A 71119-nucleotide genomic window follows, 5' to 3' on the forward strand; every position below is an offset into this window, starting at 1 on the left:
TTAGTAGAGATGGGGTTTCACCATATTGGCCAGGCTTATCTTGAACTCCTGACCTCAGGTGATCCACCCACCTCAGCCTCCCAAAGTGCTGGGATATCAGGCATGAGCCACTGCGCCCGGCCTCCCTTTTAAAGCACTTTCTGAAGTCAAGCCTGATTCAGGATTGCAAGCCTTCAGAGAACTACGGTGGTAAAGTCTAAAAAGATAGAATCCTTTCCACACCTGAGAAGGCAGTATTTTTAGAAGGAAACATCAGACTTACACTTAAGTCACTGCAAAGGCATTCAAGTTTATATATTTCTGAGATTGTCTTACTTGAACTTAGCACTGTCAAGATGCTTCCATAAATTTCTATGAGGTTACTGTTACGGATCTCTATCTTCTTTGACCTCATCTGCTCAGCCTCCTTCAATTTATTATTTTCCTCCATTCACCTATCCTTTAAATATTAGTATTTCCTGATTCTTTTTTTCTTTTTTTTTTTTTTTTTCTGTCACCCAGTCTGCAGTGCAGTCATGTGATCTCACCTCAGTGCAAACTCCAATTCCCTGGTTTAAGTGATTCTCCTGCCACAGTCTCCTGAGTAGCTGGGATTATAGGTGCCTGTCACTATGCCCAGCTATCCTGATTCTTTTTTTGATGACTTACTCTAGGCACCATCTCTAGGGGTGGTAGACACAGAAACATACTATCCGGATCCCCCTTCAAGCAAGGGCTTGCTGCCTCACAGTGGGCAGCATGGGCAGCAGCATCCTCCAGCTATCAGTAGGGCCTGGCTCAGCTGCTGAGTACCCCCTCACTTGAGGTCGTGACCTCCCAGGGGCAGCCCCCATGTGGTGACTGAGTAAGGTAGAAGTATAAAGAGGCTTCACCATTTAGCCCAACACAGAACACTCCAACAAACAATAATTGTTCCATAGCTCCTGGCAGGGTTGACTGAGGTTTATTGATTGATCGACTGATTGCAGTGGCACAATCATAGCTCACTTCAGCCTCAAACTCCTGTGCTTAAGCAATCCTCCCGCCTCGGCCTCCCAAAGTGCTGGAATTATAGGCATAAGCCAGCACACATGACCTGACTGAGGTTTAGTTGGATCTATAACGTATGCGACTTCTTTCTCTGCCTAACACTGTTTTCTCCCCCTTCCTTTCACAAGACTTGATCTGCAACAAGTATCTTGAACCCCAAAGTCAGTCTCAGTAACTGTTTCCAGAGAAGCCAGCTTGTGACAGTAGGTGATATTATCCCACATATTCTGTCACCATAAGTTCATTACTACTAAAATATATCCTTGGCTGGGCATGGTGGCTCACGCTTGTAATCCCAGCACTTTGGAAGACTGAGGTAGGCTGCTTGCTTGAGTCCAGTTCAAGACCTGCCTGGGCAACATGGTGAAACCCCATCTCCACTAAAAATACAAAAAAGTAGCTGGTCATGGTGGCAGATGCCTACAGTCCCAGCTATTCACGGGGCTGAGATGGGATGATCACTTGAGCCCAGGAGGTAGAGACTGCAGTGAACCCTGATTGTGCCACTGCACTTCAGCCTGGGAGCCAAAGTGAGACCCTATCTCAAAAAAATAAAAAATAAAATAAAATAAATCATATTACAAACACTCTTCTGAACATGTTTAACTTCCCACTACACAGTTGTACCTTAATATCCCTATCAGCAGCTTGAACCCAGCCTTTTCAAAATTAACCCTTTCAGGCTGGGCACAGCGGTTCATGCCTGTAATCCCAGCACTTTGGGAGGCCGAGGCAGGTGGATCACCTGAGGTCAGGAGTTCAAGACCAGCCTGACCAACATAGAAAAACCCCATCTCTACTAAAAATACAAAATTAGCTGGGCGTGGTGGAGCATGCCTGTAATCCCAGCTACTTGGGAGCCTGAGGCAGGAGAATCACTTAAACCCAGGAGGCAGAAATTGTGGTGAGCCAAGATCACGCCATTGCACTCCAGCCTGGGCAACAAGTCTTAAAAAAAAAAAAAAAAATTAACCCTTTCGCTGACAAACCTACTTCTTTCCTCTTATCTATCCTTCTCTTGACAAATGATACCACCATTCACCAAGTCCCCATTGTCAATTTGTCCTTACCTCCTATATTACCTATTTCTATGTTAACAAATTACTCCCCAAAACATAGCTTAAAACAACAAATGTTTATAATCTAACAGTTTCTGTGGGTTAGGAATTCAAGAGTGGTTTAGATGAGTGGAACTTGGAAGAGCAAGGAACAGGTTCTCCCTTAGATCCTTGATCCTGAGAGCACACAGATACCTTGATTTCAGCCCTAGGGATACTAATTTTGAACTTACTGCCTCCAAAACTGTGAGAAAAAATGTATCTGTGTTGTTACCAAGTCCATAGTAATTTGTTACAGCAACTACAGGAAACTAATATATCAGGGAAATATGTACAAATGGGTGAAGAAACTGTGAAGGGAAGCATACACTGTTCTTAGAGGGACAGAGGCTGAAAAGGGCACCAAGTTTGGTTCAGTATTGCTCCATAAATGAATAAAAAGAGAACAGAGTGTAGCTAAACCTTTTGCCTATGATAAAAGAGAAAGCATGGATAAACTCAGCAGTAATTTATGTATAGTGTTAGAAGCTCTACTTTATGACACTGTATAATATAAATTCATTTAGGGGTCTTTCTCTGCAAAATTTCTCCCTATTCTAAGAGCATTTTGAGCACAATTTGTTTGTTATGGGAGTGTGTTACAAGGAACCCTGGCATACCAACTCAAGAAGGCCCTCCAGTAAAGAGTAAAATACAGCCCAAATCCCTAAGGCCCAGTTTCCTGCATTTCTTCCACAGAACCAGTCAGGCCAAACGTAATTTCAAAGAACAATAAAACAAAATCTTTCTAAAATATTGGGAAGGGACTATAAATTCTGAGGTTCTGTGGAGCAAAAAGGACTGCATTCCTTCAGATGGATCTTGGTTCCACCGGCTACCTAAACTCAGCTGTGCCTTGGATCTTGTAGAAGCCAGGACTATTTCTGAAAGATGTTTTGTTTTGGGGTTTTTTGTTGTTGTTGTTGTTTGTTTGTTTCGAGACGGAGTCTCGCTCTGTCGCCCGGGCTGGAGTGCAGTGGTGTGATCTTGGCTCACTGCAACCTCCGCTTCCGGGGTTCAAGCGATTCTCCTGACTCACCAAAGTGCTGGGATTACAGGCGTTGAGTCGCTGTGCCCAACCTCCTTTTTTTTTTTTTTTTTTTTTTTTGACATGGAATTTTGCTCTTCTTGCCCAGGCTGGAGTGCAGTGGCGCGATTTTGGCTTTAATGCAACCTCCGCCTCCCCAGTTCAAGTGATTCTCTTGCCTCAGCCTCCCAAGGAGCTGGGATTACAGGCACACGCCACCACGCCCGGCTAATTTTTGTATTTTTAGTAGAGACGGGGTTTCACCATTTTGGCCAGGCTGGTCTGGAACTCCTGACCCCAGGTAATCCATTCACCTCGGTCTCCCAAAGTACCGGGATTACAGGCATGAGTCGCGGCATCTGGCCACCTAACTCATTCTTAATACTGGTTCCAGGCGGGGCGCAGTGGCTCACGCCTGTAATCCTAGCACTTTGGGAGACCGAGGCGGGTGGATCAGCTGAGGTCAAGAGTTCAGACCAGCCTGGCCAACATGGTGAAATCCCATCTCTACTAAAAATACAAAAATTAGCCGAGCATGGTGGTGGGTGCCTGTAATCCCAGCTACTCGGGAGTCTGAGGCAGGAGAATCGTTTGAACCCGGGGGACGGAGTTTGCAGTGAGCCCAGACCGCGCCACTTCACTCCAGCCTGGGTCAAAGAGCGAAACTCCGTCTCAAGAAAAAAAAAAAAAAAAAAAAGACTGGCTTCAACACAATTGTACAGTTTGCGTAACATTAGTCAGCCAACTTGTTAGACATTCTAAATCTCTTCAACCAGCTATCTTACAAAACCTTTTTAGCGTGACTTGCATACAGAGACAGCAGAAATCAATCATTACATTTGTTTCCTAGTCATATACTGCAGCCTCCCACAGAATTCAAGAATTGCCTCTGGCCACTTCTTGTCATAGAATGAAATATGTAACAGATTGAGCCCTTGGCCTCCAAGCGGGGCTCCACCGACCCACTCAGCTTCACTAGGCACCAGCTGCGAATTGTAGTTCTTAAGCGGGTACTTAATAGGAATTCTGGAAACTGAATGAGCTCATGTTTGCAAAGCCTTTGGCATAATTCCCGGCACAGAGAAAGCGCTCAATGAATGTTAATTATAATTATTGCAAAGCGCCAACGTGCACTGTTTGATTCGCACAGCCTGGGAAACGGTTCGGTTGTCATTACTTTCTTATTGTTAAAGTATTCAAATGGTTAAACTATTAATTTGTTTGGTTGAGGAAATGAGCCAACAGGGAAGGCAAAACGTGACTTGTTTTACCTGCGGGGCATTCGTCTTTGGGTCTCTTTATGACAAAAGAGAGGACACCTTTCTCTTCAGTTCACATTCCCTGCAGCCGGAAGATGGCTCTAGAATACTTGGCAGTAAGACAGAATGGGCCGGGCGCGGTGTCTCACGCCTGTAATCCCAGCACTTTGGGGGGCCGAGGAGGGGGATCACCTGAGGTCAGGAGCTCGAGACCAGCCTGACCAACATGGAGAAACCACGTCTCTACTAAAAATACAAAATTAGCCGGGCGTGGTGGCACATGCCAATCCCAGCTACTAGGGAGGCTGGGGCAGGAGAATCGCTTGAACCTGGGAGGCGGAGGTTGCGGTGAGCCGAGATCGCGCCATTGCACTCCAGCCTGGGCAATAAGAGCGAAACTCCGTCTCAAAAAAAAAAAAAAAAAAAAAAAAAAGAGATAGAATGACTCAGAAACCAATTGTCTGACTGCCTTTTTGGCAGGCCCTCTGGGCCCGAGAATCCTCCAGCAGCCTCTGGAGGAATTCCGCCAGGGGAAGTCAGTTGTCACGGAAAACGAGATCTTCCGCCGGGCGATGATTACGTCATCAAGGAGCGCCGGGAACAGCGAAGGATATTGGGGGAGGAGATTTCCGGCCCCCAGCCCCTCCACGACCTTATAAGGTCTCTTCCCATGATTCCTTTCTCTTCGCCATCTCTTTTCTTCCCCTGAATCCGTCGCCATGAAGTAAGCACGACCCGTGGTTCCCAATCCGCTTACATCCTCGGGCAGAACGCCTCTCTGTCGTCCCTGGCATGGCTGTAGACACCCTCCCTGATGCACTTTCACTTTTTGTTGCAGAGTGGAGCTGTGCAGTTTTAGCGGGTACAAGATCTACCCCGGACACGGGAGGCGCTACGCCAGGACCGACGGGAAGGTAAAAAGCCGCGTCGGGTTAACTTAGCTTCTTGTACTCCGAGGAGGAAAGGCTGGTCTAATTCGGTTTGGACGGGTTCATTCCCCACATCACCATTGACCTCTGGAACGCTTCGTGGACGCCCTGTGGACTGGTCGTTAGGACCAAACATCTCTAAGTGAACCAGCGTTGATTACTTACTGTGAGCCAGGTCGGACATCCGGAGGGGTTTATGTAACTGATGTTCCTGTGTAAGGGAAATAACTGAGGTACCGAGATAATTGGTGGTTTCCCCTTGGAATCCCGGGATGGACAAAAGCAGAATGCTTCCCAGAAGGATGCACCATCCTGTCCTTTGCTATGAGTTTAGATTTCCTGCTCTCGAGAAAAGATTAAACGCAAGGACCTTCATAGTGTCACACAGTTACCTGCCAGTTACGTGACAGCCTTTTGGTTCTTGTGGGCTTCAGTTTTGTAAAATAAGCGAGAACTAGCATATTGATCTTCTAAGGATTCCAAGCTCATTCAGCCTCTTGTACTTTGTATAAATAGGTAATTCCTTTGAATTTGTCACTCCAGGTTTTCCAGTTTCTTAATGCAAAATGCGAGTCGGCGTTCCTTTCCAAGAGGAATCCTCGGCAGATAAACTGGACTGTCCTCTACAGAAGGAAGCACAAAAAGGGACAGTCGGTAAGTGGAATACGCCTTGATATTGGGAGCTATCTCTTAAGTTGTCTGAGCTCTCTGAACGTTGGTTTTCTGCTCTGTAAAATTAAATCAGACTGTATGCAAAAGAGTTCTTAAACTGTAAAGCATCAGCGAAATGAAAAAGATATTATAAACTGTCTCTATACATCTTAGGCTAGCAGCAACACCCAGTTGAAATTTTAAAGTCAGATAAATTACATTAAGCACATTTGGGTTATAGGGCAGGGTGGAAAGGCTTAGTTTTCCAGTGGGAGGAAATTGAGAACTTAGCATAAATTGGTTTTGATTGCAGTAGTTACAGGATTAGTCCTAACGTAGCCATCAGTGGAATGTGAACCAGTCCACCATACTGGTTCATTCTCAAAACAGTGGTTTTCCTGGTCCTTGTTAAGTGTCCTTTTAGCTGGGTTATACATGAGAAAAAGTTTGAGTGCCATGGTAGGACTAGTATTCAATAGGCTTGGGATTACTTAGCACCTTCTGTATGAAGGACTTTTCTAGGTATTGTGGGAAATAAATGCCATCAGACATAAACATATTGAAAGTTCAGAGGAAGGAGAAACTTAAAAGTGGATATGACACACCTGTTAGGGTGACTATTAAGAAAAAAACAGGCCGGGCGCGGTGGCTCAAGCCTGTAATCCCAGCACTTTGGGAGGCCGAGACGGGCGGATCACGAGGTCAGGAGATCGAGACCATCCTGGCTAACACGGTGAAACCCCGTCTCTACTAAAAAATACAAAAAACTAGCCGGGCGAGGTGGTGGGCGCCTGTAATCCCAGCTACTCCGGAGGCTGAGGCAGGAGAATGGCGTAAACCCGGGAGGCGGAGCTTGCAGTGAGCTGAGATCTGGCCACTGCACTCCAGCCTGGGAGACAGAGCAAGACTCCGTCTCAAAAAAAAAAAAAAAAAAGAAAAAAAAAGAAAAAAACAAAGCAGGAATTACAGGTGTTGATGAGGATGGGGAGAAATTGGAACCTTCGTGCACTGCTAAATATGTAGCAGCTGTGAAAAACCATTTGGTGTTTTCTCAAAAGGGTAAACAATTATCCCAGCAGTTCCACTTCTAAGTTACACCCCAAAACAGTTGAAAGCAGGGACTCATAACTTGTACATCAGTGTCATAGCAAATCTGGGCTTGGTGGCAGCAGCTGTACTCTAGTTGCTCCCAAGGCCAAGGTGGGAGGATTGTTTGAGGCAACGTAGGAGACCTTTAAAAAAAAAAAAAAGTTATTTAGATGGATAATGGTGATAGCTACACAGCGCTATGAATGTATATAAGGCCACTATACTTTTTTATTGAGACAGGTTCTCTGTTGCCCAGGCTGGAGAGCAGTGGCGGGATCACAGCTCACTCCACCTCAACCTGGGCTTAAGTGATCCTCCCACCTCAGCCTACCCAGTGGTCCACAGGCACATGCCACCATGGCCCAGCTATTTTTAAAATATATTTTGAGGAGACAGAAATCTTTGCGATGTTGCCCAGTTTTGTCTCAAATTCTTGGGCTCAAGTAATCCTCCTGCTTTGGCTGCCAAAAGTACTGGCATTACAGGTGCGAGCCATCCTGCACGGCTAAATTATACATTAAGAAGTTAAAATGAGGCCGGGCATGGTGGCTGACATGCCTGTAATCCCAGCACTTTGGGAGGCCGAGACGGGCGGATCACGAGGTCAGGAGTTTAAGACCAGCCTGGCCCACAGAGTGAAACCCCATCTCTACTAAAAATACCAAAAAAAATTAGCCGCGTTTGGTGGCAGACGCCTGTAGTCCCAGCTACTTGGGAGGCTGAGGCAGGAGAATAGTTTGAACCTGGGAGGCAGAGGTTGCAGTGAGCTGGGATTGCGCCACTGCACTCCAGCCTGGGTGATGAAGTGAGGCTTCGTCTCAAAAAAAAAAAAAAAAAGTTAAAATGGGCCTAATGCAGTGCCTCACGCCTGTAATTCCAGCACTTTGGGAGGCCCAGGCAAGAGGATTCCTTGAGCTTGAGCCCAAGAGTTTGAAACAAACCTGGACAACGTAGTAGCGAAAACCCCCAGTTTCTATTTAAAAAGATAGAAAACAGGCCAGGGATGGTGGCTCACGCCTGTAATTCTAGCACTTGGGGAGGCTAAGGCAAGAGGATCCCTTGAGCTTGAGCCCAGGAGTTTGAAACCAACCTGGGCAAAGTAGTAGCGAAGACCCAGTTTCTATTTAAAAAAATAGAAAACAGGCCAGGGATGGTGGCTCACGCCTGTAATTCTAGCACTTGGGGAGGCCGAGGCGGACGGATTGCCTGAGCTCAGGAGGTCATGACCAGCCTGGGCAACATGGTGAAACCCAGTTTCTACTAAAAATAAAAAAATTAGCCAGGCGTGGTGGCAGGTGCCTGTGATCCCAGCTATTTGGGAGGCTGAGGCAGAATTTCTTGAACCCCGGAGGCGGAGGCTGCAGTGAGCCAAGATCATGCCACTGCACTCCAGCTTGGGCAACAGAGCAAGGCTTGGTCTTAAAAACGAAAAAATAGGAAAACCAAAGAAAGGTTAAAATTGTCAACTTTACGTCTTTACCACAATAAGAAAAATGTTTATGTGTTGGTTTGAGACAAAAATATTAAACAGGTAAATACTGCCATTTACTGTAGAAAAACTGCCATTTTACTGTAGAAACAAGATTTCTTCTTTCTAAAAAGTTTAAAATTAGGATGTCTGTAAACCACCAATGTGCTTTATTTTTGTTAAAAGTTTTTAAGGTAATTTTGCATTTCTGTGCCTTAATAAACAACTTTTCAAATATACTTTGTTCTCGGACTTAAAGGTGCACTGCAATATCTTTTTCTCATAAAGACTGTAGTACAGGTTTCTAATACAGAATGTACAGAAAATGTTAAGATTCCACAATGCCTTCTTAGACATTTTCTACCTAACATTTGGGGGCTCTCCTGTCAAATCATTGTCTAACTTGAGTATTTCTCCTAGTGACAGTCCTTTGAGTTAAAACAGCTGAATTTGATAATTTTTTTCAATAAGTAAATTATTAAAAGTATAAACAGTCTTCATTTATACTATGCAGTTTATGGAATAACCATTTTCCTTAGAGTTCAATTTTTTGTGTGTCTCTTTAAGGTAAAAAATGGCTAGGATTTGTAATAGACAGCTTAATCCATAAGTGGAAAACATGTTTTATTTTCAAATAATTGTATGAATTATTTTTTGTTGAATATGAATATTAAAAGACTTCATTTGCCCTGTCTTAAAAGACTTAATTTTTCCTCCCTTTAAATTCTTGAAGGAAGGTTCCTTAGCATGCCCCTCATCTTTGTTTTGCAGGAAGAAATTCAAAAGAAAAGAACCCGCCGAGCAGTCAAATTCCAGAGGGCCATTACTGGTGCATCTCTTGCTGATATAATGGCCAAGAGGAATCAGAAACCTGAAGTTAGAAAGGCTCAACGAGAACAAGCTATCAGGTGAGGAATGCTTTCATTATGAGCATTTCACCTATTGGGATGGATTTTAGGTTTGGGTCTTCAGTAATTAAAGTTACCATGTAGTCTAATATATTTTAAGCTGATTTGGTGGTTAATGAAAATTATTGACAAACTCTTTGGATTTAGCCTACAAATAAATGCAGGTGGGAAAGGAAGGAATATGGTCATTGTACTTGTCCAGTACAGTCTAATAATAAGTTGTACCACTAAGGAGTAAAGTGCTTTTGCCTTAAGTTATTTTTACCCCACAGGGCTGCTAAGGAAGCAAAAAAGGCTAAGCAAGCATCTAAAAAGACTGCAATGGCTGCTGCTAAGGTAATTATGGGGTTTCTTGACTTTCTTGAACAATACAACAGGAACATTTCTTTTTCTTTCTTTTTTTTTTCTCTCTCTCTTTTTTTTTTTTTGAGACGGAGTCTTGCTCTGTTGCCCAGGATATGGAGTGCAGTGGCATGATCTGATCTCGGCCCACTGTAGCCTCTGCCTCCTGGGTTCAAGGAATACTCCTGTGTCAGCCTCCCTAGTAGCTGGGAGTACAGGTGCACGCCATCACACCTGGCTAATTTTTTTTTTTTTTTTTTTTAGTAGAGACAGGGTTTCACCATGTTGGACAGGCTGGTCTTGAACTCTTGACCTCAGGTGATCTGCCTACCTCAGCCTCCCAAAGTGCTGGGATTATAAGTGTGCGCCACTGCGCCCAGCTGGAAAATTTATTTTCAATCTAAATTGTGATAATGAAAGTTTCACCGTTTTAAGGTAACGATTGCAAGGCTCAATTGGAAATGATGTTGGTACCCAATTAATTGGTTCAGGTCTCCAGAGGGCTGGTCCTCTCCATAAGCCAAAGTATCTGTTACTGTTAGGAATTGGGAAAAATAAAGGTTGGCTTTTGTTTTTTTTTTTCCCTTCAACGCAGGGTCTCACTCTGTAGCCCAGCTGGAGTGCAGTGGCACAGTCACGGCTTGCTGCAGCGTCAACCTCCTGGGCTCAAGTGATCCTCCTGACTCAGCCCCCTAAGTAGCTGGAACTACAGGCAAGCGCTATCACGCCCAGCTAATATGTATTTTAGTTGAGATGGTTTCGTCATGTTGCCCAGGCTGGCCTCAAACTCCTGAGCTCAAGCGATCCACCTGCTTTAGTGCCCCAAAGTGTTGGAATGAGCCCCTGCACCCTGCCTGGTTTTGAAAGTTACTACGGTTATCTACATTGATAACATTGAGAAAAGCTGAGTAAACACTGTACTGTTACTGAGAACTTTGCTGTGAGGTTCTGTTAGGATGCATTTCAGGATCCTACACTGCACTTGGTTGTGTCTTCTTACTTTCCTCCAATCTGTGATGGTATCTTAGTCTTTGTCTTTTCATTGTAAAGATGGGCTTTAAATATTTAAGGGGAGTCACATTAAAAGATTATCATTAGGAATGCAATTAAATTACTAAGAAAGTGATCTAAGCTACATAAACAATCTGGATGTGAGAGATGGGTAATAATAGGGTAACAAAAGGTTTGTGGAGTAATATCACGTTACCTTTTTACAGGCACCTACAAAGGCAGCACCTAAGCAAAAGATTGTGAAGCCTGTGAAAGTTTCAGCTCCCCGAGTTGGTGGAAAACGCTAAACTGGCAGATTCGATTTTTAAATAAAGATTGGATTATAACTCTAGGTTGTGCTGGATTTTTTTTTTCTTGTAACAGGCATGTTGGACTTTACATGGTCATAGGTGAACTAGTAAAGAATGTAAGACATGGGTATTTTATTAAAAAGTCTATTGCTCAGGAATAATGCATCCTATAAAGTAAGCCTCTTCCTTGGAGAGAGGTTAAGCAAAATCATGTAAGAAGATGGGTATGGTCAGATGCTACCTTTGCTTGGCTGGGGTGTATATGGCACATTACAAAAACTTCATTGCCTTAACTCTTTGGTTACAATGCTGTAAGTATTAGGATGTTGCTGGTGCAGGGGCTCACGCCTGTAATCCCAGCATTTGTAAGACCAAACCCAGGTGATCACTTGAGCTCAGGAGTTCAAGACTAGCCTGAGTGACATGGCAAAACCCCATCTCTACAAAAACATACAAAAGTGAGCCAGGTATGTTGGAGAGTGCATGTAGTTCCAACTGGGAAGCTGGGAGTGTGGAAAGTGGAAGGATCACTTAAGCCAGCGAGGTCAAGGCTGCAGTGAGCTGAAATCGTGCCACTGTACTCCAGCCTGGGTGACAAGACCCTGTATCAAAAAACCAAAATATGTACTTTAAAAATGATTCTCTTGTTAAACTACCTTTTCCCATGATAGACAAATTTAGTTTATATTGGTTTGCTTATAGTCATTGTTATCTCGCCTACCATTTGCTAATAGCTGAGTTGAAGGTGCTAAAAACTATCAGCTATATTAATCTGCTCTTGCTTTCAGAAAGTAATGTCTAAATGAAAAGCACTACTGCTTGAATAAAGAGTATCCTTAGCTAAATTCCCAGAGTAGTTTGTTGAACTGGGGGCTTGCCAGAGCCGTGTTAAATTACAAAAATGTCTGAATAAGCTGATATTCAAGAGATTTATTTACCTATTTTGAGATGGAGTCTCTCCTGTTGCCCAGGCTGGAGTGCAATGGCACGATCTCAGCTCACTGCAACCTCCGTCTCCTGGGTTCAAGTGATTCTCCTGCCTCAGCCTCCTGAGTAGCTGGGATTACAGGCACGCACCACCATGCCTGGCTAATTCTATTTTTAGTAGAGACGGGATTTCTTCATGTTGGTCAGGCTGGTCTCGGACTCCTGACCTCAGGTGATCCTCCTGCCTCAGCTTCCCAGAGTGCTGGGATTACAGGTGTGCGCCACCACGTGCAGCCTGAGATTTACATATTTAAGATGCCATAAAGTAATCACAGCTTACATGTGAAGAATAGGCTTCTACTTCTACAGAAAGAAGGTCATTTTTACCTGCCAACCTGTGCCAACTTGCAAGGATACAACAGTGGACAAATCAGTCCTCTTTAGGGAAACATGATTTTACACATATACTAGGTTAGGGTATATAGTGAATGTCAATGTTTTCCTCCATCCCTATCCTTTCCAAGGTGATAGAACTTTTGTTTTTCTAGTGCGTGTTAACATTCAGACGTCCAAGTGTTACGGGTAAAATGAGTAAGTCCTTTTGAGAACCCGAAAATGTAAACTAAAATCAATATAAGAAATGTAAAACACAGGCTTTTGCTCATAAAAGCAAAATGTTAAGATTTTGCATGGTTAAGAGTCTTTTTTTGTAATAATGTTATGTTTTATTTAGGGAATTACTGGGAAAATAAAGTCATTATACCCAACTTGAATGTAAAGCTATGCTTGCTAATATTTGGAGAATAAAATGGCCCCTTAAAGTACTGCTTTTCTGGGCTAAATGTTGGCTTTTAATGAAGCGGAGCTGCCCATTCCCATTACCCTTGAGTCTTAGGTAACCTGGGACCCAGAAGAAGCTAGAAATAAACACTACCGGCTTTACTCAGGAAGGCAACTTGGCCACTGGGAAAGCATTTTATTAAAACGTTTGTTTCTATTGGCCGAAGGGATAATGCCTGCATCAGCAGACTTCTCAGTGCTTACAGGTGGTGGTTTGGCAAAAAAGAGGGATTTTTTTTTAACTCTTATACATCCTATCTGTATTGTTTACAGATTTGAATGTATTCACTTAATAAATTTAATATCAATTAACTTAAAATTTTTATGTTTTTTTTTTTGAGACGGAGTCTCCCTGTTACCCACGCTGGAATGTAGTGGCACAATCTCGGCTCATTACAACCTCCACTTCCCGGGTTCAAGCGATTCTCCTGCCTCAGCCTCCCGAGTAGCTGGCACCACAGGTGTGTGCCACCATACCCAGCTAATTTTCGTATTTTTAGTAGAGACAGGGTTTCACCATGTTGGCCAGGATGGTCTCCATCTCCTGACCTCGTGATCGGCCCGCCTCGGCCTCCCAAAGTGCTGGGATTACAGGCCTGAGTCACCACGCCGGACCAAAATATTTAAAGACAGTCAATATGACAGGAGACTGGGGCTGGCCCAACACGTAGACCAAGCGTCCTGGGTGCACAGAGGGTGCATTTGGTCTTCTGCTCTCACTGCCCCACCCCATGGGGGAAGCGGTGCATCTCCATTTTTAAATTCCTCCTTTGAGCTATAGTGGCAAACTCAGCAACTAAGTAGGTCCCAGGCCTGGTAGTTCCTTTTTCTTTCGGGACTTGATGGTTCACGTCCCTGCACCTGGAATCTTTTTCAAGGATGTCCGGGCCATCTGGGAATTGCTGCGTGTACACACACACAAAAACACGCCCCTAACACCAGAGGTTGGGTGTATCATTCTGTTTTCGAACCTACTGTATTCACCTGTCTGCCCGTCAGCTACTTCTACAAGGGTCAAAGGGCCTCACCCAGAGACTAGACCCCCTGGTGGAGAAGTGTACTGGCCGTTTCTGCAGCTGGAGCCCTCGGCCTAAAAAGTTCTGACTTTAACAAAGAGGCGACAGTGTCCAACCCCAGTCCCCGAGGAGGGATGTCAGCCCTGGGCTCCTGTGAGCGCTGCAGATTCGTTTCAGAGAAGGGTGACCGGGGTCGCTGCTCCGGGAATACCAGCTAAATATCTGAATTAGCATCCTCAGCACGCACTGGGAGACGCAGTTCAAGTCTGCTCCCCTTCTCGTGCCCTTACATATATTTGGTGCAAAATGGAGACCCTTTTCCCCTACGTTTGTGTAAAAATATATGTAAATAAAGCTTTATAATAGTGTTACCCCCTTTTCCACTCGCAATAAGATTGACTATATATGCTATCATTCCAGAAAAATCTCGACTGTTCCTTGAGTAGTTTGGAGCTAGCAGGTGCACTGAAAATGTTACAACTGTTAACTGAAATCTAAACTTCCATATGAATGGGCTATCTCTGGTCCCCTGTCCAGAGACTAATATTTTTCCAAAAGCCTGAAAATATGCTTTTATGATATCCGGAGTCTCAAGGTAAACGTTAAAAACGGGCTCCTTTACCCCTTCGGATGTCTCCCATGAACTCACAACTGTCCACCAGCTCCCCCTTCACGTGGCTCCTTAGAAAGCGTGGAAAAGGGAAAAATGACAAGAGAAACTGCCAGGACTTAAGATGTCTGCTTTAAAAGCCCTTCGAGTTGCAATGAAGGGCCTACCCGCTTCCAAAATGTCCACCCGCAGTCCTGACGTCACTGGATCGGCTCCATCAAGCCAGAAAACGAGAGTGCGCTCCAATCAGGGCTCAGTCCCCGCCCTTGGCTTGCGTCACTTCCGGTGGTGCAGCAGCCATTTTGTCAGTCGCCAGCGGATCCCGCGCGCTGGGGAAGTGCAGTTCCCCCTGGTTACCAACTCGTCCCCTTTTCCTTCGGACTAAGGGAGCCGTCGAAGAGTGCTCGCCAGAGGCGCAGCCGTTTCTCCCTACGGTGCCGCCGCTCCTGCTGCAGCCGCCCGTAGGTAGTGGGCCGTTTTCCTCACCTGTCCCTGACAGGCGCCCTCAGGGAGCCGCGGTCCGCGATGTCAAGCGAGGAGAGCTACCGGGCCATCCTACGTTACCTGACGAACGAGCGCGAGCCGTACGCGCCGGGCACCGAAGGCAATGTCAAGCGTAAAATCCGAAAAGCTGCCGCCTGCTACGTGGTGCGCGGCGGGACTCTGTATTACCAGCGGCGGCAACGACACCGCAAGACCTTTGCGGAGCTGGAGGTGGTGCTGCAGCCGGAGCGACGCCGGGACCTCATCGAGGCGGCGCACCTGGGTCCCGGCGGCACTCACCACACCCGGCATCAGACCTGGCACTACCTGTCCAAGACGTACTGGTGGCGAGGTGAGACCTGGCCCGCGGTAAGGGGGCGGGCTGGCGACTCGTTGCCTGGGCAAGGCTCGCTGGCGAGGCCTGTTTGCGCACCCACGAGCCGGAGGGTCTCGGACGCCTCTGGGCGTCGGAGCTGCTGCCAGGCGGAGCCGAGAGGGTGGGGGACGCGAAAGGAGCCGCACTTCCCACAGGAAGGAGGCCGGCGAAGCTGGGGGCGGGTCCTGGCCCAGGGTGGGACCAAGGGGGCTTCCCCGGAGGCCGGGCCTGCCGCGGGGAGGGGCCGGACGCCTGGGCTGCTCCAGGTCCGCCTTCTTGGGCGGCCCGTGGAGGCTGAGGTCCCGGCCCTCCGGAGGTGGCGTTTGGCCCGCGGCAGTGAAGGCTGCGGGGTGCACGTTTTCAACTCTGCTGACGTTTGGAGGGAGGGACGAGTCTCCCGAAGCCGGGTCTCCTGTTTCTTCAGTGCTACGCTTGGGTTTTGGCGAGCAATTATGAGCTGCTCTGGACACATTCGGTAGTGTTCCTCAAATTTCGCCGCTGCCGCGTAAATAAGGCATAATACATTTATTTGCAGATGTGATAAGGAGTGATTGGGAAATCGCCTTGAGCGTTTTTTTAAGAACAATAATTAAATGTAAAAGATGTCAGATACTCTTTTTTTGGTTGGTTGGTTGGTTGGTTGTTTTTGCGGTTGGGGGGGAGGTTGGTTGGTTGAGTGGACACGGGTCGCCACGTTCCCCAGGTTGGTCTCTATCTGGCCTCAAACGATCCTCCCGCTTCGGCCTCCCAAAGTGTTGGGATTTCAGGCATGAGCCACGGCGCCCGGCTTGATATTCGTAACTCTGAATGTTTTAATAAACTTCCCCTAATAACGTGAACAACGCGTTTGGGAATTGTGTAGCATTGTATATACGCAGAAAAGATACGATTACTGTGACTTTTTGATTGTCAAAAAATAGAGCTCTAAAGTTACTTGACTCTTTGGGAACCTGTTGTAGGGGAGGAGAGCAAGTGTCTTTGGCTTCTCAACCATCTTCCCTCTCCACAGTTGATGAATATTCAAACTGTCAGAATTAGTAACAGTTTACAGTCCCATTTAAGAAAGTTTTTTAGGAACAGTTCTGTCACTCTCCATATGGCTACGGAAAAGTTAATTCATAAGTCTTGGTTACTTCGTCTGTGAATAAGGAAATTACTGAATAGTTTCTAAATTATTTTCGGTTTATAAACGTCAAGTTTATTCGTTTACGAACTACTGGATAATCAAATTCTTCCATTTATTTTCCATTTTAAACCAATTCTGAATTAAATTCCTATAAGGACAGACAAATGCGAAGAGTAAATTTGAGGTAATGAAGTAATCACTGCATTTTGTTTGGATGGGTTTGGGTAGACATTTGTTGAACAAATGTCTCACACTGAATACTTCAGGATTTGTTAAAGATGATCATTTTAACTACAGGTAATACTGCAAGCTTATATATGCAGGATATAGTCGTTAGCACTTGGCATTTATTTAACCTTCATAAAACCTTAATACTTACCTCCTTTTTTTCCTGGAGACAGAGTGTAGGGGGGCTTGCTTCTTGCTGCAGTGACACGATAACAGCTCACTGTAGCCTTGACCTCCTAGGCTCAGATGATCCTCCCGTTTCAGCCTCTGTTTTACAGATGAAGAAACTAAAAGCACTAGGATGTTAAATAACACAACAAAAGTCACACAGCTGACCTTTGTGATCTTACACGTTTCTTAACCCAGTGTTATGTGGTATTTTGTGTTCAGAATTTTCTTTTTCTAAGTTGATTATCTGTGAGTGATTCCAATCCCGTTTTTTGTTTTTTTTTTTTTTTTTTTTTTTTTTTAATTTTTAGTGTGCGGTGTCTTAAAAGACAAAAACCTGAGACGATGTTTTATTTATTTATTTATTGAGACAGAGTCACTCTCTCGCCCAGGCTGGAGTGCAGTGACACGATCTCGGCTCACTGCAAACTCCGCCTCCCAGGTTCAAGCGATTCTCCAAAGTAGCTGGGATTACAGGTGCCCGCCACCACGCCCAGTAGCTGGGATTACAGGTGCCCGCCACCACGCCCAGTAGCTGGGATTACAGGTGCCCGCCACCACGCCCGCTAACTTTTCTATTTTTAGTAGCGACGGGGTTTCACCATGTTGTCCAGACTGGACTGGAACTCCTGACCTCAGGTGATCTGCTCACCTCGTCTTCCCAAAGTGCTGGGATTATAGGTGTAAGCCACAGCGCCTGGCCAGTACAACCTCTTTTGGTCTCTAAATCTACACTCATATAAATGCCTTTTGGAGAAAAGTTATATTTAATTCGAACCCATTGTTCCTTTCTTCCTTTTTTCTTTTCTTTTTTTTTTTTTTTTTTTTTTTTTTGAGACAGAGTCTTGTTCTGTCACCCAGGCAGATCGCAGTGGCGCGATCTCGGCTCACTGCAGCCTTCGCCTCCCAGGCTCATGTGATTCTGGTACCTCAGCCTCCGGAGTCGCTGGGACTACAGGGGCGCGCCACCACACCTAGCCAATTTTTGTATTTTTAGTAGAGACGGGGTTTTGCTATGTTGGCCACGCTTGTTGTCTGGAGCTTCTTATCTCAAATGATCCGCCCACCTCAGCCTCTCCTGCGTGAGCCACGCCCCAGGCCCCATTGTTTATGTTCTACAAAAACAAAAAGTCTCTGTGAACCAATAAATTTGGCAAATTCCTAGGTTAAACAGGTTTCTTCACCGTAGAAGTCAGAGGTTCTAATATGATAATGTCGGTTGTATAACTAAAATTTTTCTGAATTTATGACTTCAGTGTATACTTTTATAATCAGTGTGGGACATAATACAATTTGGAAAATATTGCTTGAATACTATATGAAGATTGAAATTGTAAGGAACTTGGTGGCTGGGCAAGATGGCTCATGCCGGTAATCCCAGCACTTTAGGAGGCCGAGTCGGGCAGATCACTTGAGATCAGGAGTTCGAGACCAGCCTGGCCAAAATAGTGAAACCCCATCTCTACTAAAAATACAAAAAATTAGCCGAGTGTGGTGGCGGAGTCCTGTAATCCCAACTACTCGGGAGGCTGAGGCAGGAGAGTCACTTGAACCCGGGAGGCGGAGCTTACAGTGAGCTGAGATCTGGCCACTGCACTCCAGCCTGGGCGACAGAGAGAGACTCCATCTCAAAAAAAAAAAAAAGTTGTATAAAGAGCTTTGTATAATTCGGCATTTTAAAACACTTCTCAGGAATATAGTGTATACCTATATCATTTTAGCTAATAACCTTTTCATTTGTACCTCTTTGAAGATTTGAGGGTAATTTTCTGCCCTAGGTGTGGACAAGCGTGCTCTTGTATAAGTAGAATAATATACAGAAAATCCCATGACTTGTGGAGGCCTAGCTCTGCCATTTTACTAGATATGACTTTGGACAAGTTATGTTCCTCTTAGGGCTTTATTTTCCTCTTGTATAGAATGGAAATTAATTGTTCTCTGTCTTACAAGGATGATAGTGGGATGTGTGTATATGTGTATATATATATAAACTTTATTCCTGCCCTATCACCCCTACCCCAGCATGCCGGGAACTAGAAGGTGAAATTCAAAATTGTCTTTTGTGAGTGGCTTGTATACAGTCAACTTTTGTTAGGTTGCATATGCTGTTGTTTCACACAACCCTAAAATCTCATAGCTTTAAAAAACAAAAGATTTATTTTAAACTTTCATTACAAGTTTTGGTTGTAGTCCTGTTCCAGGCTACAGATTGGTTTCAGCTTTTTTCATCTGAAATTCAGGTTTAAGAACAACATCCCTTTGGGACATGCTGTTCTGTGTGAGAGGGGACAAAGATAGAGAACTGGTACAAAATACTCAGTACCTCTTAAGGTTCTGTTCAGATATTGGTACACATCATGTGTGCAAATCAAATCATATGGTCAAGCCTAATGTCACTGGGGTGGAGAAGTATTAGCTTGAGCCATATTAAATTGTTAATTTGTTTTGTTTTGTTTTGAGACAGAGCCTTGCTCTGTCACCCAGGCTAGAGTGCAGTGGCACATTCTCAGTTCACTGCAACCTCCGCCTCACGGGTTATAAGTGAGTCTCCTGCCTCAGCCTCCGGAGTAGCTGGGATTACAGGTGTGCGCCATCACGCCCTAAATTGTTAACTTGCATAGGTCAAAAACAGGTGAATATTGGCTGTTTCATGTAGTTCCTCTCGCATGAAAACATTGCAACTCACATGAAAATGAGTGGAGCTATATAGTCATGTTATGATTGGAGAAACACGTAACTGGGAATAAACAAAAAAAATCACCTCAGCAGGAGAACATCATTTCTAACCTTATATTTTTTGGAAAAAAGTATATTTTACATTCTAATAAACTCTACATATTTTATGGGATATATACTGAAACACAGACTAATATATTCTACTGTTTTCAGTTAACAGTATTAAATTTGACTTGTTAATATTTTTATTGTAGGTATATTGAAGCAAGTCAAAGATTACATTAAGCAGTGTAGCAAATGCCAGGAGAAACTAGATCGATCCCGTCCAATATCAGATGTTTCAGAAATGTTGGAAGAATTGGGACTAGACCTTGAATCTGGAGAAGAAAGTAATGAATCAGAAGATGACCTGAGCAACTTTACTTCATCTCCAACTACAGTCTCCAGGCCTGCAAAAAAGAAGCCAGTATCCAAACATGAACTTGTGTTTGTAAGTGGTATTCTCCAGTCAGCTTTAAGATTTGTAACTAGTGTACTAGTATTTGCAGCCTTGGTGACTTATTTTTCTCGAACCACTAAGACTACTTATTGAATAAGACAAAATGGCAATGTACTGTGTTATATAAGCTGAACTGCCTCTTCATTTACCATAAATGTTCCTGTTATTTTTTCAGAATGAACTTACTAATAATTACCTGTTGGTTTGCTGTTAATTATCCTCCCTCCCTTCTTTTGTGATGATATATTGGTGCAAGTAGACAGATTTACATTTCTGGAAGCAGTCTCTGGGTTTATGCCCCAAGGTAAAATTAATCTGGCAAGGTCTTTGTTTTTCACCTGCATCAGTTGCATACATCATCACATTTCTGATCAGTAAGAAGAGGCAGCCAGAAGGGAGATACGGGTTTTCATTAGACCAGGTAGAATGAACATGGCAGAAAATAGAGAGAATAGGACAACATATGTTTTTATTTAAATACATAGGTAACAAAGAAAATACAAATTATTTATACCTGGTAAAAGGTAATATGTAATGTGTCTTGTTTTAAAGTTTGTTAAGGGTAAAAAATACAGGTGATATATTACTCCTGCTCTCAAACTTATTTTGACAGGTTGACACCAAAGGAGTGGTAAAACGTTCTTCTCCAAAACATTGTCAGGCTGTCTTAAAACAGCTGAATGAACAGAGACTTTCCAACCAGTTCTGTGATGTTACTTTGTTAATTGAAGGAGAAGAGTACAAAGCGCATAAATCTGTTTTGTCAGCAAATAGCGAGTATTTTCGAGATCTTTTTATTGAGAAAGGAGCTGTTTCCAGTCATGAGGCTGTGGTGGATCTTTCTGGTAAGGGTTTTCTATTACTCTTGCTTTTTGCTTGTAATGACATTCTAGAAGAGGGGGATATGTGTGTCTTCCACACAGACTATGCCAAAGTAAGAGAAGCCCACTTACAGCAGTAGACTAAGCTGAACTGAAAAGGTTCTTTTTAGCAAGATTTCTGTGGTAGAGTTATGGAAAAGGGTGTCATTTCCTTTTACTACCTCTTAAGTGAGACAGTTATAGCAGAAGAAGAATTTCTGGGATTTAAACTGTTAAAAACAGTTTAAGCTAAATCCATAAGTGCAACAAAATTACTACATTAAATGAATATGTTATTTAAAAATTGATTGTTTAAGCTAGGTGTGGTGGTGCATGCCTGTAGTCTCACCTACTCGGGAGGCTGGGATGTAAGGCTCGCTTAAGGTCAGGAGTTCCAGACTGTAGTGTGTCATTGTACCTGTGAATAGCCACTGCTCTGCAGACTGGGCAATATAACAAGACCCTGCCTCTAAAAATAAAAAGTAAATAAAAATTGACTGTTTATGTCTTATTTTGTGGGACATGTAATCGTATTTTGTAAGTCTTTTGGTTTTTAAAGATTAATCATTAGAGTTTAAGTTCAATAATCAAATTATCAATATAGAAAAGTCAAAATTCCAGGTTTTTTGTTTATATCATATTGTTGTTGTAAATAAGTAGTTTGACTTTCTTTTGGCTTCACTAAAATTTGTATATTGGCTTATGAGTCAACAAATGAAAATTTAGGAAGAATTAAAATAAGTAGCATTATTTGTATATTTTCTCATAATATAAAACTTGCTTTTGAATTACTTACATCAGTAACTTTTGAATTACTTACATCACTTTGAAGTATTTTTTCCTTTTTGAAACAAAAAAGTGACTTTATCCAGGTATGTAAATTCTTAATTATTTAACCACTGATCCTTTTATGCTTTATTCTTTCTGGTCTTATCTCTTCTGGGAAGATACATTTTTTCTTAGCGGTGGCTTTATGTTTAGAGAAAGCAGTAATAACAGCCAGACGCAGTGGCTCATGCTTGTAATCCCAGCACTTTGGGAGACTGAGGCAGGCGGATCACCTGAGGTCATGGGTTTGAGACCAGCCTGACCAACATGGAGAAACTCCATCTCTGCTAAAAATACAAAATTAGTTGGGCATGGTGGCACATGTCTGTAATCCCAGCTACTCGGGAGACTGAGGCAGGAGAATTGCTTGAATCCGGGAGGTGAAGGTTGCAGTGAGCTGAGATCATGCCATTGCACTCCAGCCTGGGCGACAAGAGCAAAACTCCATCCCCCCCAAAAAAGAAAACACTAACAACTTTCTCTATATAAATAAATATTTATTAAACATCCACTGCATACAAAGAACTAGCCTAGGCTCAGGGGGTGTACATATGAGCAAAAACTTTTTGTAGCTTATAGTTGGCATTACATTCTAGATTTGTGGTATTTGTTTTTTTTTCTGTGTTTGGTGACTCAAAGGAGAAAATACGTCTTACACTGAGCCATCTGAATATAAAAACCCATCACAGGTTATTCTTTTGATATGTTTGCTTTGGAATTTTTTTCCTATATTTTATGCATTTGGAAGCATAGTGTTACTCTTTTCTGGTTTCTCAGCAATTTATAGCAAATGAAATGTCTGCCTGAAAAAAACTACGGCACAGCATCCTAATATTCCAACATAATACATCATTTAATCTTCATTCCGTATGCATATTTTTGTATATTGTTCAGCAGATATTATGTGAGCCAATCATAGGTGAAATAGATATTATTTTACAAATAAGTTTGATTTAAATATTAAGTAGATAAGGCCTGGGCATAGTGGCTTACGCAGGTAATCCCAGCGCTTTTCAAAGCTGAGGCAGGTGGATTGCTTGAGCTCAGAAGTTCGAGACCATCCTGGGCAACATGGTGAAACCCTGTGACTACCAAAATTTACAGAAATTAGCCAGGCATGGTGTCACATGCCTGTAGTCCCCGCTACTTTGGAGGCTGAGGTAGGAGTATCACTTGACCCCAGAAAGCAGAGGTTGCAGTGAGCTGAGACTGCTCCACTACGCTCCAGCCTGGGCAACAGAGCAAGACCCTGTCTTAACAGCAAAATGTTTTTATCTTAAGTGGGTCATTTACAGTATCTTAGTCTGCCATACTCCTGGATGTTGAAGTCCCCCCCATAATTTTTCCTTCTGCTATAATTGTCCATTTCATTTGAGAGAGAGGAGATTTTTATAAAGTTTTTAAATTGTAAAAAAAAACAAAAACAAAATTTACCCTCTTCATGATTTTTCCTTTTTATTTATTTTTAGATAGTCCCTGAAACAGAATAGGTTCAGAGAGGCTCCCTCCTTTTATTATTAGTTGACATGTAATAATTGTACATATTTATGGTGTGCAGAATGATATTTTGGTACATGTATACAATTAGTAATGATCAAATGAGGGTAATTAGGATATACCTATCACCTCAAACATTTAGCTTTCTTTGTTGAAAACATTCAAAATTGGTTCATCTTTTTTTTTTTTTTTAGACAGAATCTCATTCTGTCACCCTAGGCTAGAGTGCAGTGGTGCAGTCATGGGCTCAAGTAATTCTTGGGCTCAAGCAATTTTCTTGCTTCAGCCTCCGGTGTAGGTGGGGCCACAGGTGCACACCATCTCGTCCAACTAATTTTTCGATTTGTTTGTTTATAGAGATGGAGTCTCACTTTGTTGCCCAGGCTGGCCTTGAACTCCTGGACTCCTCCTGCCTCAGCCTCTCAAAGCACTGAGATTATAGGGGGTGAGCCACCATGCCAGGCTTCTTGTACCTTTTTTAACATATACCATAAACTGTTGTTAACTCTATACCCTGCAGTGCTATAGAACACTAGAAGATGTTCCTTCTGTCTTATCTAGCTGTGATTTTATATCTATTAACCACCCTCCTCCTACACTCCCCTCCTCTCTCCTTGCCCATCTTCTTATAACCGTAACTCTTCTCTCTACTTGTATAATCTAAGGATTTTTTTAGCTCCCTCATATGAGTGAGGACATTTGGTATTTATCTTTCTGTCCTTATTTTACTTAGCACAATGTTCTCCAGGTTTATCATGTTGCTGCAAATGACAGAATTTCATTCTTTTTTACAGCTGAATAGTATTCCATTGTGTATGTTTACCACATTTTTTTCCATTCATCTGTTGATGAACATGTAGGTTGATTTCATTTCTTGGCCATTGTGAGTAGTGCTGCAATAAACATGGGGTGCAGGTATCTCTTTGATATAATTTCTTTTCTTTGGGTAGGTACCCAGTAGTGGGATTGCTGGATCATATGATAGTTATATTTCTAGTTTTTTGAGGCACTTCTATACTGTTTTTCATCCTGGTGTACTAATTTAGATGTTTACCAACAATGTATAAGAGTTCCATAATGATTATTATTATTACTATTATTACTTTTTTTTTTTTTTGAGATGGCATTTCACTCTTGTTGCCCAGGCTGGAGTGCAATGGTGCAGTCTCGGCTTACTGCATCCTCCGCCTCCTGGGTTCAAGCAATTCTCCTGCCTTAGCCTCCCAAGTAGCTGGGATTACAGGTACCCACCACCACGCCCAGCTAATTTTTGTATTTTTAGTAGAGATGAGGTTTCACCATGGGCCAGGCTGGTCTCAAACTCGTGATCCCGGGTGGGCTCAGCCTCACAATGTGCTGGGATTACAGGCGTGAGCCACCACGCCCGGCTGTTACTATTTTTTGAGACAGTCTTGCTCTGTCGCCCAGGTTGGAGTGCAGTGGCACCATCTCGGTTCACTGCAACCTCCATCCACCTTCTGGATTCAAGTAATTCTCCTGCCTCAGCCTCCTGAGTAGCTGGGATTACAGGTGTACGCAACAATGCCTCACTAATTTTTGTAATTTTAGTAGAGACGGTGTTTTGCCTTGTTGCCAAGGCTGGTCTCGAACTCCTGACCTCAAACAGTCTGCCCGCCTCAGCCTCCCAAAGTGCTGGGATTACAGGCGTGAGCCACTGCACCCGGCCATAATGATTTTTTTAAGTACACTTCAGTAGTATTAACTATATTCACATTGTCCTGTAATAGATCTCGACAATCTTTTTATTTTGCAAAATTGTCCATTTCATTTGATTAAAATGTTCTGCGGGGAATGTGTGTGTAAAAAGATTGGAGGTGGCCGGGCGCGGTGGCTCACGCCTGTAATCCCAGCACTTTGGGAGGCCGAGGCAGGTGGATTACAAGGTCAAGAGATCGAGACCATCCTGGCTAACATGGTGAAACCCATCTCGACTAAAAATACAAAAAATTAGCCAGGCGTGGTGGTGGGCACCTGTAGTGCCAGCTACTCGGGAGGCTGGGGGAGGAGAATCCCTTGATCCCAGGAGGCAGAGGTTGCAGTGGTTGCAGTGAGCTGAGATTGCACCACTGCACTCCAGCCTGGTGACAGAGTAAGACTCCGTCTCAAAAAAAAAAAAAAAAAGATTGGAGGTAAACATGGAATACCAAAATTATTTACCTGTTCTCTTTTGATGGTAGGATTGTAAGTGATTTTTTTTTTTTTTTTTGAGACAGTGTGTTGCTCTCACCCAGGCTGGAGTGCAGTGGCATAATCTCAGCTCACTGCAGCCTTGACCTCCTGGGCTCAAGCGATTCTCCCACTTCAGCCTCCTGAGTAACTGGAACTACAGGTGCGCATCACCATGCCTGGCTAATTTCTTTTGTAATTTTTGTAGAGACAGGGTTTCTCACCATGTTGCCCAAGCTGGTTTTGAACTCCTGATCTCAGGCAGTGTCTCTGCATGCCCTCCCAAAGCTCTGGGACTACAGGTGTGAGTCATTGCACCCAGCCTATAAGTGATTTTTTTGTTTTGTTTTAGTTTCTTTTTCTTTTATGGTATTTAAAATAAACCTATGACCAGTATCTTTGTAAAAATGGTATTAGCTATTTAAAATGCTATTTGGAGCAATGCTAATATTTTCATGGAAAATTTTTCTTATGAAATTGACCTTAGAAATTTAAAGGGTAGGCCAGGCACGGTGGCTCATGCCTGTAATCCCAGCACTTTGGGAGGCCAAGGTGGTTGGATCGCTTGAGGCCAGGAGTTTGAGACCAGACTGCCCAACATGGCAAGACCATGTCTCTACTGAAAATTCAAAAGTTAGCTGGGCATGGTGGCACACACCTGTAATCCTAGCTGCTTGGGAGGCTGAGGCACGAGAATTGCTTGAACCCTGGAGGTGGATGTTGCAGCGAGCTGAGATCTCACCACTACACTACAGCCTGGGCGACAGAGCAGGACTCTGTCTCAAGAAAAAAAGAAATTTAAAGGGTATTGGGTACATTATTTTGTTAGTATGTGATTGTTTTAAAGGAATTTAATTATTTACCTTAAACTTGGTCTCATAATTTGTAGCATCATTAATATGGTTTCAGCCTATTTAAGAATTAGCTTCCTGGCTGGGTGCAGTGGCTTACGCCTGTAATCCCAGCACTTTGGGAGGCTGAGGTGGGTGGATCACCTGAGGTCAGGAGTTCGAGACCAGCCTGACCAACATGGAGAACTCCCATCTCTACTAAAAATACAAAATTAGCTGGGTGTGGTGGCGGGCGCCTATAATCCCAGCTGCTCGAGAGGCGGAGGCAGGAGATCTGCATGAACCTGGGCGGCAGAGGTTGCAGTGAGCCAAGATTGTGCCATTGCACTCCAGCCTGGGCATCAAGAGCAAAACTCCATCTCAAAAAGAAAAGAATTAGTTTTCCCAGGAATGGCTGAGTTCACCATAATGATAATGTCGATGTGGAGTCCCCTCAGGTTTCAGCCTGAGTCCTAACATCTCACAGTTTAAGACTTATCTCTGTATGCTTGTTCCTCCTTCGTAGGTTCTTTTGCGTAAAGTACCACACTTTACATACCTTGAGTCAGAACTGAAGCAAATATGACTCTCAGTTGTATATTTAAAAATCTCTAAGATAAATTATTGTATGAGAAAAGCAAAGTGCAGAAAAGTATGTGTAATATGACACCTAGTGTGAGAAGGCGGAATTAGAATATTTGCCTCCGTCTGGGTATGGTGGCTCACATCTGTAATCCAATGACTTTGAGATGCCAAGGCAGGAGTAGCCCTTCAGGCCAGGAGGTCAAGATCAGCCGAGACAACATGGGGAGACCTCCATCTCTACAAAATATGAAAATAACCAGGTGCACACCTGCCCTGCTACTCAGGTGGCTGAAGCAGGAGGACTGCTTGAGCCTGGGAGGTCCAGGTTACAGTGAGCCATGATGAATCCACTGCACTTCAGCCTGACAGAGCAAGGGCCTGTCTCAAAGTACCTAAATGAAAAAATAAGGCGAGGTGCGGTGGCTCACGCCTGTAATCCCAGCACTTTTGGAAGGCCGAGGCAGGCGGATCACAAGGTCAGGAGATCGAGATCATCCTGGCCAATATGGTGAAACCCCATCTCTACTAAAAATACAAAAATCAGCTGGGCATGGTGGCTTGTGCCTGTAGTCCCAGCTACTCAGGAGGCTTAGACAGGAGAATTGCTTGAACCTGAGAGTCAGGAGGTTGCAGTGAGCCAAGATTTCGCCACTGTACTCCAGCCTGGCCACAGAGCAAGACTCCTTCTCAAAAAATAAATAAATACATACATACATAAATATATAAAAATATTGACTTGGCTGTATAACGAAATTCTGGAGAGCTATACAAATTCTTAATCATTCTGGTTATGGACATGGAATTATCACTGTGTAATCTTTTTTCTGATTTTTGATTCATATGAATATTAAGAATTAAAAATGGCTTTTGAAAGTGAATCACTGAGAATTTTAGAAAAGAAACTGACTTTGTTTTCCCACAGAAGAATGTAATACCTCACGTATATAGTAATTATTTCATTCCTTAGACCTGGTATATGCAAACTACAGCCCAAGGATCACTCTTCCCTTCCTTCCCTTTTTGTAAAGAAGGTTGTATTGGAACACAGCCACGTCCATTGGTGTGCATCTGCTTTCCAGCTACAGTGGCAAAGCTGAGCTGTTTTAGCAGACATCTCATGGCCTGCAATATTTATTATCTTACTCTTAACAGACAAATGTTGCTGACCTCTCCCTTAGGTATTGTTTTTTTACTTTTAGTCATAGAATACTTTGTTCAATAACATTTTTATATGGACCACTATTACTTGGAAGTACAGGTATATTTACTGAAGTGAGATTAGAGGACAGGTTGGTTGAAGCCTGCCACTCACCTGCTTTCCTCTTTTTTTTAACCCTCCATCCTCCAGCAGCTGTTTCTTGAGGGGAATTTGAGGAATCCCCAGGGTTCTAAGGAGTACGGTTTGAAAATGACTGCCTTACAGCAACTCTTGAGGTAGTAAGTCTGATACTATTTTCTGTGTTAGGTACTGAAACTCAGCTCATACAAATGAGTTAGTCCAGGTTTAATAAGAAACCAGAACAAAATGCAAATCCAGGGATGATTAGTTGCAGAACAAATGGTCATACTTGCTTTGAATTATATTTTATATTGTCATAATTCTGTATTGTTTCATTGGTAATTGACTTTTTTGTCTTTACCTTCTTTATATTCATACAGGTTTTTGTAAGGCCAGCTTCCTTCCTTTACTGGAATTTGCCTATACTTCTGTACTAAGTTTTGACTTCTGTAGCATGGCTGATGTAGCCATCTTAGCTCGTCATCTTTTCATGTCAGAAGTCTTAGAGATTTGTGAAAGTGTACATAAGCTAATGGAAGAGAAGCAGCTAACAGTGTATAAGAAGGGTGAAGTACAAACAGTTGCATCCACCCAGGACTTACCAGTACAGAATGGAGGTACAGCACCTCCTGTGGCTAGCAATGAGGGAACCACAACAACTTTATCTCCTGAACTTGGGGATTGTGAAATTGTACTGCTGGTAAATGGAGAATTGCCAGAAGCTGAGCAGAATGGAGAGTTAGGACGACAGCCTGAGCCCCAGGTTTCTTCAGAGGCTGAAGCTGCCCTGTCATCTGTAGGATGTATAGCTGATTCCCATCCTGAAATGAAGTCTGTTGATTTAATAACAAAAAACAAGCAGACAAAACTGGAAACTTCAAGCAACAGAGAAAATAACACAGTTTCTAATATACACCCTAAACTTTCAAAAGAGAATGTAATTAGTAGTTCACCAGAGGATAGTGGTGTGGGATATGATATATCAGCTGAGGATATCTGTGCCGAAGACATTCCAAAACGTAGGCAGAATGTTGACCAACCTTTAAAAGATCAGGAAAATGTAGTTGCATCAACAGCAAAGACAGACTTTGGCCCTGATGATGATACTTACAGAAGCAGGCTTCGACAACGTTCTGTTAATGAAGGGGCATATATTCGACTACACAAGGGAATGGAGAAAAAGCTGCAGAAACGGAAAGCCATTCCCAAGTCAGCAGTTCAACAGGTATGATGTAAGAAGGACTGGCCTTTGTAGTTTTAGCTTTAGGTTGAAAGCATTGTATTGATGAACTTATGGCTATAGTGAAAATTATTTGGGAGGTGAGACGCATACAAGGTAGCAACTTAATGTTTTAAATGCCAGTATTAATAATGTGAATTTGAAATCTTCTTGTTAGAAATTTACAACATGTCTTTCAAAATTAAAGTTGAGTGGATTTACTTAGATTGTGATTTCTATCCCTTATTAGGTGGCTCAGAAGTTAGTTCAAAGAGGAAAGAAGATGAAACAGCCGAAAAGAGATGCTAAAGAGAACACTGAAGAAGCATCTCATAAATGTGGGGAATGTGGAATGGTTTTTCAGAGACGATACGCCCTTATAATGCACAAACTGAAACATGAAAGAGCTAGAGATTACAAATGTCCGGTAAGTATTTGGAAAGCTAATTGAAGATAACTCTAATTCATAATATATAGAATCCAAGTTACTGCTTGGTTATCTTTTCACTTGTATTCTATGTCTTTTATGACTGTAAGAGTCATCTTTTGATTTAAATGTGCATGTCATTTACTTGCCTCCCCAATATATTCAGTGACTTATCTCTGCTTCCTCCCAATACCATAGTAAGACAACAGTGAAAAGATCATTTTAAAAATGTAACTCATAAAAAGGCAGAGAGAACAGGAAATCTTGAAACAACTAAATTCTGGATACAAATAAATAGATGGAGTAACTTATTCAGCAGATTTGAAAGTGTTCACTTCCAGGTTTTCAGTGGGGAAAGCTAAGAATCAACCCAAATTGAATTGTAGAACCACCAAAATGTCTCAGGAATTAGTAGTGCTAGCTACCTTGAAAGTAGAGCAATTAAATCACTACCCCTGTCCCCTTAGCCAAAAATCCATCTTCTACTCCCTGGAAAGGATAAAACCATAACTATGGTTTTATGTACTATGTACAGTAAAGCTAAGTGTACTGTACTCAAAACAGGGAAGAGTAAAAGCATACTGAATGTTAAGTTGTTTTTTTTTGGAAACGGAGTCTTGTTCTGTCAACCAGGCTAGAGTGCAGTGGCGCAGTCTTGGCTCACTGCATCCTCCACCTCCCAGGTTCAGGCGATTCTCCTGCCTCAGCCTCCTGAGTAGCTGGGACTACAGGCATGAGCCACCATGCCTGGCTAATTTTGTGTTTTTAGTAGAGACAGGGTTTCACCATGTTGGCCAGGCCAGTCTCAGACTCCTGAGCTCAGATGATCCACCTGCCTCAGCCTCCCCAAGGTATGGGATGCCAGGCATGAGCTACCACGCCTGGCCCAAGTTCTTTCTTTTCTCAAGTCCCAGGGTATAGGCATCTACACCCTTAACCATAAAGCAAAAAGATTTCTCAGAGATGAAAAGTCTGAAGCCCAATAGCAAAAGACAGCTACTGACTAAAGCTCATGGTTGACAACAGTCCCCTCCCCATTTACATGGAAATTCCAGTGAATTTTTTAATGTCTTATTCTGAAATATGAACAGATATTAGGGATTATTGGCTCATGACAAAAGATTTCAAGAAAAACAACTTTGGGCCGGGCGCGGTGGCTCAAGCCTGTAATCCCAGCACTTTGGGAGGCCGAGACGGGCGGATCACGAGGTCAGGAGATCGAGACCATCCTGGCTAACATGGTGAAACCCCGTCTCTACTAAAAATACAAAAAAAAAACTAGCCGGGCGAGGTGGCGGGCGCCTGTATTCCCAGCAACTCGGGAGGCTGAGGCAGGAGAATGGCGTAAACCTGGGAGGCGGAGCTTGCAGTGAGCTGAGATCTGGCCACTGCACTCCAGCCTGGGCGACTGGGCGACAGAGCAAGACTCCGTTTCAAAAAAAAAAAAAGAAAAAAAAAAAGAAAAACAACTTTGGCTGGGCGCAGTAGCTTGTACCTATAATTCTAACATTTTGGGAGGCCAAAGCAGGCAGATTGGTTGAGCTCAAATTTCAAGACCAGCCTGGGCAACATGGTGAAACCCCGTCTCTACAAAAATACAAAAACTAACTGGGCATGGTGGCACACACCTATAGTCCCAGCTACTTGTGGGGGGCTGAGGCAGGAGGATGGCTTGAACCCAGGAGGTCAAGGCTACAGGAAGCCAAGATTGCCCAAGTGAGACCCCGTCTCCAAAAAAAGACAACTTTGAGGAATCTAAGACTAGCGAGAAAAGAAAACTAAAAAGAAAAAAACTTCAGAACGTATGATTTATGTAAGAGATAAATGAAAAAATTAAGTTTACAAAACAACCAGGTACTATGGTTTTTGTTTTTGTTTTTCTTGAGACGGAGTTTTGTTCTTGTTGCCCAGGTTGGAGTGCAATGGCACGATCTCTGCTTCCCAGATTGGAGCAGTTCTCCTGCCTCAGCCTCCCAAGTAGCTGGGATTACAGTCATATACCACCATACCCGGCTAATTTTGTATTTTTAGTAGAGATGGAGTTTCTCCATGTTGGTCAGGCTGGTCTCGAACTCCTGATCTCAGGTGATCTGCCTGCCTCAGCCTCCCAAAGTGCTGGGATTACAGGCGTGAGCCTCTGCGCCCAGCGGTACTATGTTTTTAAAAGGACACATTGAGGCTGAGCGTGGTGGCCTATACCTGTAATCCGAACACTTTGGGAGGCAGAGATGGGAGAATCACTTGAGCCCAGGAGTTCAAGACCAGGCTATATAGCGAGACCCTGTCTGTACAAAAAAAAATTTTTTTAAGTAAAAGGTCATATTGACTGGTCCGAAGTTAGTGAGTTATCTCGATTGTTCACAGTTACAGATCAAACTCCTTGTTCTACTCTACCCCCTTCTCACTTCTGCACTTGACTAGTGTTAAAAAAAAAAAAAAAAAAAAACTAAAAAAATTATTAATATGAACGGTACATTAAATTAACCAAGAGTTTTTTTAGGAATAAAATATATACCATATAAAAAAAATCTCACAAAAGTTGGAAAATATAACTGATGAAATCTCCCAGAAAATAGAGCAAAAGGAAAAGTTAGAAATTGGGAGTGAAAGAAAATAATATTATTGGTCTAAGATAGTCAGTATACAAGTATTATTTGCAAACAGAACATGGAAAAAAATATAAAGAAAAATTTCAGAACTTAAGGATAGAAGTTTCTGTGTTAAAGGAGTACACTGAATGCCCAGAACAGTGAATGAAAATAAAACTGTATTAAAGTACATTATAAAATTTCAGAATCAGTGGACAAAAATAAAATTAGTTAGTTGCCAGAGGGAAAACAATAACATTGTCAGTCTCATAAAAAGGATAAGGATCAGAATGGCTTTAGGTTTTTCAACAACAGCAACAGAAACTAGAAGACAAAGCCACCATGTGTTTAAAATCTAAAGAGAAATGATTTCTGACTTGAATTCTTATAGCCAGTCAGTCAAACTTTTAATTATGATGGTAGAATAAGAATATTTTCAGACATGCCAGGTCTCAAAATTATTACCTCCCAAATTTTCTCAGGAAGCTGTTGACAGACAGTTTCACTAAAATGAGCAAGACAGGTTAAATGGAAAACATGGCATCCAGTTCAACAGAGTCCGAGGGATTCATCAAGACAATAGTGAAGGGAGATCCCAGGATGCAGGATGAAGCTATGTATGGACATAATGTTTGTTTGGTTTTTTTTTTGTTTTTTTTTTTTTTGAGGTAGGATCTTGCTCTGTAGCCCAGGCTGGAGTGCAGTGGCACTATCACAGCTCACTGCAACCTCCACAGCCCGTGCTCAAATTATCCTCCTGTCTTAGCCTCCCAAATAACTGGGACCACAGGCATGCACCACCATTCTTGGCTTTTTGTATTTTTTTTTGTAGAGACAGGGTTTTACCATGTTGCCTAGGCTGGTCTTAAACTCCTGGACTCAAGTGATCCACCCTCTAGCCTCCCAAATGCTGGGGTTACAGGCATAAGCCACCACAACCAGCCGAGGACATAATGATTTGACAGAGATTTCCAAAAAGGTGATGGGTTTTAAATCTCCTCCCAGTGCAGTTGGGGGCAGAGTTTGGCAAATTAGTAAGTGCAAAGAGAAATAAAACAAAAAGAAAGAAAGGAAAAAGAATTACAGTGTACTGTATGTGGCCCAGTGGTAATAATATTTACATCCTAAAAATGTAAGCTTTGAAATTGGTCTACTCAAGAATATGATATAGGTATACTGATAAAGAGGGGTAATGGAAGTCATTTACATATCTAAGTAGAGAGTAGAGGAGTAAAAATGCAAATCAACTTCCATTATGTGTGTTACATAGAGTTACAAAGAGAAGCATCAAGAGAGAGTCATACAAGCACAGCTGCACTTAAAAACAAAGTCAGAGATAACTCTAGAAGCAAAATATGGTGGAGATGGTTGGCCAGGAGACCAGTTTTACTTAAAACAAGTTTTGCACAGGTTAAGCATATATAACTTTGATTTTAAAAAGAACAAAATTTTCTTGAATCTTCAACTAAGATAAAATCCAAGCGCCATCAATCACAGCCTTACCTTTCTATTTCCAGCCCCTACTTCTGTTCCACCTGACAACTATTAGTACTCATGCTGATGATAATATTCTTCTGGCTTTGTTTTACCACTCCTGAAAGACCCGTTTCAAGCCCAACCTTGTTGATATAAATCTTGTGCTATTGTTAGACGTTAGCCTCTCCTGAATAGGAATTGAGTCTTATCCCTTTTATCTTTACAATCTAGTACCTATTGTTTTTTACATAGTATATGTGTTTATTGATTTATATAATTGTAACAAAAAGTTCAAATATGAGTTGAGCTTCAGTTAACATTTTGTAATGGAAATACATTTAGAGAGAATTTTATTTTTCTTTTAGTTGTGTAAAAAACAGTTTCAATACAGTGCCTCTTTGCGAGCACATCTTATTCGTCATACCAGAAAAGATGCACCCTCTTCATCCTCGTCCAATTCCGCATCTAATGAAGCGTCGGGAACGTCATCTGAGAAGGGCAGAACCAAGCGGGAATTTATATGTTCCATATGTGGAAGAACATTACCTAAATTATATTCTCTCCGAATACATATGTTAAAACACACAGGTGTAAAGCCACATGCGTGCCAGGTAAAGCTATAATGTTTATTTTGCTATTTAAAAAACATTAGAACTTAACTATGGGTGCCAAAGAGACTGGTGGGATATGTATTCTCAGTCACTGTCATATTTGTGAAATGTCAGGGAAATTTATGACTTCTTTATTGCCTAGACCAAAAGTGATTCCCTATTGTGTTTTTTAATTTGCTCTCTGAAGTTGTAATTTGAATCTGTTTAAGACATTTGTGAAAACTTAACTAGGATCCAGAGGAGGTATAGGGTGAAAAATAACCAATTTATCATCCCCATCATTCCTTAACCTTCAACTAGTCCAACCCAGACTGGGAAGGAACCCATGGCTTAAACAAATCTCTGTGGTCCGTAAAAGTTCTGCCTAAGCTGTGTTCCTTTCTAGAGCTAAGGATTGAGAGTACCTAAATGCCAAAATACTACTCAAGGGCAATGAATCTTGTGATTAGCCAGCTTTGGGCTGTTTGGAACAGTGAAAAATTTCTAGTCACACTTGTAGCCTTATATATATGATTCAGTTTGGGGTTTTTTGTCTCTTTTGAGATGAGGTCTTGTTCTGTCTCTCAGGCTGAAATGTAGTGGCATGATCACGGGTCACTGCAGCCTCCCTCCCTCAGAGGCTTAAACCATCCTCCCACCTTAGCCTCCCAAGTAGGTGGGACTACAGGTGTGCACCACCATGCGTGGCTAATTTTTTTATATTTTGTGGAGATGGGGCCTAACTATGTTGCCCAGGCTGGCCTCAAACTCGTGGGCTCAAGTAGTCTTCATTCCTCAGGCTCGCAAAGTACTGGAATTATAGGCATGAGCCACTATGCCAGGCCTGACTCAGTATTTTTATTAAAAAACAGTTTGGAACCAATGGGATTTTTTTCTTTTTTCTTTCTGTATTTTATTAGTTTTTGGGGAACAGGTGGTGTTTGTTTACTTGGATAAGTTTTTTGGTGGTGTTTTCTGAAACTTTGGTGTACCCATTACTTGAACAGTATACACTATACCCAGGGTGTAGTCTTTTATGCCTCACCCCCAACTCACCCTTTCCCCCAAGTCCCCAGAGTCCATTGTATCATTCATAGCTTAGCTCCCAATTATGAGTGAGAACATAACGATGTTTGGTTTTCCATTCCTGAGTTACTTCATTTGTAGTAGTGGTCTCCAATCATTTGAACCTGGGAGGTGGTGGTTGCAGTGAGCCGAGGTGGTGCCACTGCACTCCAGCCTGGACAACAAGAGCAAAATTCCATCTCAAAAAAAATGAATTAATTGGCCGGGTGCGGTGGCTCATGCCTGTAATCCCAGCACTTTGGGAGACCGAGGCAGGCGGATCACAAGGTCAGGAGATTGAGACCATCCTGGCCAACATGGTGAAACCCCGTCTCTACTAAAAATACAAAAAATTAGCCAGGCATAGTGGAACACACCTGTAATCCCAGCTACTCGGGAGGCTGAGGCAGGAGAATCGCTGGAACCTGGGAGGCAGAGTTTGCAGTGAGCCGAGATCACACCACTGTACTCTAGCCTGGGCGACAGAATGAGACTCTGTCTCAAAAAAAAATTAGTTTTTAAAAGAGTAGTGGTCTCCAATTCCATCCAGGTTGCTGCAAATGCCATTATTTTGTTCATTTTTATGACTGAGTGGTATTCCATGGTATATATATACACATTTTCTTTATCTGCTCATTGATTTACGGGCATTTGTGCTGGTTTCATATTTTTGCATTTGTGAATTGTGCTGTTGTAAACATGCATGTGCAAGTATCTTTTTCAATGAGATTTTTTAAAGACAGGGTCTTTCTTGTTTTATTACCCAGGCTGGAGTACAGTGGCGTTATCTTAACTCACAGTAAACTCAAACTCCTGGTTTCAAGCAATCCTCCTGCATCAGCCACCCAAGTAGCTAGGACTTCAGGTGCATGCCACCACACCCACCTAATTTTTTTTATTTTTTTTTTATTTTTATAGAGACAAGGGTCTTGCTATATTGCCCAGGCTGCTCTTGAACTCCTGGTCTCAGGCTCTTCTCCCACCTGAGCCTCCCATAGTGCTGAGATTATAGGCATAAGTCACTGTGCCTGGCCTCCAGTGAGGTTTTTTTATACTTCTCTCTTTTATACCTTTTTATTATTTTAGAAGAGAGTGGGCTGAACCCACATGTACCCTTCACCCAACCTCAGTAGTTACCAGCTCATGGTACATGTGTTTTATGTATACTGTTACTCACTACGCTACTCCCACCCCCAACCCCACCCCGCCAGATTTGTTTGTTTTGTTTTGGTTTTGAGGTAGGGTCTCACTCTGTCCCCCAGGCTAGAGTGTAGTGGTGCGATCTTGGCTCACTGCAACCTCCACCTCCCGGGTTCAAGCAATTCTCCTGCCTCAGCCTTCCGAGTAGCTGGAACTACACCCACACGCCACCACGCCCAGCTAATTTTTTGTATTTTAGTAAAGATGGGGTTTCACCATGTTGCCCAGGCTGGTCTTGAACTCCTGAGCTCAGGCAATCCAACCACCTCAGTTTCCCAAAGTGTTGGGGTTACAGGCATGAGTCACCGTGCCCGGCTCCACCAGTTATTTTGAAGCCAAGTCCTAAGGATCACTTTATTTGTAAATTTATGTATTTTTTTTGTTTTTTGTTTTTGAGAAAGATTCTTGCTCTGTCACCAAGGCTAGAGTGCAGTAGCGCGATCTTGGCTCACTGCAACCTCCGCCTCCTGGGTTCAAGCGATTCTCCTACCTCAGCCTCCTGAGTAGTTGGGATTACAGACGCCTGCCACCACACCTGGCTAATTTTTGGTTTTGATTTTGTTTTTTTTTCTTGGTAGAGACAGGGTTTCACCATGTTGACCAGGCTGGTGACGAACTCCTGACCTCAAATGATCCACCTGTCTCGGCCTCCCAAAGTGCTGGGATTACAGGCATGAACCACCACACCCGGCCATAAATTTAAATACCAAATATGAGTTGGGCCTCTTGTCTTTCCATGTGGCACTACTCAGAATGTGTGGTCTGTGGACGATAAGTAGAGAAATAGAGAGTAAGCATGTAGAAACTGTCATAGCAATTTGGCATTGTCACATCATTTTTAACAAAAATTTTTGTGTTTAACAAGAATTTCTCCCAGTGGATTGTGGAAAAGGAAAAAGATAATTAGTTCTTCATCACAGTTTGAAAAGCACTGCTGTAGTTGGTGTAGCAGGAAATGGTATATTGTTCTTGATTAAGCTTCCATGTCTCTTAATATAAGGTATACTATTTACCAGTCTCAAGGATAGCATGAGGTTTGTCTGATTTTTACTATTTTGAGAGTCTCTGGTAATCACATGGATTTAAAATAACAATGTATGTTGAATACTGAATCAGAAGAGGGGCCAACTTTCAAGTTGGTTTCAACTTTCACTTTGTCATTATGTTTATTGTAAGTTAAATAATTTAAATATTTATTTAAAATAGTATATTCATTTTCTCTGTCCTTGTTCTTCAGAAACAATCTCCCTTTTTGTTTTCTTGACTTAATCACCCCTGTTCTATCTTAGGTCTGTGGAAAGACTTTTATCTATAAGCATGGTCTAAAATTACATCAGAGTCTTCATCAGTCCCAAAAGCAGTTCCAGTGTGAACTATGTGTTAAGTCTTTTGTTACCAAACGGAGTCTTCAAGAACATATGAGTATTCACACAGGTAATGAGAAATTTATACTGATATAGTTACATTTCATAAACTATTAATGTATGCTTTAATTATACCAGAAATTGCATTCATAAACTGATAGTCGTGTGTGCTCAATTTTGTATTGAGATAGTATTTAAAATTAAAAGCATAGGCTGGGCACCGTGGCTTACGCCTGTAATCCCAGCACTTTGGGCGGCCGAGGCAGGCAGATCACGAGGTCAGGAGATCAAGACCATCCTGGCTAACACAGTGAAACCCCATCTCGACTAAAAATACAAAATATTAGCCGGGTGTGGTGGCGGGCTCCTGTAGTCCCAGCTACTCGGGAGGCTGAGGCAGGAAAATGGCGTGAACTCAGGAGGCGGAGCTTGCAGTGAGCTGAGATTGCGCCACGGCACTCCAACCTGGGCGACAGAATGAGACTCCGTCTCAAAAAAAAATTAATTAATTAATTTTAAAAAGCGTTTTCTTAGATCTGGTTTTACAGCTATGTTTGTATATGGAATATTCATTGTTTCCCTCAGTGTAGAAAAATGTGTACTAAGTATTAAAATCATGTGTAATTTAAATCCAGGCATAAAGAAATGATCATGCTTTTAAAAAGTTAAATGGTAGGCAGACAGAATTGTCAACATAGTAGTTGGCTTATATTTTTTGTCCATACATACTTATTTTTAGATGTTTTAAAGCAAAAATGTGGGAATAGTCAGTGAAGGGTAGTTACTTGCTGCAACTTGTATTCAACTCTATTACTATTACAATCCGTAGATCATACAACTGTATCACATTCTTTGGATCGTACCTTCTGATAGTACTGTAGTTGTTGAGAGGAAATGGGGATTTTGACATGGTTTATTGTTATTCTTAGATGTCTGCCAAATGTTACAGCTTCCATGTCCCTTTGGTAAAATAACTTCTGAAATAACAAAGAATTCTGCTAAAGGCCAGGCATGGTGGCTTACGCCTGTAATCCCAGCGCGTTAGGAGGCTAAGGCGGGCAGATCACGAGGTCATGACATCGAAACGATCCTGGCTAACACGGTGAAATCCGTCTCTACTAAAAATACAAAAAATTAGCTGGGTGTGGTGGCACGTGCCTGTAGTCCCAGCTGCTCGGGAAGCTGAGGCAGGAGAATGGCGTGAACCTGGGAGGCGGAGTTTGTGATGAGCCGAGATCACACCACTGCACTCCAGCCTGGGCAACAGAGTGAGATGCCATCTCAAAAAAAAAAGAATTTTGTTAAAAGAGGACTGATTGCTGGATATGTGACAGGGTTTTGATTTTTTCTAATAGGAGAGTCCAAGTACCTTTGCTCAGTTTGTGGAAAGTCTTTTCATAGGGGCTCTGGACTCAGCAAGCACTTCAAGAAACACCAACCAAAGCCTGAGGTTCGAGGCTATCATTGTACTCAGTAAGTATTCAGTATGTGAGGCATTCAGTTAATTTAATTATGTTTTTATTTAGTTTTCAAAAAAATATTTGAAGATAATATTAAACTAACTTCAGTTTACTCTTGATTTTAATGTCCTTTTTTTCTTGCCTAAGGGTTACTATTTTTAACATCTTTGACATGTAAATCATTTGCCATACAAATCACTCATTTAAAGTGATTTAAGATTTTCAAATGTACTACCTGGAAGTGGGGGTGTGGGAAAGAAAAGTCTCACTGCCAGCCAGTTTCTTTTCCCCGGTCCTCTTCATTTTCCAGAGCCTCCAAAAATCTCTGTTATGATTGAGGTAAAATTCATATAACATAAAATTAGGCGGGCCAGGCACAACAGCTCAAGCCTGTAATCCCAGCACTTTGGGAGGCCAAGGCGGGCAGATCATCTGAAGTCAGAAGTTTGAGAGCAGCCTGGCCAATGTGACAAAACCCCATCTCTACTAAGAATATAAAAATCAGCCTGTCATGGTGGTTCACATAGTCCCAGCTATTTGGGAGTCTGAGGCAGGAGAATCACTTGAACCCAGGAGGTAGGAGGTTGCAGTGAGCCAAGATCGCACCACTGCACTCCATCCTGGGCGACAGAGTGAAACCCCACCTCAAAAAAAGAAAAGAAAAAGAAAAAAAGTCATTTTAGGGTGGGCGCAGTAACTCATGCCTGTAATTCCAACACTTCGGGAAACAGGTGGGAGGAGCTTAAGGCCAGGAGTTCAAAACGAGTCTGGCAGGCAGCATAGCAAGATCCTGTCTCTTAGGGGGGAAAAAAAAGCCAGGAAGCTCTCTCTTTTGCTTTTTTTTTTTTAACTTTTTGGTTCAGGGGTACATCAGAAAGCTCTCTTAACAGAGATTCAACCATTTTTTTTCTTTGTTAAACATTTATCTGGTCACTGTAAGCTTTTAGTTTTCAGAGTTCCTGGTAAGGTTGATTCTAACAGTTTGCCAGTTTATCCTCTGCTTTTGTGGAGAGATGGGTTTTTGGAGCTTCCTACTTGACATATTTGTTGATATTACTCTAATTAGTCTTATTCTGCAACAAAGATAGTTTGTTATCAATACATTTTTAGTTATAAGTGAAAGTACACTCAACACGAACAGGTTTGAATTAAATATAAAGTCTAGGAGTCTGGGTGGTTTAATGTAAGCTGGATTCAAATTCATTAGCACTTGTTTTCTCTGAGGCACCCTATATATGGACAGGACAATGGCGGTGGTTTCAGTCTCACATCCTCTCAGATTCCAAATTGTCAACTTCTTTTCTGGTAGTTCATCAAAGCCCTGAGGATTACTCCAGTTACATCAAGTTAAGTCAGTCATCCCTGAGTCAATCACTATGGCCAAGGGAATGCTTTGTTGTGGTTAACTTAGGCCCAAGTCATTTGCTGTATCCCTAGGGTCAAAGGTAAAGCCTCCCCTCAACACATAGACTAAGAGAGAGAGGGTTGAATAGGGATCTCAAAGTGGGGTCACTTAGGAGAGAGAGAGAGAATAGTAAATTTCCTCTGTAATAACCTTTGGGAACTATGCACTATTCTTTCTAAAACATTTCTAGTAGCCTTAAGATGAAAAGAACCTAAAACCCTGTAGCCTTTATGCAAGATTGGAAAATTAGGGAATTCTTTTAAGTTGAGATCATCTTTAGGAGTTCTAAAAAACTAAAAATAATTACTGCGTTCTTGGAAACTTGTTTTAAAGGAATGAGATTATCCAATTGGGTAACTGAACTTTATTGCAGATGTGAAAAAAGTTTCTTTGAAGCTAGAGATCTTCGCCAGCACATGAACAAACATCTTGGTGTGAAGCCATTCCAGTGCCAATTTTGTGATAAGTGCTATAGTTGGAAGAAAGATTGGTATTCCCATGTGAAGTCTCATTCTGTCACTGAGCCTTATAGGTGGGTAAATTTGAGAAGGAGCTGAACTTAATTGATACATGCGTGTACTCTGATTATTATGACTGCTGCTTCTTTGGACAAAATAATTTGGTCTTTTCCCCTATTTTAGGTGTAATATATGTGGCAAAGAATTTTATGAAAAAGCTTTGTTCAGAAGGCATGTAAAGAAAGCTACCCATGGGAAAAAAGGAAGAGCAAAGCAAAACCTGGAACGGGTGTGTGAAAAATGTGGAAGAAAATTCACTCAGCTAAGAGAGTATAGGAGACACATGAACAACCATGAAGGTAACTATACTCGGTATAGTTATCCTTATAGAATAAAAGCCAATCCAGTAGTGATTCTCCCTTTACCAGCTCTTTCACCTTCCTTGGTAAAAGATTAATTTTATATCTTTATTCAAATGACAGAGGTGATCTTGAACCTAAGTACCTAATTATTGTGTATATATAAATAGACGCCTTTTTTAGTGAACTTAATTCTGCATCCACATTGTTACGCTGAACTAAGCTATTTGAAACCTCTGCTTTGAAGGAGTAAAGGAATAAATGAGATTATGCACAGAAACTAAAATTTGTCTTAATCACATCTGTCCATAGGAAGATCTTTAGAGAGATTCATAGTTCAGAATCTTGTTTATTCTTTTTTTTTTTTTGGAGCCAGAGTCTTGCTCTGTCACTCAGGTTGGAGTGCAGTGACGCGATCCAGGCTCACTGCAACCTCTGCCTCCCAGGTTCAAGTGATTGTCCTGCCTCAGCTTCTGGGACTACAGGCGCCCGCCACCACGCCAGGCTAATTTTTGTATTTTTAGTAGAGATGGGGTTTCACCATGTTGGTCAGGCTGGTCTCGAACTGCTGACCTCAGGTGATCCACCTGCCTCGGCCTCCCAAAGTGCTGGGATTACAGGCGTGAGCCACCGCGCCCGGCCCAGAATCTTGTTTATTCCAAGGAAAGCCATTGAGTCCTAAATAAAAGATTGCCACAGTCAAGATAGAAAGGCTTATGAGCTACTGTACTTTTTAATAAAAGGAAGTTTGGTAGGCAGTTTTAAGTATATTGTGGTGCTTGCATGACACTACCCATGCTTTTTTTTCTTTTCTTAGGAGTTAAGCCATTTGAGTGTTTAACATGTGGAGTAGCTTGGGCTGATGCCCGATCTCTAAAACGCCACGTCAGAACACATACTGGTGAACGGCCCTATGTCTGTCCTGTGTGTAGCGAAGCCTACATAGATGCTCGAACACTCCGCAAACATATGACCAAATTCCACAGAGACTATGTGCCTTGCAAAATTATGCTGGAAAAAGACACCCTTCAGTTTCACAACCAAGGAACTCAAGTGGCACATGCTGTTAGCATCTTAACAGCAGACATGCAGGAACAAGAAAGCAGTGGTCCTCAAGAACTTGAGACTGTGGTAGTGACAGGAGAAACTATGGAAGCTCTGGAAGCTGTTGCAGCTACTGAAGAGTATCCATCGGTATCTACACTTTCTGACCAAAGTATTATGCAAGTGGTTAATTATGTATTGGCACAACAGCAAGGACAGAAGCTATCTGAAGTTGCAGAAGCTATTCAAACTGTTAAAGTAGAGGTAGCACATATTTCAGAAGGAGAATGAGTATGTTAATGAAGATAAAAAGAAGTGACATCTCTTGTACACTGAACTCACAGAACATTTGTTTACAATTCTATGTGACTGACTGCTTGGAGTTTATGTATCAAAGCTCTGGGCTGTTTGGTAACATAACATTTCCAAACATTTTGTCTGGCCAATGGGTTCTATAGAAAAGTCCATTTAGTGTAAAGAAATTGAAAACAAATCTATTAGGTTGGTGCAGTTACTTTTGCACCAACCTAATATTTGATGGCAGTGGTTTATCATGATATACCTTTTATGAATTAATGTTTATAAATGACTGTACTGAATTTAAAACTGTACAGTTTCATTTGCATTTTGACATTACTTTATTATACATTTTGCATTTAAAAGACTGCACCAGTTGGCTTTTCTTCTGTTTTATTCTCAAAATATAGAGATTCTGTGATTTATTTGCCCTGTTTATGGATTAAAAAGAAAATTCTAATATAAAGCATTTCAATAGGATGCATAGGTATATTACGTTTTTTAAATGCTTTAGATCTGTGATTCTTGACTTACTATTTATTTTATCCCCTTTTAAGTCAGGGATTCTTTATTCTGTTTTAAAGCACTTAATGAGTTACATGTTGTAATCAAGTTTGCACAATATATTTATCTATATGAGGAACCCATAAATGAATAGCTAATTTTAAAAATGCCATTAAAATGCATGAAATGCTTATTAAAACCTTACTATACTATTTCTTCAAGGCAAGCAAATTGACCATGAAAAAAGAACAGTTATTTAACACTGTTGATGGGAAAATTCTCCTTGATAACATACGACAATTAATGGAAAAAAAAATTCTCATTATTTGTAAAGAATGAACAAGTTAATGAACAAACAAGCTAGGTTTGGTATGTTTTCAGCTTTTGTTATCATGTTTAATTGTTTAATTTGGTTGAAAAACTGCAGTTGAGAAATCGGATAGCAATATAGATATTCACAGCGTCTCTGTGGATACCATGTAATTGTCAGGTAATTTCAGAATAATGAAAATTATTCAGTGCAGCCCTCATAGTATAATACTTGAAGAAATTGATTACAGTTCCACCAAATTGTTGAAGATAAATTATTTTTAAAGGTTACAAAAACTGAGTTATATTAATGCATTTGTTTGATTTTTAAATCCCACCTCCTCAAGCTATCCAATTTTCTGATTTTGAAAATAACCATGAGAGATGCCACATTTCTTTCTGGGAAACTACCACTCAAAGTATAATTGTTAAAAATTAAGCTTTTAGGTATTAGAAGCTGTTATAAAGTATAAAATTAAGATAGAAGCAGATCACATGTAAATCATTCCTAAAGCACAAGAAAAGAATGTGCCTTGATGTACATATATTATTAAGATGCCTCTCCCAGTTTACTTTAAAAATGGCTTTAAGGATAAAGAATAAATGTGATAGCTATGCATGCATTATATATTTGCATTTGCAAATTTCCCATTGTTTTAACAGCTGTGTGGCTGACTTTCAATTTTAAGAAGTGAATTGACATACAGCCCATAACTTTATAATGGCTGCTCATTTATCTTTCAGTTAGTGAAAAAGCATTTCAACCTGACTAAAATTTAGAATTGTGTCTTTTATGTTCCATCCTCTGTTGTTACTAGATTTAGTTTAAAAATGGTATATGACCATTAGTGTATGCCATAAACATGTAAATAAAAGATGTTGAATCTTGTTTAAAAGCATGGACTTTGGAGTTGAGCTTGTTACTATTTTCAGTTCATAAATCAGTTGTTACTTGATGTGGTAATTTTTTTTAAAAAAGAAATCAAACACTGAAAAATAACAATTGGAGGAACACTTAATATTAAAACTTCTTACTCTTAAATATAATTGATAGGGACAAGAGGCAAGGAAATAATGGGTAGAAGAGGGCAGTTCCCCAGCAAAAGCCTGGAAACCCATGGTCCTAAATGGGAACAGGCATTCCTGTTTCCATGTCCAAATGTTGCCTTTTGGTCCACCACGCCCCCCGTCCTGTACCCATGTAAACCCTAAACCCCAGGCTCCATGAGCAGAAGAGTGGTGTGGCAGAGAAGGAGAGAAGAGATGAGCATCTAAATGCCCAGAGGAGTTCAGCTAGGAACGGCGGCAGAGGAGATCAGCCATGGGACGGCTGAACTCCAGGAGAACATCTTCCCACTCCATGCCCTTTCCAGCTCCCCATCCATCCCGCTGAGTCATCTTTATCCAGCAATAAAATCCCCCGCATCTACCATCCTTCAGTTTGTCCATGTGACCTGATTCTTCCTGGATGCTGGACAAGAACCCAGGTACTAAGAGGGCACCGAGCTAGTTAACACTTAACGCCATCTGTAGACAGCAGAGCTAAAGGAGCACCGTAACAAAGCCCCACTGTAACCCCACTGGGGCTTTGGCAGTTGCAACCACCCCCACGAGACACTACAGCCCTTCAAGTAGTTTTATATTTGGGAGTATGAGTTCAACTTCTATAGGGCCTGCTATGGTTGAAATGTTTGTATCTTACAGAATTCATGTTGAAACTTAATCCCTAATGCAGCAGTATTGAGGCGTCGCTTTGGGGGGTGATTGAGTCACGAGGGCCTTGCCCTCATGAATATATTAGTGCCTTGTGAAAGGGCTGGAAGCTACTAGCTTTTGCCTTGTGGCCTTGTGCCATGTGAGAACACAGCAACAAGGCTCCATTTTGGAAGCAGAGAGCAGCTGTCGCCAAACACAGAGCCTAGTGGAGCCTTGATCTTGAACTTCCCAGCCTCCAGAACTGTGACAAAATAAATGTATGTTATTTATAAATTATGCAGTTTATGGTATTTTGTTATAGCAGCCCAAATGGACTAATGACCTTATTTTAGGGAATCTTACACCACCTACCTAGGTTGAAGATAGTTCCTTCCAGATCAGTTTGTTTTCTTCTGCTAGGTTCCTGCAGGAGTATCAGTGACTAGGTACTATATTTCCATCAACTTCTCAGCCTATTGTTTTCCAGGTGAATAATTGTAAATTTGAACTCTAAACCAGTATTAGAACAAGCCTATTTGGTAGCACATCTTCAGGGTGCCATGGCTCATGCCTGTAATCCCAGCACTTTGGGAGGCTGAGGTGGGCGGATCACCTGAAGTCAGGAGTTCGAGACCAGCCTGGCTAACATGAAGCCCTGTCTCTACTAAAAATACAAAATTAGCCGGGCGTGGTGGTGCACACCTATAATCACAGGTACTCAGGAGGCTGAGGCAGGAAAATGGCTTAAACCTGGGAGGCAGAGGTTGCAGTGAGACGAGATAATGCCATTGCACTCCAGCCTGGGCAACAAGGGCGAAACTCCGTCTGAAAAAAAAAAAAACTCTTCAGGGGACGCTTTTGGCCCACCTGAAGCTCGGCATGAGACAATATCCTTCTCTCTCTGGGGTGGTGCATGGATTTTTTTCTGATTTGTGTTTCTGCTGAAAGTAAAGCTCTTCATTGGGCCCAACTTTGTGTAGAGCTGTCAGTTTCTGTTCTTGTGTACCCAAATCCTGATCTCTTGTCACCGTTTGGCTGTCCAAAGCCAATCCCTGTGAGACTGGCAATCTCATCTACTAGAGGCTACTACAGTTTCAACTCAGTTTCATATTTGGAGTCCTAGGACATTCCCTTTCTTACAAAGTAAGTACTTTGACTTTCAAAGGATGTTACAGCGGAAATTTTCAGGTGTCTTAGTCTGCCAAATACTGAAAACAACGTCGTGTTGTTTTTAAAAATATTTTTACCCTCTAGTTACTCTCTTCTTTCTTCCTGGGGTGTCGTATTTTAGCAGTCTTCCTTCACATTGAACATATTTTGGCAGTGTTTTTTTTACCCTCAGTACCATTGTCTTTCTCTCCATCTTCTCCCTTCCTGATAACCTATGACAGTCCCTTGACCTGATTTTTAGCTGTTTTTATTCAATTATCTATTGAATTCTTTATTTCAAAAATTATATTTTTATGCTAGAATTTCCACGTTTCTTCATAGATGCTTATTTCTGCTTCCATTTCCATTCAGCTTACTTTGCTGATTTTATTCATATGTTCATTTAAAATTCTTATTGAGCCGGGTGCAGTGGTGCAGGCCTGTAATCCCAGCACTTTGGGAGGCTGAGGTGGGCGGATCACTTGAGGTCAGGAGTTCGAGAACAGCCTGGCCAACATGACAAAACCCCCTCTCTACTAAAAATACAAAAAAAAATAGCCAGTGGTGATGGTGGGTGCCTATAATCCCAGCTACTAGGGAGGTTGAGGCAGGAAAATTGCTTGAACCCAGAAAGCAGAGGTTGCACTGTGTTTAGATTGTGCCACTGCACTCTAGTCTGGGCTACAGAGCAAGACTCTGTCTCAAAAAAAAAAAAAAAAATTGGCTGGGCATGGTAGCACGTGCCTATAATCCCAGCTACTGGGGAGGCCGAGGCAGGAGAATCACTTGAATCAAGGAGGCGGAGGTTGCAGTGAGCCGAGATCGCGCCACTGACTGCACTCTAGCCTGGGCAGCAGAGGGAGAGTCCGTTTCAAAAAAAAAAAAAAAAAAAAAGAATGTGTCTGTTCTATGTGCTGTGCTAAAAAATTATTACTTTGAATATATCACAAGTTATACTCGGATTTTACTGGAAAGTAGTCCCGATCCGGACCCCAAGAGAGGGTCCTTTGACCTCGCGCAAGATTTCGAATTCAGAGTGAGTCCATAGAGTAAAGTGAAAGCAAGTTTATTAAGAAAATAAAGGAATAGGGCCGGGCGCGGTGGCTCAGGCCTGTAACCCCAGCACTTTGGGAGGCCGAGGCAGGCGAATCACACAGGAGATCCAGACCAGCCTGGCCAATATGGTGAAAACCCTGTTTCTACTAAAAATACAAAAATTAGCTGGACATGGTGGCACGTGCCTGTAATCCCAGCTACTTGGGAGGCTGAGGCAGGAGAATCACTTGAACCTGGGAGGTGGAGGTTGCAGTGAGCCGAGACCTTGCCACAGCACGCCAGCCTGGGCAACAGAACGAGACTCCCTCTCAAAAAAGAAACAAGAAAATAAAGGAATAAAAGAATGGCTCTGCCATAGGCAGAGCAGCGGCATGGGCTGCTCCACTGAGTATACTAATAGCTATTTCTTGATTATATGCTAAACAGGGGTTAATTATTCATGAGTTTTTCAGGAAAGAGGTGGGCAATTCCCAGAACAGAGTTCCTCCACTTTCTAGACCACATAGGGTAACTTCCTGACATTGCCATGACATTTGTAAACTGTCTTGGCACCAGTGGGAGTGTCTTTTAGCATAACACATTGTAATTAGCGTATAATGAGCAGTGAGGATGATCAGAGGTCACTTTCATTGCCATCTTGGTTTTGGTGTGTTTTAGCCGGCCTCTTCACCACATCCTGTTTTATCAGCAAGGTTTTTATGACCTGTATCTTGTGCTAAACTTCCATCTCATCCCGTGACTAAGAATGCTTAATGTCCTGGGAATGCAGCTCAGTAGGTCTCAGCCTTATTTTACCCAGCCCCTATTCAAGATGGAGTCACTCTGGTTCTAATGCTTCTGACACCATTGATGGGCATTTGGGTTATTTCTAGCTTTGGGCTAGAATGCAAAATTTAGCCATACGTGGTGGCGCATGCCTGTAATCCCAGCTACTCAGGAGGCTGAGGCAGGAGAATTTCTTTTTTTTTTTTTTTTTTTTTTTGAGACAGAGTCTCGCTCTGTCGCGCGGGCTGGAGTGCAGTGGCCGGATCTCAGCTCACTGCAAGCTCCGCCTCCCGGGTTTACGCCATTCTCCTGCCTCAGCCTCCCGAGTAGCTGGGACTACAGGCGCCCGCCACCTCGCCCGGCTAGATTTTTGTATTTTTTAGTAGAGACGGGGTTTCACCATGTTAGCCAGGATGGTCTCGATCTCCTGACCTCGTGATCCGCCCGTCTCGGCCTCCCAAAGTGCTGGGATTACAGGCTTGAGCCACCGCGCCCGGCCAGGAGAATTTCTTGAACCCGGGAGGTGGAGGTTGCAGTGAGCTGAGGTCATACCACTGTACTCTAGCCTGGGTGACAGAGCGAGACTGTCTCAAAAAAAAATAAAAGTAAAAATAAATATACATTTTATGATTTTACCTTTTTGTTTTTGAGATGGGCTCTTGCTCTGTCACCCAGGATGAAGTGCAGTGGCTTAGTCATAGCTCACTGCAGCCTTGAACTTCTGGATTCGAGGGATCCTCTCACCTCAGCCTTCTGAGTTGCTGGGGACTAGAGGTACCCCCAATGCTGGCTTATTTTTATTTCTTTTTGCCACAGAGATGGGAATCTCTTTTTTGTTGTCTAGGCTGGTCTTGAGCTCCTGATTTCAAGCTATCCTCCCACCTCAGCCTCCGAAAGTGTGGTATTACAGGTGTGAGCCACCGCATCTGGCCTTACTTTTTATATTTAGATCTATAATCCATCTTGAATAGAGCTAGAGGCCAAGCTTCTTTTTTTAAGTACAGATTCCCAATTGTGCACACATAATTTTTAAATGTACTGACATTTCACCACTGTTCAGCAATGTCATCTTTGTCATGAATCTAGGGTACATGCATATGTGGGTTTCATTCCAGACTCTCTATTTTGGTTCTTTGCTCTATTTTTGTATCCTTGCACCAATAACACATTGTCTTCATTAATGCAGGTTTATGATAATTTTGGCATCTGATAGAGTAAGTCCTCCCACATTGTTCTTATTGCAGTTTGTCTTGGGTATTCTTTCCATGTGAATTTTAGAATCACATTGTAAATTTCTCTATTTTTTTTTTTTTTTTTTGAAATGGAGGAGTTTCACTCTTGTCGCCCAGGCTGGAGTGCGATGGTGGGATCCTGGCTCACTGCAATCTCTGCCTCCCGGGTTCAAGCGATTCTCCTGCCTTAGTCTCCTGAGTAGCTGAGTTTACAAGCACCCACCACCATACCCACCCAATTTTTGTATTTTTAGTAGCGACGGGGTTTCAACATATTGTCTAGTCTGGTCTCAAACTCCTGACCTCAGGTGATCCGCCCACCTCGGCCTCCCAAAGTGCTGGGATTACAGGCATGAGCCCTTGCACCTGGCCTACTTTGTCAATTTTCATAGCAAAAACCCGCTTGGTTTTGACTGGAATTGCATTGACACTATAAATCAATTTGGGGAGAATTGATATTGTCGATGAGAAGAGTCAAACTCTGTAAAATATTTGAAAAGATTTATTCGGAGCCAGATATGAGTGCCCATGGCCGGTGACACAGCCCTAGGAGGTCCTGAGACCATGTGCCCAAGGTGGTCGGGGTGCAGCTTGGTTTTGTACATTTTTGGGGAGGCATGAGACATCAATCAAATACATTTAAGAAATACATTGGTTTGGTCCAGAAAGACAGGACAACACAAAGCAGAGGCTTCCAGGCTATACATGAATTTAAACTTTCTGGCTGACAATTGGTTGAGTTTGTGTAAAGACCTGGGATTCATAGAAAGGGAATATTCAATTAAGATAAAAACTGTGGAGACCAAAGTTCTATTAAAGTCTTACAGTGGCTGCCCTTAGAGACAATAGATGACAAATATTTCCTATTTAGATCTTATTTAATCTCTTTAGGATTGGGAGGGTCTGGAAGAAAAAGATCTAGCTATATTAATAGAGATTCTTTACAGATGCAAATTTTCCCCCACAAAGAAGAGTTTTGTAGGGCCATTTCAAAATATGGCAGAGAAACATGTTTTGGAGTACATTTTGATTTTCTTCCTTGTCTTGTAATGTTATGCCAGAGTCAGGTTGGAAAGTAAATCACGATATATAGGGTTAAATAAAACCCATCTGATGAGAATTTGCTTTGTAGGGCATGACTCCCCAGACCCCTCAGACAGGCACGTGGCCAATATAAAAAATTAGAGTTTTGTCCTCAATATCTTTGTAATACTGAATTTTTGTGTATAGTATTTTATGTGACTATTGTATATTTCTCCACTTATTTAGGTTATTTTTAATTTGTCTTATAGTGTTTTATAGTCTGCTGTGTACATTTTTTTATTTATTTTTAGTTACATTTTTAGGTAATGGTGAGTTGTATTGTTGTGGCTCAGAAAATTAGGCCAGGCGCGGTGGCTCACGCCTGTAATCCCAGCACTTTGGGAGGCTGAGGCGGGTGGATCAACTGAGGTCAGGAGTTCGAGACCAGCCTGGCCAACATGGCGAAACCCTGTCTCTACTAAAAATAAAAAAAAAATAGCTGGGTGTGGTGGCACGTGCTTGTAGTTCCAACTACTTAGGAGGCTGAGGCAGGAGAATCGTTTGAACCGGGAGGTAGAAGTTCCAGTGAGCCGAGATCATGCCACTGCACTCCAGCCTGGATGACAAAGTGAGACTCTGTCTCAAAAAATAATAATAATATGCCCCAAAATACAGTGCTTTTGGCGTGCTGAGTGCTTTGAATTAAAGGAGAACCAAGGTCTCTTTGACCTTCTCCAGCTCCCCTGTCCTTCCTCCTCTTAAATTCCCTAAGCACAGGGAGGGGCTTTCTCTGAAGTTTCCTTATCTGACTATGGGAATTTCCTCCAGAAGAAATGCAACTGTCATGAGCACCACCCCCACCCCCCAAATAATCTCATGCATAAGGAAAATTAACTCACAGAAAGACTAAGGTCAACACCACCTATTCTGAGGACTGCTACCTAAGAGACATTACCTGTATAATAAAACAGCCTTTATTCACCATGCTTTTCCTCCCCTCAACATCTCATAACCTGTCAGTACTTCTCTCCAGAAATCCCAAGCCCCTATTTCTATTTTCTCTCTCTCTCTTTTTTTTTTTTTCTTTTGAGACAGAGTGTCACAGTCGCCCAGGCTGGAGTGTAGTGGCACAATCTCGGCTCACTGCAACCTCCACCTCCTGGGTTCAAGCAAGTCTCCTGCCCCAGCCTCCCTAGTAACTGGGATTACAGGTGCCTGCCACCAGCCCCAGTTAATTTTTTTTGTATTTTTGTAGAGACGGGGTTTCACCGTGTTGTCCAGGCTGGTCTCGAACTCCTGACCTCAAGTAATCCACCTACCTCGGTGTCCCCAAGTGTTGGGATTATGGGCATGAGCCCCCACACCTGGCCCCCAAGCCCCTATTTCTTCCTGTAGGTCATGACACTAGAACAACTTAAGTCATCTGGTCTTTATGTCTCATGATTTGTGGGACTCCTGTACACATGCATGTAATAAATTTGCATGCCACGGCCGAGCGTGGTGGCTCATGCCTATAATCCCAGCACTTTGGGAGACCGAAGTGGGTAGATTATGAGGTCAGGAGATCGAGACCATCCTGGCTAACACGGTGAAACCCTGTCTCTACTAAAAATACAAAAAATTAGCCGGGCATGGTGGCACGCGCCTGTAGTCCCAGTTACTCGGAAGGCTGAGTCAGGAGAATCACTTGAACCCGGGAGGCAGAGGTTGCAGTGAGTCGAGATTGAGCCACTGCGCTCCAGCCTGGGCGATAGAGCGAGATTCCATCTCAATATAAATAAATAAATAAATAAATATGCATGCCACTTGTCCAATGGCAGTGGATCATCAGAACTTATTAACATAAGTGCCACTAAAGCTGGTATACAGACTCGTCACTGTTAAATTTGACTGGCTTTTAAAAACTTGTAGGCCGGGCGCGGTGGCTCAAGCCTGTAATCCCAGCACTTCGGGAGGCCGAGACGGGCGGATCACGAGGTCAGGAGATCGAGACCATCCTGGCTAACATGGTGAAACCCCGTCTCTACTAAAAAATACAAAAAACTAGCCGGGCGAGATGGCGGGCGCCTGTAGTCCCAGCTACTCAGGAGGTTGAGGCAGGAGAATGGCGTAAACCCGGGAGGCGGAGCTTGCAGTGAGCCGAGATCGCGCCACTGCACTCCAGTCTGGGCGACAGAGCGAGACTCCTCCGTCTCAAAAAAAAATAAAAAAATAAAAAAATAAAAAAATAAAAAAAATAAATAAATAAATAAATAAATAAATAAAAACTTGTATACCTTTTCTCCTGCTAATTTGTCTACTGTCAGTGTATTTCACAAACTCAAATTACTATTATTATTGTTATTATTATTTTGAGACAGAGTCTCATTCTGTTCCCAGGCTGGAGTGCAGTGGAACCATCTTGCTCACTGCAGCCTTCGTCTCCCAGATTCAAGAAATTCTTGTGCCTCAGCCTCCCAAGTAGCTGGAATTACAGGCATGCGCCACCACACCTAGCTAATTTTTGTATTTTTAGTAGAGATGGGGTTTCAGCATGTTGGCCAGGCTGCTCTTGAACTCCTGACCTCAGGTAATCTGCCTGCCTAGGCCTCCCACAGTGCTGGGATTACAGGCATGAGCACACTGCGCCTGGCCAGACTCAAATTATTGAAACTTTAGACAGTAGAGGGAAAGTTGAAAACTTCCCTAAGGTTTGTCTTTTAAATTTTATTTTTCAATTATCAGTTTATATATATACATGTCAAGACAAAACAATTTAGTATATGAAGAGAACTTTCTTCATCTATTAAAAGAAGTCTGGGCTGGCTGTGGTAGCTCATGCCTGTACTCTCAGCGCTTTGGGAGGCTGAGGTGAGAAGATTGCTTGAGCCCAGGAGTTCAAGACCAGCCTGGACAGCAAAGGGAGACCCCATCCCTATATTAAAAAAAAAAAAAAAAATAGCCAGGCATGGTTGGGCACAGCTGTAGTTCCAGCTACTTAGGGGGCTGAGATGGGAAAACTGCTTGAACTCGTGAGGTTGAGGCTGTAGTGAGCCATGATTGTGCCCACTCCACTCCAACCTGGGTGACAGATTGAGAACATTCTTTTTTTTTTTTTATTGTCAGCCAAGCTGCCAAGACTTTTTTTTTCTGCAAACCTTTTTAAGTGGTGAAATGTTTAACATTTTCTCTGAGATGAGAAATAATACCTTTTATACAACAACCTTGTTTAATTATCTTATTAATTCAAATTGCTTGAATTGTTTACATATCCAATTGTATCATCTGCAAATAATGAAATTTTATATCTCCTACTCCTGTTCTAGCTTGCCATCTTGCTCTGTATAGGATTTTTCAGTACAATATTAAATAGATATGATAATTGTCATTTTGTCTTTTTTCCAATTTCAGAGTGAAAATTTTCAACATTTTGCCACTTAGAATGTTTTGCTGTAGATTTTTGTAGACATCTCTTGTCACATGAAAAAAGTCTCTAAGCTTTCTGAGAGGATATTTTAAAATTATAAGTGTAGGCAGGTGTAGTGGCTCATGCCTATAATACCAACACTTTGGGAGGCCGAGGTGGGCAGATTGCTTGAGCCCAGGAGTTCAAGACCAGTCTGGGCAACATAGTAAGACCCTGTCTCTACAAAGAAAAAAAAAATTTTAAAAAAAGTATATGCTAAAGTTTATCATAAATTTATCAAGGCTCTGTGCAGTGGCTTGTGCCTGCAATCCTAGCAATTTGGGAGGCCGAGATGGGAGGACTGTTTCAGCTCAGGAGTTCAAGACTAGCTTGGCCAATACAGTGAGACCCTGTCTCTACAAAAAATTTAAAAATTAGGCCAGGCATGGTGGCTCATGCCTGTAATCCCATCAATTCGGGAGGCCAAGGCGGGCAGATTGCTTGAGCTCAGGAGTTCAAGACCATCCTGGGAAACATGGCAGAACTCCATCTCTACAAAAATACAAAAAAACTAGCTGGGCATGGTGGCTTCCAGATTTAAATGATAAAATAAATTTCATCATCTCATTGTATTAATGTGATGAATTTAATAGATATTTTGACTGTCACACAAGTTATCTTCTTTTCCAGAACAGTCCTAAATCCATTAGGCAGGAAACAATGAAGTAGGCATTCTGTGGGCTAGAGTGGGTTTCTGAAGCTGAGGTAAGGTGAGGTTGATGTGTATCTTATGTAGGAGGGCTGGACAGCATGGGTTATCAAAGCCTGAGTCAGGAGAAGAGGACATCTGTAATATAATCAATAAAAAAATAAAAAAATAAATCTGATCTTTGTCCGTGGTTCCTGACACAGAGCTTTTAAAAACCTTAAAATTTCCTGAGTGATCCAACTCTCTGGTTATTCACAATGAGCCCGTTTCTCTCAGTCACCATACCTGAGTTTATGCCAAACAGGTGACTCATGGTAGGGCCCCTAATTGTTTCACAGTGGGGGCTTATCTTAGGAAAAACCAACCTTCTAAACATTGAAAATTTCAGTCCCACCCCCGGCCTCCTGGGGAGGTAGGGGCTGGACATTGAGGTCAGTCATAACCATAGATTAAATCAAAGATGGCCACATAATGAAACCTCTAGAAAAACTCTTAAAGAGGATCAAGTCTGGGCGCGGTGGCTCACGCCTGTAATCCCAGCACTTTGGGAGGCTGAGGCGAGTGGATCACCTGAGGTCGGGAGTTTGAGACCAGCCTGACTGACATGGAGAAACCCTGTCTCTGCTAAAAATACAAAATCAGCCGGGCATGATGTGCATGTCTGTAATCCCAGCTACTCAGGAGACTGAGGCAGGAGAATCATTTGAACCTGGGTGGCGGAGGTTGAGGTGAGGAGATCACGCCATTGCACTCCAGCCTGGGCAACAAGAGTGAAACTCCGCCTCAAAAAAAAAAAAAAAAGAGGATCAGAGGAGAACTTCCTGGCTGGTGAATATATGAGGTACTGATAGTGACAAAAGGCAGTCAAATGGCTAGGCAGATAGGGGCGGGTCCCCACTGAAACCCCACCTCCAAGCCAAAGATAGTTTAAAGCCTGAAAACCAAGCTACAAGTTAAATCCTCGGACCAGATTAAGAACCTGTCTTGCCATTTGGCATGCTTTCTTCTGATTGATCCCCACCCTTCACCTATTTTACATATACCTACCTTTTCCTAATTGGTTTTCTACACTGTCATGGCCACCTTTAAGTAGTGTCTTCACTTTAACCTTTTTTGCATACTCACAAACCAATCAGCACACACTCCTCATTCTGAGTCCATAAAAGTCCCTGGACCCAGCCACATGGGGGACTTTCCTGCCTTCAGGTAGGGGGACCACCCCCACTTTCCCTCTCTGCTGAAAGCTGTTTCATCACTTAATAAAACTCCCTGCCTTGCTCACTCTTTGATTGTCAGAGCATCCTTATTCTTCTTAGGCACAGGACAAGAACTCGGGAATTGGAGTGCAAGCCAGAGTCAGTCTGGGTGGGCTGAGTGGGTGGGCCATGTCCAGCAGCAGGTAGGGTGGCCGAGTGAGGCCTGGGTGGGCATCACATGTTGGAGGTCCCCAGTCCCATGCTAGTACTGACACACTGTGACTCCACAAGGATAGAAGCTTCTGTGCTCCTCCCTGTCACGCCTTGCCTTATGCATCTCTTTCACTTGGCTGTTCTTGAGCTGAATCCTTTATAATAAAACTTTAAGTACAATACTTTTTTTTTTCTTTTTTTTGAGATGGCGTCTTGCTCTGTTGCCCAGACTGGAGTGCAATGGCCTGATCTCAGCTCACTGCAACCTCCACCTCCCGAGTTCAAGTGATTCTCCTGCCTCACCCTCCTGAGTGGCTGGGACTATGGGCACATTTTTTTGTATTTTTAGTAGAGACAGAATTTCACCATGTTAGCCAGGATGGTCTCGATCTCCTGACCTCGTGATCCGCCCACCACGGCCTCCCAAAGTGCTGGGATTACAGACGTGAGCCACCGCGCCCGGCCAGTACAATACTTTTGTAGCCTGGTGCAGTGGTGCACATCTGTACTCTCAGCTCCTAGGCTGAGGTGGGAGGATTATTTGAGCCCAAGAGTTTGAGAGCAGCCTGGGCAAAATAATGACCCCACGTCATTAAAAAAAAAAAAAAAAAAAGTAGTGCTTTTAATGAATGCTCTAAGTCATTCTAGTGAATTACCAAACCTGTGGTCAGAAGCACAGGTAGCTTTGGGATATCAAAGCCTTGCACTGGCATCAGAAGTCAGGAGCAGTTTTGTGGAACAGAGCCCTCAATTTGTGGAGTCTGCATTAACTCCGGGTAGTGGGAGAACTAAATCGTGGGACACCCAGTTCGTGTCAATCAATGTGGAAACATAGCATTCATGCAGAGGGCTGGTCTGGATTGTGGTGGCAGAGATCGACTTGGGGGTATCCATGTGGGACGTATAAGGAATGGAGGCAATAAGGATTAGCTGCCTAAACAGAAGATAAAATACGTAAACATATTAAGGATATCTGAAAACCACAATGAGATTCTATGTCGAGGTAGGAGGCGGGACTTGACTCCAGAGGTGAGGCTGAGACACCAGAACAAATTGAGAACTAACGAAAACTGGAACTGGGGAGAAGCAGCTTTCACTAAACATGCCCACCAGCGTGCCATGTCAGTTTACAGTTGCCATGGCAACACCTAGAAGTTACCCCTCATTTGCACGGCAATGACCCTGTGACTGGGAAGTTATCACCCCTTTTCTAAAAATTTCTGCATAATCTGCCCCTTAATTTCCATATAATTAAATGTGGGTAAAGGCTGGGCATAGAGGCTCACACCTCTAATCTCTGCACTTCTGGAGGCCCAGGTGGGAGGATCACTTGAGGCCAGGAATTCAAGACCAACCTGGTCAACATAGCTAGACCCTGTCTCTATTTTCTAAAATTTAAAAAATTAAAAATTTCATAAAATAAAATTAGATTGAAAATGTGGTTATAAATATGACTGCAAAACTGCCTTGGAGCTATTCCTCGGGGCACACTGCCTGCGGGGTAGCCCTGATCCACAAGGACCAGAACCTCTGCTGCTGCTGTCCACTGCCACTTCAGTAAACGTTGCCAACACCAGCCGCTCACCCTTGAATTCTTTCCTGGGCAAAGCCACACACCCTCTGGGCTAAGCCCCAATTTTGGGGCTCATCTGCTCTGCATCAACACCAGTCACAATGACTATTATTAAAAAGTCAAGGCCAGGCACAGTGGCTCATACCAATCAGCTTGCACTCCACATTCTGAGTCCATAAAAGGCCCAGACCCAGCCAAATAAGGGCTTTCCCGCCTTCAGGTAGGAAATCCCAGAACTTTGGGAGGCCAAGGCAAGTGAATTGCTTGAGCCCGGGACTTCAAGACCAGCCTGGGCAACATGGTGAAACCTTGTCCCTACAAAAAATGCGAAAATTAGCTGAGCATGGTGGCATGCGCCTGTATGCCCTGTAACTCAGGAGGCTGAGGTGGAAGGATCGCCTGAGTCCAGGAGGTCAAGGCTGAAGCAAGCTGTGATTGCACCACTGCAGTCCAGTCTGGGTGACAGAGTGATGAGACCCTATCTCAAAAAAAAAAAAAGGATAACAAATCTGCACATGACATGTAGCCGTGAGCCTAAAATAAAAGTTAAAGTTAAAAAAACAAAAAGTCAAAAAATAACATGCTGGCAAGAGGCTGCAGGGGAAAGGGAACACTTATACAAAGCTGGTGGAAATGTAAATTAGTTCAGCCACTGTGGAAAGCAGTTTGGAGATTTCTCAAAGAACTTAAAACAGTTCTGGATCAAAATTACCATTTGATCCAACAATCCTATTACTGAGTATACACCCAAAAAATATAAATCGTTCAACCATAGAGATGCATGTACATGTATGTTCATTGCAGCACTATTCACGATAGCAAAGACATGAAATCAACCTAGATGCCCGTCGGTGATGGGCTGGATAAAGAAAATGTCATCTGGGCATGGTGTCTCAGGCCTATAATCCCAACACTTTGAGAGGCTAAAGCAGGAGGATTGTTTGAGGCCAGGAGTTTGAGACCAGCCTGGCAGTATAGTGGGACCCTGTCTTCACAAAAATATTAAAATTAGATAGGCATGATGGTGCACACCTGTGGTCCTATTAGTAGGGAGGCTGAGGTGGGAGGATCACTTGAAACTAGGAGGTTGAGCCTGCAGTGAGCCGTGATCTCACCAATGCACTCCAGTCTGGGTGACAGAGTGAGACCCTGAGTAAAAATAAAATAAAACGTCATACATATATACCATGGAACACTATGCAGCCGTAAAAAAGAACAAAATCATGGCCTTTGCAGCAGTACAGATGGAACTGGAGGCCATTATCCTCAGCGAATTAACACAGGAACAGAAAACCAAATATCACGTGTTCTCACTTATAAGTGGGAGCTAAATATTGAGTACACATGGACATCAAGGAGGGAAAGTAACACTGAGGACTATTTGAGGATGGAGGTTGGGAAGAGGGTGAGGATTAAAAAACTACCTATCAGGCTGGGCGTGGTGACTCATGCCTGTAATCCCAGCACTTTGGGAGGCTGAGGCAGGTGGATCATCCAAGGTCAGGAGTTCAAGACCAGCCTGGCCAACATGGTAAAACCTCACCTCTACTAAAAATACAAAAATTAGCTGGGCATGGTGGCGGGTGCCTGTAATCCCAGCTACTTGGGAAGCTGAGGCAGGAGAATCGCTTGAACTCGGGAGGGGGTAGTTGCAGTGAGCCAAGATTGTGCCATTGCACTCCAGCCTGGCTGACAGAAAACGACTCCATCTCAAAAAAAACCAAAAACACACAGAAAAACTACCTATTGAGTACCGTACTTATAACCTGAGTGATGAAATAATCTGTACACTGAACTTCCATGGCTGCAATTTATCCGTGTCACAAACCTGGACATGTACCCCCTGAACCTAAAATAAAAGTTGGAAAGAAAGAAATAATAATGGCCCGGCATGGTGGCTCATGCCTGTAATCCCTGCACTTTGGGAGACCGAGACGGGTGGATAACTCAAGGCCAGGAGTTCGAGATCAGCCTGGTCAACATAGCAAGACTCCATCTCTAATTTAAATAAATAAATAAATGAAAAGAAAATAATAATTTTGATTCTGAGACAAAGAAGTTAATAGAACTAAACAGAGAGATGAACCAGTTACTGAAAAACTCTGACCAGGACTTTAGAATAATTATGGTTAATACGTTAAAGGATCCAGTGTAAAAGGTTTCCAGCCTACTTGAGCACATGGACATTTTCTGCAGAACAAGGGAAACAATAAAAAGTATGCAATGGAAATGCTAGAAATAAAAGTCGTAATTTCAGCGATGAAAAATTCCTTAATGGCTTCCCCAGGATACTTGATTCATCTAAAGAAAAAAAATTTCTTTCTGACCTATGTACCAGCTTTTTTTTTTTTTCTTTTGTTGGAGCCTTGCTCTGTTGCCAGGTTGGAGTGCAGTGGCACGACCTTGGCTCACTGCAACCTCCAGCTCCCTGGTTGAAGTGATTCTCTTGCCTCAGCCTCCCGAGTAGCTAGGATTACAGGCACGCGTCACCATGCCTAACTAATTTTTTTGTATTTTAAGTAGACATGGGGTTTCACTATGTTGGCCAGGATGCTCTCAATCTCCTGACCTCGTGATCCGCTGCCTTGGCCTCCCAAAGTGCCGGGACTACAGGCATGAGCCACCGCACCCGGCTTATACCAGTTTTTTAAAAAAGGAGAAAAGGGGCCAGGCGCTGTGGCTCACTCCTGTAATCCCAGCACTTTGGGAGGCCGAGGCTGGTGGATCACAAGGTCAGGAGTTCAAGACAAGCCTGGCCAAGATGGTGAAACTCCATCTCTACTAAAAAATGCAAAAATTAGCCAAATGTGGTGGCAGGTGCCTGTAATCTGAGCTAGTTGGGAGGCTGAGGCAGGAGAATCGCTTGAACCCGGGATGCAGAGGTTTCAGTGAGCTGATATCGTGCCACTGCACTTCAGCCTGGGCGACAGAGCAAGACTCTGTCTCAAAAAATAAAATAAAATAAAATAGGAGAAAAGAAGTTTGAGCTAGTGTACAGCATGTTTCTTATATGTATTATAGTACTATTAGCTAAGTCTTCGCATTTGATTTATGTTTTATTCTTGTAATAAAATCTGATAAGGTTGTGGTTAGGTTGTGAAAAATAGGATATCAAAAGCCAGCTTTCTTGCTGTCAGAGTAGGGGGTTATAGAAAGGAGAATGATGAACTGGAATTGGAGGCATTGATATAAACTAGTAGTTGTCAATATATAGATATATAGACATATTTAGATGTGTATGTAGACAAATGTACATATAGTCCCAGTCTACTCAGACGGCCTGGGAGCAATGAGCTCCTTCATCAGTGATTGCAACCTAGCATCCATAGCTATGGCCAGATGTGTCCCTCTGAAATGTGTATGTTGAAATCCTAACCCCTAAGGTGATTGAATTAGGAAGTTGGGCCTTTGGGAAGTGATTATGTCATGAGGGTGGAGCCCTCATGAATGGGATTAGCGCCCTTATACTTCATTTGCCCCTTCTACTACGTGAGGACACAGCAAGAAGACCCCATCTGGGAGCCAGGAGGTAGGACTTCACTGGATGATGAACCTGTTGGCACTTTAATCTTGGACCTCTTTTTTGTTTTTTGTTTTTTTTTTTTTTTTTTTTTTGAGACGGCGTCTAGCTCTGTCACCAGGCTGGAGTGCAGTGGTGTGATCTTGGCTCACTGCGACCTCCGCCTCCTGGGTTCAAGCGATTCTCCTGCTTCAGCCTCCTGAGTAGCTGGGACTACAGTCATGTGCCACCATGCCCAGCTAATTTTTGTATTTTTAGTAGAGATGGGGTTTCAACATGTTGGCCAGGATGGCCTCCATCTCCTGACCTCAAGACCTGCCCACTTAGGCCTCCCAAAGTGCTGGGATGACAGCGTGAGCCACCGTGCCCAGCTGAACTTCTTACCCTCTGGAATTTGTCAGAAATAAATGTGCTGTTTATAAGTCACCTGGTTTATGATATTTTGTTATATTGTTACCCACAAAGTCGGCTCCCCCCATAAAATGGGGTCTTTCCCTGTTCGGTGCCACAAGGCCAATATGCAAAACCAAAAGTGAGTGTCAAGCAGTGCAGGCTTCATTCAATGGCCACACAATTGAGAAACGGGAGTTTGGCTCACAAATCAACTTCTTGACTAGTGAGGGACGAGGGGCTTAAAATACAAGGTTTCTCGCCTTGGCATGCAATGGCTCATGTATGTAATCCTGGCACTTTGGGAGGTGGAGGCAGGAGGTTCTCTTGAGGCCAGAAGTTCAAGAACAGCCTGGGAAACATAGTGAGGTCCTGTGTCTACAAAAATTTAAAAATTAGCTGGGCACATTGGCACATGCCTGTAATCCCAGCTACATGGGAGGTTGAGGCAGGAGGATGACTTGAGCATGGGAGTTCAAGGCTGCAGTGAGCTGTGATTGAACTACCACGCTCCAGCAGAGGAATATCCATATATTTTCTGGAAATGAGCAGTGAACTCCTCAGAACTGGAGCACTGCCTTCCTTTTTGTCCTTTTATGGCTTCTGGTCATTCTCATGGCCAGTGTCATTGTCACAGTCAGTGTCATTTAGCATGGAAATGAGATTTAATAAAGCCTGAGGGTTTTTGTTTTTGTTTTTGTTTTTATGGAGTTTCACTCTTGTTGCCCTGGCTGGGGTGCAATGGTACAATCTCTGCTTACTGCAACCTCTGCCTCCCGGGTTCAAGAGATTCTCCTACCTCCTCCTGGGTTCAAGAGATTCTCTGAGTAGCTGGGATTACAGGCGCCTGCTACCACACCGGTCTAATTTTTTGTATTTTTAGTAGAGACAGGGTTTCACCATGATGGCCAGTCTGGTCTCGAACTCCTGACCAGCTGAGGTCTTTTTGAAGTCGTTTGGTCAGCTATCTTGGTTTGAACCAGTCTCAGCTGGTCTGGTAACAAAGTGAACTTTTTAACACAGACATCCTGTTTCTTAAAGATAAGCAGAGTTAGGGTGGGGTAGAAATTCAGCTATTTCAAGTAGGCATGACACCAGGTAACAATAGCCACCCAAACAGACTAAGACGACTAAGACAGGGGTCTCTGTTTGGGGATTCACTAGAAATACTCACAGGGCTCAGGAAATAGTCATACTCTTCTCATATGATAAGTAACTTGGCAAAAAAAAAGGTCATACTATTTTATTTTATTATTTTATTTTATTTATGAGACGGAGTTTCCTTCCTGTTGTCCAGGCTGGAGTGCAACGGCAGCATCTCAGCTCACTGCAACCCCTGCCTCCCAGGTTCAAGTGATTCTCCTGCCTCAGCCTCCTGAGTAGCTGAGATTACAGGCACCCGCCACCACACCCAGATAATTTTTGTATTTTTTTTAGTTTTGCCATGTTGGCCAGGCTGGTCTTGAACTTCTGACCTCAGGTGATCCACCTGCCTGGGCCTCCCAAAGTGCTGGGATTACAGGCACGAGCCACCGTGCCTGGCCTATGTCTGTGATTTATTACAGAAAGGATACGCAACAAAATCAGTTAAGGGAGAAGGTGCGTGGAACAAAGTCTGGAGGAAACAAGCACAAGTTTCCAAGAACTGTCCTGCAGTGGAATTATTCTTAATTCCTCCGGCAATGAATTGTGATGAGACTTGCAAAGAGTGACTTACCAGGGAGGCCCATTAGAGAACCAATACCCAAGGCTTTTACTGGCACAGGTCATGTAGGCATCCTCTGCCTAGCACATTCCAAAATTCCAGACTCCCAGAAGGAAACTAGGGGTTCAGCATAAACCACATTGTTTATTTGTTTGTTCTGAGATGGAGTCTCACACTGTTGCCCAGCCTGGAGTGCAGTGGCATAGTCTTGGCTCACTGCAACCTCCACCTCCCGGGTTCAAGTGATTCTCCTGCCTCCTGAACAGCTAGGACTACAGAAATACACCACCATGCTAGGCTAATTTTTGTATATTTTTTAGTAGAGATGGGGTTTCACCATGTTGGACAGGCTGGTCTTGAACTCCTGACCTAAAGTGATCTGCCTGCTTTGGCTTCCCAAAGGGCTGGGATTACAGGCATAAGTCACTACACCCAGCCATAAACCACATTATTTCTATAAGAAATTGAGGCACAGCGAGCCTCACTTACTGTTTAGGAAAGGTTTTATATCAGTGTAGTGAATTGTTTACTAGTCATGTTCCCAGACATCAACCAAGGGCCAACTTTACATAGAAGTCTTTGTAAGGATAGAAATCTCAGAACTATGTTGTCTTTTTTCTGCACATCCACTTATCTAAATACATTGACAATTTGATAAAGAACGGGCTATTTACATAGTTTTCCTATAAAATACTTCTTAATTACAAATAGGAAAGGAGAACCTCATGGTGGAGAAACCTGACAGACATCACCTTAATCAACTAATCAGAGTAAGCATCGTGCTGAGACCAGCTCAGTGGGGGAGACCCTAACCCAGTGACACTAGAGGAATTAAAGACACACACACAGAAATATAGAGGTGTGAAGTGGGAAATCAGGGGTCTCAGCCTTCAGAGCTGAGAGCCCCAAACAGAGATTTACCGATGTATTTATTAACAGCAAGCCAGTCATTAGTATTGTTTCTATAGATACGATTAACTAAAAGTATCCCTTATGGGAAATGCAGGGATGGACCAAATTAAAGAATAGGTTGGGCTACGTAACTGCAGCAGGAGCATGTCCCTAAGGCACAGATCACTCATGCTATTGTTTGTGGCTCAAGAATGCCTTTGGCAGGGGGCGGTGGCTCATGCCTGTAATCCAAGCACTTTGGGAGGCTCAGGCGGGTGGATTACGAGGTCAGGAGATGAGACCATCCTGGATAACACAGTGAAACCCCGTCTTCACTAAAAAAAAAAAAAAAAAAAAAATGGTGGTGCATGCCTGTAGTCCCAGCTACTCAGGAGGCTGAGGCAGGAGAATGGTGTGAACCCGGGAGGTGGAGCTTGCAGTGAGCTGAGATCACACCACTGCATTCCAGCCTGGGTGACAGAGCAAGACTCCGTCTCAAAAAAAAAAAAAAAAAAAGGGAATGCCTTTAAGTGGTTTTCCACCCTGGGTGGGCCAGGTTTTTCTTGCCCTCATTCCTGTAAACCCACAAACTTCCACCTTGGGCGTTAGGGCCATTATGAACATGTTACAGTACTGAAGAGATTTTGTTTATGGCCAGTTTTGGGGCCAGTTTATGGTCAGATTTTGGGAGACCTGCTCCCAACATGTCCCCCTTCTCTGATTTGCGAATCGATAAAAGCAAAGGCAGTTTCATCGCGGTGAGCTACTTCTCGCAGGGGTCAGGATCCATGTCTTCAGACCATACAAAGACAAACTAAAGGAGGAGACCACCCCTCATATTGTCTTATGCCCAATTTCTGCCTCCAAAGAAATAAGAAGTAAAAACTAAAAGGCAGAAATGAAATCCACAGGCAGACAGCCCGGCACCACACCCTGGGCCTGGTAGTTAAAGATCGACCTCTGACCTAATTGGTTCTGTTATCTGTAGATTACAGACAATGTATAGGAATGCACTGTGAAAATCCCTATCTTGTTTTGTTCCCATCTAGTTACCGGTGCCTGCAGCCCCCAGTCACGTACCCCCTGCTTGCTCAATCACGACCCTCTCACACGCACCCCCTTAGAGTTGTGAGCCCTTAAAAGGGACAGGAATTGCTCACTCGGGGAGCTCAGCTCTTGAGACAGAAGTCTTGCCGATGCCCCCGGACGAATAAACCCCTTCCTTCTTTAACTCGGTGTCTGAGGAGTTTTGTCTGTGGCTCATCCTGCTACAAAACAACACAGATTAAAAGCACAATCGTCATTGAAATACAGAGCTTCCAAGTGTTTTTATCCATTCTAATGGGTGACTAGCTGCTAATCTGTCTGCAACTCCTTTAAGCACGCCAGTTCCTGGCATTAAAGTCTGGTGTGCCTGGGATGCTTTAAATATTTGTTCTTTTAATTTTAAATACTTATGTTAAGCGTCGAGAGCGGGCCATACCATTTGAGGTTGAGGTGCCACTATACCGCCATGGTTCCAGATAATAGGAACTTTTGCCGTACTTCTTTTTTTTTTTTTTTTTTTTTTTGAGACGGAGTCTGGCTCTGTCTCCCAGGCTGGAGTGCAGTGGCCCGATCTCAGCTCACTGCAAGCTCCGCCTCCCGGGTTTACACCATTCTCCTGCCTCAGCCTCCGGAGTAGCTGGGACTACAGGCGCCCACCACCTCGCCCGGCTAGTTTTTTTTTTGTATTTTTAGTAGAGACGGGGTTTCACCGTGTTAGCCAGGATGGTCTCGATCTCCTGACCCCGTGATCCGCCCGTCTCGGCCTCCCAAAGTGCTGGGATGCCGTACTTCTTATCATTTCTACCATCTGACCGTTTTGTTCAGATCATCTGAACATAGTGTGGCCATGGCACACAGACTGAGAGGTGCAATTCAAGCTAAACATCCCCTTAGGGGACCAGTTAATAATGATTCCATAGGAATCATTGTGCAGCACCTCTGCCTGTTCTGCAATGCAATCTTCCTGAACAAGTACGTTCATTTTTTTCTAACTGGGTCCAATCCTGTTTGCAAATAGGTTTTTGAGGGCGGTATGCCTCAATTATAGGAGCAGATTTATTATGGTAAATACTGAGATCAGAAAGCACGTGTAACTATGTCATAGAGTGATTACATCCAGGCATTATTGCCAGCCAAGATTGATAAATATGCCCAATAAGTACAATTGTTCTCTGTGTCAGCCCTTGTTGAAGTAATCCTCATGGCAGTGGTGATAACCGCTATCACAGCGACCATTCAATTACTCATTGTGACTGGTTGTCCCGCTTTCCTCAGGTTTTCTTCCACCAACTGTGACAGCTTCTTGATCTGTCCCCAGGTGGGTGACTGTGTCCGACGGGTGTTGTTCATGACAGTTGGGGTCTTCCTTAGTGCCAGTCTCGACATGGCTGCAACCGGGGGGGTCCGACTCGGGATCCTCCTGGAGTCTCTTCTTCAGCATCTGGCTCATGATAAGGTTTCAGGTGTCTTGATGGTATCCAAATCAGCTGTTGATTTGATTTTTGCCTGGACAAACACAAGCATAACCTCTACCCCAAGTTATTATTTAATAGCTTTAGCTTCTTTCTGGGTAATGCAGCATCCGTGTTTGAGACCAGAGGCATTAACATGGGTTAAATTGTGAAAGTGTCTAGCATTAGATATTGCAGTAGCAACTAGGCAATCAGCCATTTGATTCCCTGCAGTCAAAGGTCCTGGAAGAGGTGTATGAGCCCTAATGTGAGTGATGTAAAAAGGGTGCATTCTACTCCTAACTGGTGTTTGCAATTGGGTAAATAAAGTCATCAGTTGATCATCTGTATGAAATCATAACTGAGCATTTTAAATTAACTGTGTGGAATGAGCCACGTATGAAGAATCAGAAATCACATTAATAGGCATATCAAAAGCAGTCAATACCTAATTACAGCTACAAGCTCCACTTTTTGCTGAAGTATAAGGCGTCTGGAAAACTTTACTTTTTGATCCAGAATAAGAAGCTTTACCATTACTAGACCCATCTATAAAACAATGAAAACACTTAGCAGGTTGCAGGTTGTTTACTGCAGGAACTGTAAATGCAAACCATTCACAGTCTTGCTCAGCTAAAGGGGTAGTAAAGAAACAGTCTTTTAAATCTATGACTATTAAAGGCCCATTTTTTGGAACTATAGCAGGAGAAGGCAATCCTGGCTGTAAACCCCCATAGGTTGTATAACTGAATTGATAGCTCTTAAGTCAGTTAACATTCTCCATTTACCTCATTTTTTCTTAATTACGAAAACTGGAGAATTCCAAGGGGAAAATGTTGGAGCTATGTGTTCATTTTCTAATTATTCAGTAATTAATTTCTCTAAAGCCTCCAGTTTCTCTTTATTTAGCGGCCATTGTTCTATCCAAGTTGGCTTATCTGTTAACCATTTTAAAGGTATAGGTTCTGGAGGCTTAACAATGGCCGCCATCAAAAATTATTTCCTAATCTTTGGCGGGAACTTTGTTTTTCCGCTTGAAGCGGTTCTTTCAAACCTTGCAAATTTTTTTCTAGTCCTATACCAGGGACATACCCCATTTCATGCATTGTATGTTGACTTTGAGGGCTATATAACTGTTCTGGAATTGGAACTTGTGCTCCCCATTGTTGTAATAAATCTCTTCCCCATAAATGTATAGGTACAGAAGTTATAATTGGTTGAATAGTCCCAGGTTGTCCATTGCACCCTTCACAATGCAAAATATAACTACTCTGATATACTTCAGGGGTTTTACCAACTTCAACTACGTTAAATTGAGTGGGTTGAATTGGCCACGCGGACGGCCAGTGCTGTAGAGAAATGATTGAAATGTCTGCTCCTGTATCTACCAAACTTTTAAATTTCTTTCCCTGAATAGTTATTTCACAGGTAGGACATTTATCAGTAATTTGATTTATCCAATAAGCTGCTTTGCCTTGTTTATTTGTGCTTCCAAATCCTCCTGTTCGTTTAATTTCACTTTTTCCCATTTCCACATATGGCACAATCAGAAGCTGTGCTATACACGCTCCTGGCTCTGCTTTCCAGGGAACAGAAGTAGATATAACAGTCTGAATTTCCCCATTGTAATCTGAATCAATGACTCCTGTATGTATTTGCACGCTACTTTTAAACTTAAACTAGGCCTTCCTAAAAGCAATCCTATTGTCCCCGCTGGCAAGAGTTCAGACTCCTGTTGGGACCTTTTGAGCGGGTCCCCCAGGCAGAAGCCTCACAGCGTTTGTGCAGCATAAATCTACTGTGGCACTACTGGCTGTGGCGGGCGACAGACATTGTACAGGGGTGAGGGAATGGCCTGAGCTGGAAATGCCCTGGTTTAGAATGGGGCCCGGGATGGGCTCCTCATGGCGTTTCCCGAAATCAGGTTCCCATCTTTATCAAACTTAGAGTGACACTGACTAGCCCAATGTTTTCCTTTTTTACATTTTGTACATATTTCAGGCTCAACAGTTTTCTTTTTTCCCATCTCTGGCGGCCTGACTCGCTGATTTTTTCTACATTCTTTTTTAGTATAACCATGCTTCCCACAGTTAAAACAAGCCCCAGGAAACGGAGTATCCATTCTCAGTCCTGCCATTGCCTGGGCTAGCAGAGTAGCCTTATGCAGATTACCTCCGATACCATCACAGGCCTTGGTATAATCAACTAAATGTGCTTTCCCTCTGAGAGGTCACAGAGCAGCCTGGCACTTGGGATTAGCATTGTCGAAAGCTAGTAACTGCAGCACTATATCCTGAGCAGCCAGATCTGCAATCATCTTTTTAAGAGACTCCTGTAACCGAGCTATAAAATCGACGTATGGTTCTCTTGGTCCCCGTTTTATAGCACTAAAGGAAGGGTATTGTTCCCCACCTGAAGTGATTTTTTCCCAAGCTCTAATGCACACTCCTCTAAGCTGTTCTATGGCATCATCCTGCATGACCAGTTGTGCATCTAAACCAGCCCAGCTGCCGACCCCCAAAAGTCAGTCTGCAGTTATATTAATTTGAGGATAGGCCTGTGCATTGCGAGCAGCCTGAATAGAAGCTTCATCTGCCCATCAAGCTTTACATTGTAAGAACTGAGCAGGAGTTACACAAGCTCCAGTAAGAGCACCGCAGTCAGTAGGAATCATCCGACTGGAAACAGTAACATTCTTTAACAGTCTCATTACAAAAGGAGAACCTGATCCGTGCTGATTTATACCTTGTTTAAATTCTTGGAGTAATTTAAAAGGAAAAGGCTCAAATGTAGCTATAATATTTCCCTGTTGATCTGGGGGGGTGTATCTTTTTTTTTTTTTTTTGAGGCGGGGGCTCGCTCTGTCGCCCGGACTGGAGTGCAGTGGCCGGATCTCAGCTCACTGCAAGCTCTGCCTCCCGGGTTTATGCCATTCTCCTGCCTCAGCCTCCGGAGTAGCTGGGACTACAGGCGCCCGCCACCTCGCCCGGCTAGTTTTTGTATTTTTAGTAGAGACGGGGTTTCACCGTGTTAGCCAGGATGGTCTCGATCTCCTGACCTCGTGATCCGCCCGTCTCGGCCTCCCAAAGTGCTGGGATTACAGGCTTGAGCCACCGCGCCCGGCCTTGGGGGGTGTATCTAACAGGGAACTGCCAAGCCTCTAAATCACCCTCTCATCTAGCTTGTGAATTCCTGCCTGGATAGAACTAAGAGTGGTCACTCCAGGTACTGCTCGAACAGTCACTGGGGCAACTACTTTTTGCCCAGTGTCCTCTGGAAAAGATCGGGAGGGTCTTTTTCTTCAAAATAATAATGAGGGGGTGCAGAAGGGTAGGGATGAACCTCTCCTTCCTTTGCCACTTTAGCTTTAGCTGAAGCTAAATAAACATGCTCTGTAACCTCTTCTATTACTTCACTGTACTCTCATTCTTCCTCCTCATCAGTGTGAAGAAGTTCCAGGGTAGAGTGAACCAGACCCCACACCTGTCCCCCTGTTACCCTGAGGCTTCCGAGCTCCCCTTCTTACTCACCACTGGGATTGCTTTAAGAGTACTTGGGTGTCCTCCAGCTAGTTTTCCGTTCCAACCGTTGCTCCGGCGACCCTTTAACCTGGATTTGAGCCCTCACGATGGACGCCACTTGCCGAGACCAGCTCGGTAAGGGAGACCCTAACCCAGCAGCGCTAGAGGAATTAAAGACACACACACAGAAATATAGAGGTGTGATATGGCAAATTAAGGGTCTCACAGCCTTCAGAGCTGAGAGTCCCAAACAGAGATTTACCCACGTATTTATTAACAGCAAACCAGTCATTAGCATGGTTTCTATAGATATACGATTAACTAAAAGTATCCCTTATGGGAAATGAAGGGAGGGCCGAATTAAAGGAATAGGTTGGGCTAGTTAACTGCAGCAGGAGCATGTCTCTAAGGCACAGATTGCTCATGCTATTGTTTGTAATTTAAGAATGCTTTTAAGTGGTTTTATGTACTTATTTATAAGAAACATGGCTGAGCATGGTGGCTCATATCTGAAATCCCAGCACTTTGGCTGAGGTGGGAGGATCACTTGAGGCCAGGAGTTCAAGACCAGTGTGGGCAACATAGCAAGACCCCATCTTTAGCCAGGTATGGTGGTGCACCTGTAGTCCTAGCTACTTGGGAGGCTGAGGTGGAAGGATTGTTTGAGCCTGGGAGTTTGTGGTAAGGGTGAACTATGATTTTGCCACTGCATTCCAGC

General features: G+C 42.9%; 2 protein-coding genes across 2 annotated transcripts; both read left to right on the top strand.

The window, feature by feature from the left end:
• The first annotated feature begins 4995 nt into the window (after positions 1 to 4995).
• Positions 4996 to 11141, top strand: RPL24 (ribosomal protein L24). The gene is made up of 6 exons (XM_023212297.1): positions 4996 to 5136; positions 5251 to 5326; positions 5885 to 5995; positions 9321 to 9457; positions 9730 to 9793; positions 11017 to 11141. The coding sequence occupies exons 1-6, from the start codon at positions 5132 to 5134 to the stop codon at positions 11095 to 11097; spliced, it is 474 nt and encodes a 157-aa protein (XP_023068065.1). The 5' UTR covers positions 4996 to 5131; the 3' UTR covers positions 11098 to 11141.
• Positions 11142 to 13588: 2447 nt separating this feature from the next.
• On the top strand, positions 13589 to 44781 carry ZBTB11 (zinc finger and BTB domain containing 11). Its single transcript, XM_023212293.3, has 11 exons — positions 13589 to 15328; positions 19805 to 20040; positions 20663 to 20894; positions 28496 to 29340; positions 29585 to 29761; positions 34191 to 34436; positions 37970 to 38114; positions 39400 to 39517; positions 41283 to 41441; positions 41551 to 41726; positions 42544 to 44781. The coding sequence occupies exons 1-11, from the start codon at positions 15019 to 15021 to the stop codon at positions 43059 to 43061; spliced, it is 3162 nt and encodes a 1053-aa protein (XP_023068061.1). The 5' UTR covers positions 13589 to 15018; the 3' UTR covers positions 43062 to 44781.
• Positions 44782 to 71119: the final 26338 nt, after the last annotated feature.

The sequence above is a fragment of the Piliocolobus tephrosceles genome, chromosome 2 (genome assembly GCF_002776525.5).
Source record: "Piliocolobus tephrosceles isolate RC106 chromosome 2, ASM277652v3, whole genome shotgun sequence".
Classification (NCBI taxonomy): Eukaryota; Metazoa; Chordata; class Mammalia; order Primates; family Cercopithecidae; genus Piliocolobus; species Piliocolobus tephrosceles.

What these genes read in the sequence shown, in the direction of transcription:
- RPL24 (XM_023212297.1), top strand. An exon ending in AGCACAAAAAGGGACAGTCG is followed by an intron (nt 5,996 to 9,320) that starts GTAAGTGGAATA and finishes TTTGTTTTGCAG; the next exon opens with GAAGAAATTCAAAAGAAAAG. An exon ending in CTGCAATGGCTGCTGCTAAG is followed by an intron (nt 9,794 to 11,016) that starts GTAATTATGGGG and finishes ACCTTTTTACAG; the next exon opens with GCACCTACAAAGGCAGCACC.
- ZBTB11 (XM_023212293.3), top strand. Translation starts at nt 15,019, where the DNA reads ATGTCAAGCGAGGAGAGCTACCGGGCCATCCTACGTTACCTGACGAAC. An exon ending in CCAAGTCAGCAGTTCAACAG is followed by an intron (nt 29,341 to 29,584) that starts GTATGATGTAAG and finishes ATCCCTTATTAG; the next exon opens with GTGGCTCAGAAGTTAGTTCA. An exon ending in TAAAGCCACATGCGTGCCAG is followed by an intron (nt 34,437 to 37,969) that starts GTAAAGCTATAA and finishes GTTCTATCTTAG; the next exon opens with GTCTGTGGAAAGACTTTTAT.